The sequence below is a fragment of the Scleropages formosus genome, chromosome 12, assembly GCF_900964775.1.
Source record: "Scleropages formosus chromosome 12, fSclFor1.1, whole genome shotgun sequence".
NCBI classification, from domain to species: Eukaryota; Metazoa; Chordata; class Actinopteri; order Osteoglossiformes; family Osteoglossidae; genus Scleropages; species Scleropages formosus.
This window is the reverse complement of record NC_041817.1, coordinates 708,349-780,437: the sequence shown is the minus strand read 5'-3', so window position 1 is coordinate 780,437 and position 72,089 is coordinate 708,349. Positions and strand designations below refer to the sequence as shown.

General features: G+C 41.6%; 1 protein-coding gene across 1 annotated transcript; it reads right to left on the bottom strand.

Moving 5' to 3' along the window:
* Positions 1–20,489: 20,489 nt before the first annotated feature.
* fign (fidgetin) lies at positions 20,490–59,386 on the bottom strand. The gene is made up of 2 exons (XM_029256955.1): positions 59,222–59,386; positions 20,490–22,933 (listed from the first exon to the last, which is right to left on the bottom strand). The coding sequence occupies exon 2, from the start codon at positions 22,923–22,925 to the stop codon at positions 20,697–20,699; it is 2,229 nt and encodes a 742-aa protein (XP_029112788.1). The 5' UTR covers positions 22,926–22,933; positions 59,222–59,386; the 3' UTR covers positions 20,490–20,696.
* Positions 59,387–72,089: the final 12,703 nt, after the last annotated feature.

The following is a 72,089-nucleotide window of genomic DNA, read 5'->3' as shown; positions in this document are numbered from 1 at the left end:
ACATATAATTAAATTATAAGATAATCATTACGGAAAGAGTAAAGGTGGACGTGGAGGGCTATGCGGGTCCGAGGTGCGCCGAGAAGCCAACGTTGCACGCGGAGGCCGGAAGGGGAGAGAGGTGACGTGATGCGGTAACGCGAGCCAGCGGCAGACGGGCGGCTGGTCCGAGCTGCTCCTTTCTCCCAGACAGGCAGATGTCCGTTCGTTTTCTCGACGTGGGCGCCGGACTGTGCTGGCCAGGCAGGGCCGCGCAGGGGTGGGAGGGCTGGTGGAGGGCCGGAGAAGGGAGGGCAGAAATCGGAGAGTTCCTCTGGGGCTTCGTTGGCCATTTGATGTCCAGCGCAAGGGCACGATGTGATGCTGGATGAGCTGAGGGAGGCCGGCCGGGGCCCTGCAGTCTGTCGCGCAACAGGGCTGCCCGCTGGAAATCCGTGCGGAGCGGCGGCCCAGGCGGCCAGGGCTTGTTTTGACAGATGGAGACGGGTGCAGATGTACATACTGATCTGCCCTGGACATGCAAAATACAACTAAACAACAGCATATACACATAACACAGATGCAGACACATAGACTCTATGTTTATTCCAATAACGCTTACAGTTCTGCGTTGGGGGGGGACCACAGAAGATAAAGTGAATAAAATTTACCTCTGCGAATAATAATATGCTGCAACTTTGTAGTGCATGAACTGAATTACGATTTCACCCTGAGATGTTAGCAGAAACGGCAAACAGATTAATTGCAAGACATAAAAATTCCACCACGTTTTCTGGCAGTATCAGTGTAGCGCTGTGATGTTTGTGTCTTACGATGACAATACCTATCAATATATTGATGTTCGCACGAGGTCAGAGGCTGGGCTGGATGAGTGCAAGGCACGCAGTGCTCCACTCGCGTTCATTGAACTCGCCGAACCACCTTTTACAGTATCACATGACCATATTTCCCCCTGACTTATATATGTAAAATTATAGCGAGGAACACGAATACATGTCTTAGGCAACATCATGAAAAAAACCTGTAGCTTTCAGTGTAAAAAAACCACAGGAACTGTCTGCATACAAAACTTGTACAGATTTCAAAAGTCAACAATATGCACTTTCTACAGGCTCCTGCCTTTTCGTCTTTCACCATTAGTGATCAGCTTAGTTCTCCCTGTTTTTAGTGTGCTTATATATTGATTTCACATTTAAAGACATGTTTCTCCAAAGTGACATAGAACGTTTATGAATTACTATGTGACTGTTACCTTTGTCCAGTGTTTTAGAATGTTAGATACACTATGCTGACTCTACAGTCATTCATCTTTCTCTACACAGGAGCAATGTAAAGCGCGCACACACACACACACACACACACACACACACACACACACACAGAGTACAGGGAATCTCACCAATTCACTGTATACATTTGTTTTAATGCTAGGAAAAATATGTATTTCACCAACAGGTTCTGAAAAATGAAAGAACAGAAGGACAAGAAAAAAGTAATAAAATGACCTGCGAACCATTGCTGAAATCAGCGGCAGATACTAAATGTCACTGTATCGGGCGCCATCCTCCATCCTTGTCGCAGCTGTTGCCTTTTAAGGCAGCCAGAGACTCTTTGATTACTGCCTGAGTGGCAGAGATGAGAGGATGGCCTGCTTAGAGAAGGATCACTGGCGGATAGGTGCTACCGGCCCCGCACAGTAATTAATCGTTGACGAGGGAGCGGGGGGGGGGGGGGGGGGGAGTGGCGATAGGAGGCTGGGGGTGGGGGCAGGGGGAATTGTCTCCACCGGCCCGCGGAACTTTTTCCCACACGGCCCAACCTGCGGTCAGGAGACGTTAGGCCACATTAAGCCTGTGCATGTTTCTACAGGAGGGACTCCAGAGACGTGGAGCTTGGCCCAGGGGCACCGTCTCCAAGTGGTGTGGGACACCAGACGTCGCTGTGTACCTTTCATCTTAGTGCAGATTTGGAGAGGGTTCAGACTGCAGAGGCTGCTTAATTCTCACTAATTCATTTGTGTTCCAGATTCGCTTGGCTCAGGATGAACCTGGGAATGATAATGAACTTGCAAGGGGAGCGCCTGGTCCCTTGCCTTTGAATGTGCCCGGAATGGATTGAGGGCTTTTCTCTGAATCTTTCAAGAGGAGACGAATCTTATTAGCGCTGATTGCCAGTCATGAGGTGTCCTCTAACAAGGGTTCACACAGTTTAACTGTTGAATGCGCATTGACATCTCCAACACGTATACTCCCGCACAAATATATGCAGGCACAAGTTTGGGCCGGCAATCATCAAAATAGAAAAAAAAGCATATACATACATCAATACCAGAGCGTGGAAGCAACATCTTCCACATTTCGATTACAGTTTCCAAATCATATTCAGCGATGAATATTTATCAGCTGTGTGCTGCATGCATCTTCAATCAATAGATTCTACCCACTAGCTTAAAAAGTGTGAATTTCTCTCCTATTTTACTTTCGAGCCAGCCTACACCCTAACAATGCATTGTCTTCACAAATGGGAGCACCGGCATACGTTTACGGATTAAGGATTTATGGACATACTTATTTCTTCTAGACTTTTTCCCTTGCATATTTATACGATAACACGGAGCTGAGTTCGAAAGATCATCTTCGCTCCCAATAAGTATATGCTATAACTGGGGTAATAGGTGAAAGTCCTAGGCCCAGATATCGCCAATGGACATTTACAAAGACAGTAACAAAACTGCAACTTTTACACCCCCACACGGCGGCCTTCTCTCAAACACACTTAATCTGAAATTTCTCAGAATTTTATTTAAACGTGAAGAAGGTATTCTCTTTTGCACAAATCTATTTGTACGTGCACTGTTGTTTCATATTGAAATATGTCCATGTGGTGTGTGACATAAAAATATCTGTATGTGACAGTATTACAGTTGTGCTTGCAGTTCCCTTGCAGACTGACATTTGAAAAATACACACTTAACGTTCTGTATAAAAAACCTTTAAATTTTGGCTGAGAAAGTACCACCCTAGGAATGTCACTGAAATGTTTAATTTAAAAAAATAATCTCTAAACTGTGAAGCATGTGTTCAGATTCAAAGGCATTTTAAGGGTTTCACATGACTTTGTTGTCTTTTTCCCCAGAAAGACAGCCAACAAACAGAGAAATTCACAGATTTACAGAGCGATTCCTGGAAAGCTCATTGTATCAGATTGTCAACTCTGACAAAAAGCTGAGAGAAAAGCCTTCTCGGTCTAGGTCTGATTTTGGTGAAATAAACGTCAGGTTAACATCAGGTTTTGTGCAGAGAGGTTCAAAAGAAGAATGGTTTCTAGTGGCACTCGCTCAGGATTGTCTGAAATCTGCAGGATCAGGGAATCGTTGGTCTAATGCGATCACACCATTTCATCACCAAGACAAACAAGTGAACCTTGGTTGAATAAGAGTTCATTGCTCAGATTTACTCTAAAAATAGTTTGCTGTTGTGATATTCAGGGCATCGATTATTGAACTGATACATGACAGGAGGGCATTTATAAATATAGCATTTAAAAATGGCCTCCAGTAAATGATTGACCTGATTATTAAAGTGGAAAAAAGTCTTGCCAGTGGCATTCAACTAAGGCAAATGAATCCATTGAGCCTAATCACCCAAAGCCTTCCCCTGTGTTTTCTATATAAAAATATGGGACTGTGTCAAAGTACGTAGACTGGAAACAGGAAGACATACCTTTTGAGCAACTTCACAATGCTGCATGTGTACTACAGTGCTTGGATTGCTTTAAGCTGTGGAAAAATGAATTTTAAATTGACTGCTTATGTCTGGCTTCATGCATTAAGAAGGAGGAAAAAGGCATCACAAGCGAGGACAGCCGGCGTAGGCCCAATTGGAGACAGGCGCAGGGACATGGCACACTCCTGAGACCCGGCAAGGACGCCTGCTCCCGCTACCCAGCAGAATAACTCGGGCTGGTGTGAATCAGGCTCCTTTTGACAGAGCACTTTAATATTTTGACAGCACAAAATATAAAGCAGCGTTTCATTCCAGCGGAGAATCCTCTACCGGACGCAGGCACGGAAGTGGCCGTGATCAATAAGCACCGTAGCTCGGGGTGATTTATTTGCAGCGAGCGTGTTATGTAGAAAGAACGCTGAGCTATCGCCACAGACGGCCTGCATAATGGGCGCTCCTCAATCTTTCGCGGAAGGGTTAGATTGTCACTGTTTTTCCGCCGGTGTGCAGAAGCGATGTCCGATCGGCCTCCAAGACGTCCCAACTAGACAGACGATTAGTTACCGTAAACGGTCCTCATCACCGGGGGGGAATTGATGACTCAATGCAGCCGATGACAGACGATTCCATTTGTAGCAGATAAAGTGTCGGCTGCGCCGTATCAATCATAATAGAGTTATTATTGAGCATAAAGAAAAGCATGTTTAATATCATTAATGCCAGATATGCCTTCTCCCACATCTGGCATTCATCCGTATGGGGAGGGGAGGGGAGAAAGGGGAGGGAGAGAAAATGGGGGGAGGGAAAATTATTTCTGGGAGCGTGCCGGCAACTCCAGTGTTTTTGTAATTTCAAAATGTTTCTCAGCACCTCCAGCTAGGTGCAATAACAGTTTACAGATTGCTTATGTCATCACATTTTGACAAACTTCTCTATCTGATTTGACCTTCATCTTTAGCCATCTGCTCGGTTCTATTTCTTTTCTGTCTTGCACCCCCCCCAATCCCCTCAGCACCATCTCAGCTATCAAATTCTCTGAGCTACAGTGTTCTCCTTTGCTCATTTTAAACACTCTGCTCTCATCTTTCCCCCAAAGCTTCTGTGCTCCAGTGTGCCAGTGTTAGTGGAATTAAGATTTATACTGCTGTTTAATTACCTGGGCAGAAAAGTCCCTTTGCAAGGGAGCTTGCCACCTTGAAATCCGGAATATTCTATAGAATCCAATCAAACGCCATCTCGCTGCTAAGAACACTGGCACTGTAGACGCTACATGCCCGGCATTGATTACATTATATATGGGTTAGTTTAATTAGAGATTCTGCTGATTAGATATTGGTTGGATGGCTGAGTCTCCAGCAGCCAGAAGATTTAAGATCAAAGAAGACTTGTTCCAAGTTTTAAACTTTCTTTGTTGGTGCAAAATTGGAATATACACATTATTTAATAACGCAAGGGTTTATTAGTAATGAAGGAAAAAATATTTTGTTAATAATATAAAGCATGCAAGAATATTTACCAGAACAATTTAAACTTCTTAACAGATGTGAAACTACAGTATATCCATTGTATTTGTATCATTTTATTTGTCTGAGCTGAATAATGCTACTGAATAATTAGTTACCAATGACATAATGAGAACATACTGTGTTGTTGAGGGTTTTGATTTTTTTAAGCAACAACCAGTAGGGTATCTAGGGAATCTTATGTTTCCAAGCACTGTGCTTTAGTGTAAATCAGATTATACTGTAAAAAGGGTGGAAAGAAACCTGCAAAACGCAGCCTCTTTAATATCGGTGATTCACTGCTTATCTGACTTCAGATGTTGACCCTCAAGTGATCTGTTCTTTTAAAATGTCTGCAAGACAAATATCCCACAAATCACTTCATATGAGGAAGATGTATGATCCTCGGCAATGCATTTGTACTCATATAATTTACATCATTAGGAGTGACTCACATGAGACATAACAGGAAATTAGACAGTTAATGGTTACTCCTCCTTTGAACATTACTTCAGTGACGTACAGGTCACCTCCCCAAAGCTGTAGAACGGTGACATCAACGTAGGTCTTTGGTTTTCGAACAAATGGCCAGACAAGGGTGTGGCAGCGGAGGAGGGGTGGGTCATTTTTCAGAGACCTGTCTCATCATGAACCGGCCTGTCAACTGTTCCCTCTGAGAGACATTTCTTACCATAGTCTTTGCCATCATTGTAGTAGATGGCTGAAGACAGCACACTGCTCTCTGCTAACTTCTGTTTGGAAAAAAACATTCTGTATCATTCACACCATGTGTTCGCAAATGTTTTCCGCTATACGCCGACTGAGTACACCTGCTAAATATTGTTAATAGAATTTGTAGTGTTCAGGAAGCTGTGACTACTGCTTTTCTTTTTTGCAATTCAAATCAACTTGGAGGCGATTCTCTTAAGTTTCCAATTTCAAGTGTTTACTGAAAACTATATGAGGTAAAACATCGTCGGTTGTGGACGCAAAAAAATGGTTTCCAGAAAGCGTACCCAAACTTTTGACTGGCTGCTGTACCCCACATATTACTAAAGTCAAAGAAACAAAGAAAAAGTACAAGAATTTTCTTATCGTTCTCTTCTACTGAACACTTGGTGTTTCTAAATAAGATTTGCAAATCTTAGGCACTTCCAGCAACATAGGACTGTGTAAAACTGTTTAAATGATGATGTGGCGATGAAGAAGTAACAAACCCTAGCATTTAACATTTTTTTGGTCTTTTCCGTCATCAGGCAAATGAAGGCTGCCAGCGCGGGGAATTAACGGGGGCCGCCCCTTTACAGGCTCCCTCTCCCGCACAGCTCCTCCGTTCCTCAGAGGAGCCGTGTTTTCAGGCCGCTAATCCTGTCAACATCGACACATGCATGCATGACATCGTTCGCTGCGCCGCTCCCTGGCAGATAAAAGGAGCCAGGGCGAAGGCGCGATCCGCCGAGTTTAACTTCACCTGTCGCAAACCAGTTAGTTTCACCCGCCGATCGCCACAATAAACACAGACCCCCCGTGGAAATTGAGTCGGCCCACGGTCTGACATTTACTGGCGATTTTCATATCTCCGGCTGAAAGATAGAGGATGTTAACGTGTAATGCCCTTAGAAATGTCACTTTAGATACAAAATCAATTTGCATTTTCCTTGCGTCCGGATAACATGGCCCAGTCAGAAGACTCCCTAGATGGGTAGCCACAGATAATGCTGGCATGGAGGCAGCGCGGTGTAAATAAAGGAATGTGCCGAAAGAGTGACAGCGTATGTTTCCCTGAGTGCTGATCAAATGAGGCCCAGATTGCCTAGGTCAGGGGAGGAGCGGCATCTGCTTGTGTGTTCCTCTGTCTGCTCCCCATTAGTTCTGCATTAGTGCTGTGTCTTCTGTTGTGGGCTATGGCGAGCTCAAGGCATCCCAGTTAAGTGTGTCAGTCACAACATCTCTGACTGAAATAAATAATAATAATAAGGGGAAAGCAAGAGCAACAAAACTGTTTCGTTCCTCCGCTTCACTTGCAGTTGCTACATTGGAAATGACCTCCAATAAATAAGAGCTTTTAAGTATTACAGTCAATCAGGGATTCTGAATAGTAATTAAGATATTAATGAGAAATCAAACTGCCAGACTTTGTACCACACTGGTGTTATATCTTAATTTAGTACTGTAATTAAAATGCAACTTTGAAATTCTACATTTAAAATGGGTAATTGCTGCAAAATTAGAACATGCATACAATGTCATTATACGAATAAAGGGAAAAAAAAACTGATTAAAATTTAACTTTACAATAATGGATTTTAGACTTTCTTTTCTCGGAATTAATGAGAATATTTACTACGCTGGCAAGCAGCACAGGTATTGTTAATGATAGCCACATCATTAAATGTCTCCTCAAGACAACTGCACCATGGTGGAGGGTAACTAGGTGACAACGTGCAGTGTTAGCACCATGGATGGTGCTGGGGAAACCTGGAGCCAATCAATGAAGATGACCCAGAAAGTTCCATTCCTAGCGGGGAGGGGGTGGGTGGGTGGGTGTAAAAGGGCTCCTTTATTTAATCCCACAATTAGTTCAAATGTTGGGACCCAAGTGGTTGCAGACAGTTGCTGACCTCTGCAGATTACAGTTCATTTAGGAATCACTACATGCATATTATTACGAGCTGGCGCTGCGGTAGGTCTGCCTATTTCCGCGGCAGTGTCATGCGGCCCATCGCCATAGGACACGGGTGATGGGGAACCTTGCGCTGCGGATCCCAGGAGCCCTTGCGCCGTGAGTGGCGGAGGGAAAGTCGGAAGGATTGTAGGCTCTTGACTTCACGCGGCACAGCTGGCTGCTAATTGGAAGCGGGCACAGGCGAGCACTTTGGAGCTGGGTGCCGGCCTCCGACACGAACTCAGCCTAGCCCGGAGTCAAAACAGAGCTCAAGGAATTCTGGCTTCCCGAGATCACAGAAGAGCAAGGTCCAGCAGTAGCCACATTGTATTGATTGTTCTGGGGAGCATTTTAAATGCTGGCCGATATACCCACTGAAAGACAAAAATTATACGGAGAATATGTAGCATACGCAAAAAACAGATTGCTGCCCCCGCCGCCAACCCAGTCGCTCGGAATGCGGTCTTGCCTTTTCCGATTGTAAATTCACTTGAAACGTTGGTTGATTTTACAAGCAGAAATCGCCAGCATAGCATCGCTGTATGGAAAAACTATTATGGATTCAGGTGAAGGAGGTTTTTAAAATTCATGGTGGGTGTAAAGGAGGTTCTCACATATTCAGAACTGGGCTACAGTCAGTTCACCGCATGGCCACAGACTGTTTTGGGGACAAAAAAAAAAAAAAAAAAACACAGGCAAAATATTATATAAACATATTAAGTGAAATGAAACCTTCCTGTCGCTGATAATGAATGTCAGAGAGTTCTGAATCACACCGATGAATTGCAGCAACTAAACCAAAGTGTATCATAGGGTGCTAGAGCTTACTGTAATGGAAAAATTAAGAAGGTGAATCATTTAATTTGAATACTGATACAGTGCATTATCATGCAGAGATGAAGTGCAGTATGCCCACATCGCGGGGGTATGTGGAGATATGCTAGATCCACGCACCCGACTTGTCCCCTTTTAGTCTGGTAATGGTGGGGGCCCGTTGGTGGTGGGGGGGGCATGATGGCACTTACTCCTGCACCTTCTCTTGGAGGGGGTTCAAGTGTAACTGGACCAGGGCCACAGTGGAGAGGATCACCAGCACTAATTGGCCAATCTGGGCACTGGGTGAGGAGAGGGGGTATCGGTCTTACCCCAGCACAGCCCTCCTCTCTCGTGATACCTCTCTTGCTGCCATTGCAGATAATGAAGCAGTGATCACGGGAATTGTTACATGGACTGCTGCAAAAAATAAAATAATAAATGACCCCCATTTTCATTACTTTCGGTGCAGTTCTACTTTCTCTGAATTCAAATGTTTACTAGTAATATGCTACAAAGTAATAATCCAATTTATATGTTGGGTGTCTAGGACTAACCGTGGTTTTAAGAGCGAATAAAGAATGCTTTGTCTCTGTTTTGCATTAGTCTGCTGCCAATCAAAAGGTCCATCAAAACATTAAAATCTAAAGCCAAAAATTCTTTACATCCTGCCTTCTAAATAGGACGGTGGCAGTGGCAGCCATGGTGTTTTTCTGTCAAAATCGAGATTAATGTGACAACTTGTTTCTGTGTTTTTGGAGAATAATTCCACCCACAACATGATTTCAAACACAATGGCAAATTGACAATATAAAGCATTGAAAATGTAGGTATTAAAGCACTAAAACTTATCCCAAATGCTCTTCTCTCTTGGTCTAGGCAGCTTTTAAGTTGTTCAGAGGGGTTGGATTAAATACAAAAAAGGCTTTAACGTCACGTACGACTTGATATGAGTGGTTTTGAGGAGGAATGGATCAAACATGTCTGTATTCAACTCATTTTTATGGTAATAATACATGTCACTGAAGCCTGAGATGGAAGTGTATTTTGTGGGTGAAGAATACCATCTAACAAGTTTAAACAAAATATACTTTTCGTGACATTACAAAAGGAAAAGAAAATGAATGTGTGACTTAAAAAAAACACCTGACAAAGAAGCGCCAGTGTATTTTAACTAGTCTGGTCTGGAAAAAAAATCACTGATATAACCAGTATGGTGTCATCAAAAATTGTTTAAATGTGCTCCTGAAAATTAAATTTTCTGTCATTAAAAAAAAAAAAAAAAAAAAAAAAAAACAAACTGCGAGACTGAAGCCTTTGCCTTGTCTATTTATAATCTCTGTTTTGTGGTACACTACTTTAATGCCATGTTAACATCACACACTTGTATATGAAATGTTTTTGTTTGTATTATAAAGTGCATTCATGCTTCCGAATGACTTACTTATGACACTGGAGTCCACAAAAGCATTATCGTACTGACATATAACATTTTTAAAAATGCAAATATTGATAAACAGATGGTGGGGAACATTTAATCATATTTCTTTCAGCCTGATACCTTAGAAAGGCAACAAACAAACAGCATGTAAGTAAAGACAGAAAAGCATAAAACAAGAAAGAAAGGCAGTTTATTTCATTTTTGTCATTCAAGCTTTTTTACTGCAACTGATTGTGTACTAAAGTATCTTGTCACCTCTCCGTGCTTCTTTCAGAAAATGGATGTAAGCCAAGGGCATACATGTATTTCATAGAAATATCTTACACATCTCCAGAACCACCCGCAATTAAGAGCTATTTGTTATTGTAGTTACGCATAGTGATTAATACTTTTTTCTCCTTTACGTTGATCTCTAAATACTGGGGTCTATCTGCATGATAAACATTCCCAAGAAAAAAAATGCCATTTAATAGGTTATTAATATCACAATGTCATGCATTAAAGATGTCATCTACTTTGCATATATTATCATAATGTATTTCATCATTTGCATAGAAAGATATGTGTCCTAACAAACTAAAATTGCAACAAAAGCATCACTTTACATAATAAGGACCTTCAATGTACTATTTTGTTTTACTTAAAACCTCTCTGGGTATTTGGATAGGGTTAATATTTAAATAGTTGAAGGTTTTAAAGAAAGAAATGTTCTTTCAAGCAGGTACTTACCTTTACAGTACTTTTGTCATCTCAAGACCTTAAAAGCTGTGCAGGGCCTTGATATTCCTCAGTGTTATACTTGATGGCTGTCTGAAGGTGTCCAGCATTGAATTTATCCAAAGAAAACAGAGATTAAAAAACATATGGAAGTTCATTAAGAGTGTCAGATATGCATCTCATCTGTATTTGAAAATGTTATGTGACAAGGTCGTGAGTGAACTTAATATTTAAAACATAGTGAAGGCACCTCAAAGCAAGCTTGGTTAAGAAAAATATATATATGTATAATACTGTATATACATATAATATATATATATATATATATATATATATATATATATATATCCACTATAGTATTATGCATAAATATTATGCTTTTACCTTTAATTCAATCAATTTTTGACTATAATTTCCAGAAACAAATACTACTCACTTGACTACAATAAAATTTACAAAAACTTCACCATAAAAGCCAGAAAATACCCTAGTTACTTTCTGCTTAATGTGCTGTGTAAATAATGGAACTGGTAATTAACATAATTATAATTGGTCATATTACCCTGGACAGTGCCCAGTTTCCATTTCAGTAGCATATTAATTTTATTAATATTGCAGTTGCATTGCTGTATAAATATTTGGACTACTGTTTCATATATAGGGGGTGCGGTGGCGCAGTGGGTTGGACCGGATCCTGCTATGCTGTGGGTCTGGGGTTTCAGTCCCGCTTGGGGTGCCTTGCGACGGACTGGCATCCCGTCCTGGGTGTGTCCCCTCCCCCTCCGGCCTTACGCCCTGTGTTGCCGGGTAGGCTCCGGTTCCCCGCGACCCCGTATGGGATGAGCGGTTCTGAAAATGTGTGTGTGTTTCATATATCAAAGACGATAGCAATTGTCATTTACTGCAAAGCTGTCATATCATTATGTCAGATTTTATATGCATAAAAGTATCTGCTGCATCCTTCGTCTGACTTGAAATATGTACTTTTTTGAGTGAGTGCATAATATACAGTAATGGGAAGGGGTTAAATTAATTTCACATCCATTTCAAATTGTGAATTTGTGTTGTCTAACAGTGCTGTTATTAAGAGCGATATTTTTGTTTGGCGCAGAGTCAGTGAAAACATGCATGTAGATGTTCTGAAAATGGCTTTTAGAAGCCCTTTCAAGTAAAGATGTGCTTTAAGTGTCTGGAATAAAGAGTTATTAAATGACATCAATACATGTTTATCCCAATTATGTGTACAGCGGCAGGCAAAGACACATTAATAGGTGTATGAAATAAAAGAAAGCAACAAAAAAGTCTTTGTAGATATGAAAGCCTGTAAACTAGTGCTAAAAGGCAAGGGTTGTAAAGATGGTAAACCCCCAAACAGCTTTCCCTGGCAGTTTTCTCATCCTGCTTTTGCGCAGACACAGGTATAATCAAGGGTGTTATTTTAATATATGGTTGAGACCGACTGATAATGAGACTCCCTGGTTCTCATCAGCCTCATGGAGCTTTAAAATGGAACATTAATAAATGGGCCTGCTTGGACACACAGCAACCAGCCACACTTTTTCAATTAATGAAGATGTAATTTTGTCCCGGGTCCCCCAGGACATGGATTAAATATGACTAGAGGGCCCAATCACACACCGCACCACAGCGCGAGCTGCATTTCCCATTCCGGGCATGTCCGTTTCACCCACCCCCCCCAGCCCCCCGCCCACCACTCTGCCTGCCCGGCGCGCATTACCTATGCGGTGGTTTGTCAGCACAGAACATTATTAGCGCTCGAGAGATAAAACTTTAAGTGTTGCTCCCAATTAGCACAACGGTGACCATGTACTGTGTTCTCTGCCTAATGCCTGCTCCTGGAGAGGAGCTAGTTATGGAGGTCTGAGGGAGAGGAGAGGAGACAGAGAGAGCGAGAAAGGGAGGGAGAGAGCGGGAGAGAGCAAGCAGACAAAATGGCTTAAGCATTCATTTTGAGTAGAGAGACAGGTCCTATTAACATTTAACAGCATTTGTGCAACTTGGTGCGGAGGTTATGATGCAAATGAGGAAGAATTAAAAGTGGCCAGGGGTTTGTCATTGATGGATTGCAGTCTGGCAGTGCACACACTTCCCAGTGTCCATCAGAGGCGATTACTGTGTAATTAAACCTTATTTCTGGACTCTCCAGCGCATAATTACTTTGTGAATGTAACCATCATCTAAAAGCTACCAAAATGCTTTAGCATTTAGTCTAGCAGTCATTTCCCAGGCTTGTGTCAGATATAGCCATCAGACAGTGCAAAAGAACTGTCACTTTTAATAAGAGGAAAAAAAAATTAAATGAAACAGTATGCTTATTACAGAAAAATTACGCTTTCAAGTGGTGGAGTCCTTTCCGTTATTTGCATAATTTATTCTTTTTTTTTTTCTCTCACCGCAAGCTTTAGGCAATTTCCCTCACATTTAAATAGATCGCACATTTAAGGCTACTTAAGGAAAATTATCACTTTGCATATTTTAATTGTTGTGAAGAAAGCGAATCGGGAGAGGTCCACGGCTCATCCTCTCGAGTTGCGTGGATGTGGAGCCTTCGGATTCGGAGGCCCGGCACTGCAGAGCTGCAGATAACCCCCGAGTTCACACACATCCACTCCAATTTCATCAGAATGCAAATGGAGCTCAGAGCACTGGGACAAGTGGATCTTTGATATTTACAAAATAGCCACTAATAACTTGAATGTAATTTGTTTGACATAACTTTATGTTTCCCCCTTATCTGCATTATTTTTCTATCATTTATTTATTTATTAAAGTCGAACATTTTGCTGTGAAAAGTCAAAATAAAATAAAATGTTAAAAACAACAAAAAAAAAAAATACAAAGTGTGTGTTTCGGTAACACTGTAGGGACAAACATTTACTTTAGTCATGTATCAAACCTTTTTATTCTGGTTAAAGACTTCTAGGGAAAAAGATGCCCTCCAATAAACCATTTTTCTCAAAAATATTCTCTTTGACTTCTGCAATACTAATTCTCTTAATTATTTTAAGAAAAGCAAAGTTTATATCACTTTTCTCATCCATGAGGGGAAAAGATTCCCATACCTTCTCACGTCACAAAAATTGTATTTTCTATTGCAATAATACTTATGCTTCAGTATGCCAGCACTGAAACACATATCAAATGCCTGAGCCAGGTGGACATTTCCCAGAAAGTCAACTCGCTAATATATTAGTATGGATGAACTGTGGCCCAAGACATCAATTATGATGACAAGTAGCTACAAAACTAGTACTTCAATGCTAAACTGCTGTCATAAAATATTTTGGCCACTGTCCAACTTGAATGTACAGTGGTAAATGTACAAGCTCTGCATAACTGACATTTATGGATACATTTTGCAATGTACCACAAAAAATAATTACTGGAAATCACAATGCCAAAGCAAATAAGCCTTCGGTCGGCAAAAGCAGAAACCTGCACTCATTCTGAAAATCTGATGAAATGAATGATCACGTTACATCACTGTAGGGACCTTTTATTCCACAATTACACCACAGCAAGCCTTCTTCCTTCACTTGACTCAACTAGATACCAGCAGTATTTCTCTTTGGCAGTGAATATTGACTCATGATTTACCATACAAGCACAACAAAATGCATCATTGGATATATATATGAGAGAGATTTTAGTGCTTGATAATGCACCCTACATTTGGTAATGATCCGTGCCCATCATTAATTCAAATTTTTGTAATTATTGCAAAACTGACATAATGAAAGACAAGTTGAAAACTGAAAAAAGTGACAGAAACTCTTTGAAAGGCACAATGCTTGTTGTTATTGACAAAAGATGCTTGGTAAGACTTCAGTGATTTCAAAGACCTGCTCTATAGTTAACAGAGCTGTGAACACTTGGGCTCGCTAAGCAGTTTTTACAATGCATGAGCATAAGCAATACTACATGATTGCTTATTTTACAAATTTGACCAAAAGAGAAGCTGTAACTTATAAAGCAAAGTCAAAACCATCTTTAGTGTTATTGGCAGCTGTCATAAATGCACTATTTGCAGATCTGGCTGCAGATAAAAGTATACTGCATATTTTTTTAAAAGCAGACAAGGTTCCATAATTGCAACTGAGAAGCTGTCAATCTTTGTGGTTTAAAATTGTAAATCTGACAGTTCTTTTTAATCATTGACAGTTATCCACACACACACATATATATATATATATATATATATATATATATATATAGATATAGATCATTTGGCTTTCTGCAATCTCATTTTCATCTTGAGCTATGAAAAGGAAGTCATTCAGACCACATTAGTACAAAATCAGAAGGGCCATCCATGTAGCCAAGAGTCCAGAACACCTTTATGCTGTGAGTATTCATTCAGAATCACGATATACTATCCAAAAAGAAAAAACCAACAAACAGAACTCATTAGACCAGAACTTGTAGATAATGGATGGATTTAAAAAAAAAAAAAAAAAAAAAAACAATGGATACCTAATGAAATCAGAAAAATGGACAAAAACTTATCTTTGGCTTTTTGCCATTCATTATTGAACTACGTATTATATTACACATATACACTTTAAAGAAGGCATTCTTAGGCAGTTCACTAGATGAAGACAAAAATGACAATCCAATAAGTGTGTCTAATTCCAGTGATTACACATCAACAGATACAAATGGTCTCTTGGCCTATCGACTGTGAAGCATTTTGTGTTACGGTTAGAGCCCTGCATACTAGCGAGTTGTGCTTTAATTGAACTTTAAACCAAAAGCATCCAATGAAAAATCATTCATTACATATGTAGGTCTATTTTTTTTAACAATTCAAATTTAAAAAGGTTGTGCTTTCTATTTGATAGCTATATGTATACACAAACCTTTGGGTTCTGAACCTATATGAAAGCATTTAAAAACACCAATTAATTTTAGAAATATGTACATTTAGAGCAAAGGTCGAAGTTTAGTTTTCACAGAAACTTGCTTGCCACAATAACCTAAACAATAGATATTTATTTCACCGACAGTTGCCATAACATCTTTTTGTGTGCGTGTACTTACTTGAATAAGTTTGGTTCTGTAGTCGCAAGGCCAGTTGTTCCCGGGAACAATGCCAGGAAGTTCAGAGGGAAACATACTTTGGGACTCGTACTTTTTAATATTTGAAATTGTGCATTCAAGAGCATGAGACAAATTACTGCTGGAAAATGCATTAAGGACCAAACACACTGCAACTTTTTAAATACCTCAAAGTTAATTGAACACTCACTTCCTACGCATATACCATCAGCCATATAATGACAGCGTTAAACACAATCCAAAACAAAAATGTCTAATTTACATTAATAATGCCCACAAATCATATGAATTCACGATGCAGGTGATAATTTTGAGCTTTCATTATTGAATGTTTGCCTTTAGATATATAGTTTGCTACATTTTAATGAGTGCAGTAATAACGCATTTTCTTACGGCAAAAGCAGAATAAACGTACAAGAACAGCACATCCAAAGAAAAAAAATAAATAAAAGACCACGAATACACGTATGTTGTGGTCTATAAATATTTGGACTACAACGTTGTCTGAGCCTCAAAACTAGTCGTAGATTTTAGAGTTGTTTACTGAAATACTCACATATTATGACATAGAGAGTTCTAAATATAGTCTTCCGTGAGAACGCCGAGTTGGAGTCAGATCTGCGCTCTGAGGAAACGTGTTCCAGCACCTAGTTAACAATGTGTTTGAGAAGGTACAAAAGAGATGCACAGAGTGGAGTTTCAAGAAAACATCTTTAATGGATCTTTTGCTGTACTTTGTACCTCAGAATACATGAAAATACATTTAAGTTGACTGTAAGTATGGCAATATATACACACATATAAACATGTATGTGGTGCATCTGAACATGTATATATCAATAACAAATGTACACTAAGTATAAGTTTGTGCAAGTGTGTTTTATATATACCATTTATATATAAAATCCCACACATACACATTGAATTGTACATGTGCACACACATACACATTCACACGCGCACTACTACAATTCACAAAAGTTTAAAGCAACGCATTATTATAGTTTTTTTTTTTAATTGAATTTGCATTAATAAAGACCTTAGGAGAAGACCTATACAGTCCACAATTTTCTTGCAGAAATTTAGCGTCATGAGCATATTTAGATGTCAGTCAGTATCCAAAGTAAGTGTGCACCATCTTTACTACCACACCTGTTAGTGTGCATCTATCAGTTCTGTTGTTACTACTGTTCAGTGTACGGACAGTCTTTCTGAGGTAGACTGTTCAAGTTCAAGGACAAGTCTTTTTGTGTTTTTAATTTTTGTTTTTTTTTTTTTTTTTTTCCTTTTTTTTCCCATTTTTTACAAACTCATGACATTCAAAAAGACAAAATAAATACTACATGTACAATATGTAGTAATGAGGTAGAAATGGTTATAAGGAACAATGCTTGAATAGAAAATGGATAAGAGATAAAACACAAAACATCCTTTGCAGTTCTGTACAAAACTGAACAAAAAGAAAGACACAAACATTGGTTGGAAAATAAAATCTATATGATTTGGTTGTGTCAACAATAATGAGGAATAGATGTGCTCATAACCTTGGTGGACAACAGAGGGTTCCCCTTACCCCCCCACCCCAGTCTATGTTTAGTATGGTTATTCACCATAGAGTCTGCTGCATTGTCTCTCGCTGCAACAAAAGTTTGCTTTGTCTGTGATGTCTGTATCAAAAACTATCAAAGAGCAGTTCGAAATCTCACGACGGAATATCAGATCTTCAGCGACGCAGGAAAGAAGTGACAAAAGCGAAAATGTTTAACTCAATTTCGGTTACATCTCAAAAGCAATTACGTTCCGCCTTTTTTTTTGGGACCAAAGATAACAAGAAGCACATACCTCTCAGCCTCGTGGTTAATAGTGTAAACTCATGAAGTTAAAAGTAAGTTAAATGTGAACAACTTTTTCCGAAAACTGCTGTGACTTTCCGGTGAGGTCTTCACTCATTTGTTTTCCCCATTACAGCATACTGAGATAAAACTGGTAAACACGCATTTTACATTCACACACAGCATGAATGCCATAATACATTTAACTGAACAAAAATACCCTCAATCAATATATAATTAAGAAAAGCCATTTTAAGATTGCTATAGTTTCTTGATTGGTTGAACACAAATTCTAATCAGATTAATCAAATACAGTAGTTTAAAGTACATGCTGATTTAATACCCAATGTATTTTTCCAGCTGAACAATGAAGCCCGCATTCAGAAAGACAGAAAAACTTAAAAGTAATAGATGTCTGTTTATTTTCTGAAGTTGCATATTCACATGATTTTACTCATTCTTTGGTGTATTTATTATCCCTAACTATTAAGCAAACACAGATGAATGAAGAGTCATAGGATTTCACAGCAGTTTTAAAGGCAAATGGAATATCCTTATTTAGTGTCAGCATGTGCCAACCGTAACAAGATAAAATGTTCAACTTAAGGTAGCGGATGTCATAATATTTACCTGTGTGAACGCTAAAAATACATCAGAACAAGATCATTCTGCAGTTCAAGTGCTGTAAAAGGAGGGCTTTGTCAAAAAAGACTAATAGTACTAAGTGTTTATTAATGGGGAGACGAATAATAAATGCTATCAGTGCGGTGCAGCTCTCTTTGTAGGAGCGCGAATGACCTCGGACAAGAATCAAAGTAAGTTTAAATCGCACATGTGGGCCAAGGACTGAAGTCTTTTGCTCTGGGGTATTGTTGTGCCTCCTGCCATTTAGCCCCCCCCACAAACTCACCCCGTTTTGTCCCCTTCATACACCACTAAGATTAAATAAGAGACCCCACTTCATACCAATGATGAGTAGTAAACAACAAGAAGAGGTCCAAGTTCTGAAATAGTTTGGAAAGGAAAAAAAAAAAAAAAAACAAAACAAAAACACAACATCTCTCAGTGCACCCCTTACATACTACTCTTTAAAAAAAAAAAAAAAGAAAAGAAAGGAAAGGAAACTTACAGTGGTATTCAGTGGTACTACTCTTACCACTAGACTAGTGCTTAGCAACAGTTTTCCTACTGTCTCAAGAAATTAAAGTCAAAGTAAAATACGTATACATTCAAATAAAAGACTTCATTTTCACATGCAGTCAGGAGTCAGTGTCTTAGCCCGCCACACTCACGTAAGACGTGTTTACCAGATGATAACAGACTACCGCGAAGGAGCTGCACATAAAGCATAAAATAATTAAGAATAGGCTCACAGTCGAACAGAGTGCCAACAATTATGTTTCTAGGAGGGAAAGCCTCCTTGTTCCATGTGTTGAGGGAAATGCGCATGTAAACTATGACTATGAGTGAAGGATAAGGACTGCATGGTGCCCATGACTGACTTTTAAGAAAAAGGCAGCGTTTTGTTCTTTAAAATGGACCGAGGAGCCGTCCTCCCATGTTCTGCTTTCAGAGAGAAGTGTTAACAAACTGAGGTAGAAAACAGAAAGCAGGGCATACATAATCCTTAGGCATCGGCATACACATAACCAACGACAGCAGCAGAATGGAATCACATACCTTGAAACTGCAATTAAATTTGTTTTGGGAGAACACTTTGTCCTTCTTAACCCTCCGATGCTGATCTTGTACATGAGAACAGGCTAATTAATTCTTCATTTGTCACCTCAGTAAGAAGGGGACACAAACAGCTAGTGATAAGACTGAGCAGTATACAGTGTAGAATTTTCTGTGGATTGACTACCTCTGCTTCATGAGCTACACACTTCTCCTCAACATGTACAGCCTGTACGTACTGCGGTCAAAGGCAGTTATGATGTGTTTTAGTACTAAAAACATTACTTTTGAAAATTTGGGTCTTGGTTCTTTCTGTATTTCAGATAAAACTATACTCATAAAATCTCAACACGTAATACTTGTGAGAACTATTGACTTTGTCCCATCACTCCAGAATACATCTGGTACATTCATAGTCATTTGTCTTGCCAGTTTGTAACCTGTTGAGGTAAGCCCACATTTTTATAGATAACGAAGATCAGAAGCCTAACCTAATACTTTCAGCAGTACATACTGCGTTTGACACAATCTTTTGAGGTACTGTACAAATCACAATCACGTTCCTGAGTTTTTGCAGACAGAACATCAAAAGAATCCAGATGGATGAATTAGGGTCCAGATTACCATCACCCTACACATACAGATCTTCTCCTGTTCTCCTGTTCCCACATGACACAGTGGAACAGACAACTGAGGAACTACTGTTGCTCTTACAATGGCCAAAACAAAAAAAAAAAAAAAAAATCTGTCACCTACAACAGAGTATCTCTAGTTTTAGTCTCAGGTTTGGAGTTAAAGCTCTTTATATTAGCACATGCCACCAATGTAGATTGTGAGGCAAACAAACAATAATACCAAATCAAAAAGCACCACTTCAGGCACTTGATAGCAACTAAATCTCAAGAACAGCAGAATGATATATACACACTGGGTTTCCGTCCTCTTGAAGTCAACCCACTTGCACCTTTGAACGAGATGCCCGACCTCAGCAGTATCAAGCATCGAAATAAGATTTCGGTGTATGTACGTGCGTGCGTGCGTGCATGTGTGTGTGCGTGTCACTTGCAGACTGCCAGTTAAAGCACGGTTCTTTAATAAAGTCTATTCTGATGCCATTACGGCTAAGGTCACCGTTTTCTATACAACCCCACCCCCTTCAAGACAGAGAAACAAAAGGAGGACAGCAAGCTTTATTCCTCTTTAACGGCCTTGCTGGCCACTAGGCTCCTCTTCCTGCTGTTCCTCTCATTGACTGCAACCAAACATTTTGTTCCACTCAGTGTATGTGTCCAGTTCTTTTTGTGATATACTGGGCTGGATTTTGCAAAGAACATTTTCAAAGTCCTGGTAAGTGACAGGCCTCAGCTGGCTGGGCAGGATGGCTGAAAGGTCAGAACCCGGTGCGGCGTGGAGAGGTCCCACCACCGCCTCCTGGCACAGTCGTGCCATGTCAAGACCCGAGAAGCCCTCCGTTCGCTGGACGAGCAGTGCGACCTCTTTGTCATTGAGGCAGTAGTTGTGCTGGGAGAGCTGCTGACTGATTATCTGGTGCCTTGCTGTGCTGTCAGGTAATGGGATGAGGAGCCGCTTGGAGAAGTACCTCCGCAGAGGCTCGTCGATCTCCTCTGGCTTACTGGTGGAGCAAACGACCACCACGTGGTCCTCAGCCGACGTCAAGATGCTGTCCAGCTGCATGAGGAGCTCACTCTTGACTCTGCCTGCTGGGCTCTCCTCGGTGAGTTGGGCCGAGAGCAGAGTGTCCACCTCACTGATGAAAACCACCGCTGGCTGACGACACCGTGCAACCAGGAATGAGGCACGGACGATCTTCTCGCCCTCGCCCAGCCACTTGGTCACCAGTGCAGAGCTGCTGAGGTGAAGAAATACCGCTCCCAGCTGGCTGGCTATGCACCGGCCCAGCAACGTTCGGCCTGTTCCCTGAGGTCCAAATAAGAGGATGCTCCGAGGTAATGCGGTGAGTCCACTGAACACATCCGGCCTCAACATAGGCCACAAAACCTCCTCTTTTATTGTAGCTTTGGCCAGCTCCAGTCCAGCAATGTCGCTCCAATCCACAGGAGGCCCCTGCTGCACAACCTCCGTGGTGACCAGCTCCACAAGGTGCGGTTCGCTGCCCTTCAGCTGCTCCTCCGCAGGATGGGTGGATGAGGTAGCTGTGCCGACGCCCGACCCTGGCATCGGGTGGGAAAGATGCTGCCTGTGCTCGTCGTTGTGCTCACCGATAATGGGGGACGCAAATTTGCCGAACGACTCGCCAGATCGCGATCCTCCTATGGAGCTTTTTGCCGAAGCATAGGACGGAGGGGTTAGTGCCCTGCCGGACTGACTGCTAAATTTTCTTTGCTGATCTGAGGGCATCAGCTGCTTCGTAGGCTTAAATGCCAAAGACGATGCCTCAGCATTTCTGTCAAATCCATTCCCTCTGCTCGTGTTTGAAATGCTGTTGTCCGGCATTCTATACATGGGGCTCTGAGTGGAGCGCTGTTGGCTGTAGCTGAAATTTCCATAACTGGAGTCCATTTCTCCTTGCCCGGTCATATAGAAAGCTTTACGCTTCAGCGAATTGGCCGAACTGCTGTTCAGAGGTGTTGGTGCAATTGGCGCAAGGTTGTGGGACTGGTACGAGTAGCCAGGGAGTGTAGAGGGGGGCAAGGGTGTGGGAGCTGCTATACCCGACGGCAAGTAGGCTGAGGGAGGCGGGGCACCCCCCGGGCTGTACCCTGGGGCTACGGCAGTCTGTGGGGGATACCCTGCCGGAGGATAATTGTAGCTGGAGATGTTTGGGGAGCCAGTGTTGTAACCAGGCACAAGGGCTGGAGGAGGGGGTGGGGGCGGTGGCTGCAGGAGCCCGGCGCTGTGCAAAGGTGATGGGTGGGGTGACGGGAGAGCGGAGCCTGACTGCCCACCATAGCTCGAATGCAGGTAGGAGCCATTGTAGCCAGTGCCATATTCCTGAGAGGGGAGTCCCGAGTGCAGGCTGGCCACCGCATGACTGGAACAGCTGCTGTTGGAGTAGCTAGGTTCTGCCAGGCTACTGGCTGCACCCGGGGAGCTGCCGACGCTGGCGGAAACGTCCGCCGGGGGCAAGGCAGCCGGTACTCCAGCCTTGCTCACAGATATCACGTCCGGGACACAGTTCATCGAGTAGACTCCCTCCTGCCAGGTTTCGCCATCCGATTTCCGCCCGTTCAGAAGGCCTGGGGCGGCATCCGAGTAGGAGCTCAGCAGTGCTCTCTCACTCGGTCCCTCCAAAATCCCGGAGTACTTCTCGGCGTACTTCTTCAGGAGATTGGAGGCAGTCAGTGCGGAGATGTCGTCATTGGCCCAGGAATACTGGTATGTCCGCTGCAAGTGTCCCCTGTAGACCTCGGCCTTGTGCGCCGGAGAGCGGGTGGTGGAGGAGATGTCGAAGTGCTGCTCGGCCCACTGCGCATGCTCCGGGGTCCACTGCATCTTTAGACCTGCATTTCGACAACAACGAAGAGACAAAGTGATTTTTAACACAATGTACGTTTGTGACCTGTCAAATAGATGATCATCTCAGTGCAATCCAGAGCCAGAATAAAGTCATGGATCACAGTCTGAGCAGACGACACACCTGGAGGACTTACTCTTTTAACATGTCACCGGAACCCCAAAGACATGATCTTTTTACCTCTAAGCCAAGTTTTTCTGCAAACCTTCTCTCCACCACCCATATAATAAATATGGGAAACTGCTGACAGATCACATCGAAGGTACTGCACTGATTTGGGACCCAGCACCTAGTTAGCACAGTATAATGCACCCTGCACAGAACAATATGACACAGACATTGCAGGTCACTCTATAATCCAACTCTCATCTAAAGCGGTCTGAGACAGTTTCAAATCTGCTTGGCGGAGTGCAGCAAACCAATCTCCCAGGCAGCGCTCTGCTGCTTTCATCACACAAAGCCCACAGCTCGGTATGAATTACAACGGCCCTCTCACTGCCTCCCGGCCCGCAGTGTACACACTCAGGGAAAAACAAGTCTCACTCGTCTTTGTCTTTCCCCGGCCTCCTTTTGTTGCCTCCAGGGCTCAAAAGGCACTATCCGTTTAATCCCAGACTCCATCTGCAAATGCCAGCAGTTACATGCGCTGTCATCCCAGACCCAGTGTGCAATGATCAGAGATGCATTCTGCACAATAACAGGTTGGGAAGTAATGACTGTCACTTCTTTTCTTTTTTATGGTTTGCTTTCTTTAAGCCTTTAACTGATGTAGAAGGTCTCCGTGGGGTGGGAACAGAGAGGGAGAGTGCTTCAAGCCCACATCTTGATGACTCCTTCCCCAGAGGGCTACACAGCTGGATCAACATCAGCAGGCCCACTTCTGAACGTGACTGTCCCACGACCTATGAGAAGAGACAGTGACGGCAGCGGACGAGGCTGGGTGATCACTTTGTTACCAGCCGTCCGGCCCATTCCTCCCCTCGCCGCCCGAATACAGTCTCCTATTTAAAAGAGCCCACTGAAGTCATGTGGGTGGTGAGAGGTGGATCCATCAGACCTGTGTTTGTCGAGCAGACGCACGCACGCACGCACGCATGCACGCACGCGCGCGCACACACACACACACACACACACACATCTCTCCTTAAAGCACCCAGCATAGTCCTGGTAGGGGGACTGCAGAGAGGTGTTTATTTGGAAACAAGAACGATGTGCAGATTCCCACATGACTTCCTCCCAGCCGCTTGCTGAGCCGCTGTGCCAGACACAGAGAGCTAATTAGCAGGATGATGCTGCGCTAATTGTGTTAATTTACAAGGTTTTAGTCAAAGAGAATCGTGCCGGGGCTGGCACGGCTGTCAGGCTTCCAAGCTAATGATTAAGAAATGCCAAAGACAAAGAGCACAGCTATAAACACAGTCAGGCTTACATAGGGGTCCATCACTCCATGATAAATAAAAATGAACTTTAGATACAGCAGAAAATATCAGAACTTGCTTAATGCCTTGAAAAAATAGATCAAAATCTTTTAAAAACCAGGAAAATTTGTTCAATTTCCACACATAACACATGCTTCAGATTTCATTTTGAAAGGTATTCTTTTATTTATAATTTGTTTATAACAAAATGACATTTATAAAATGTATTAACATGATGGAAATCTTAACGCTACTGCTACAACAAAAGTTTGAAATATTATAGTTGATGTCTGATAAATCTACATGCTTGAACAAACCTGCTGAACTCAGCACACAGGAAGTTAATACAATTTTGTATAAGCTTGCTAATACATGGTAGTGTGATACTCTGAATTTATTTGTCTTCTCCAGTTTTGTACTTATATTTTTAATCCCTGCACCTGTTAAAGATTTTCAGCTTGATTCATAAACATACTGCACCTCATCATGACTTACCCTGAACCACATGAAATAAGGAGTGTGGGAGGAACCTTGGCAATACGACAGAAGTGTGAAGCATTTTAAGAGTGACAAAACTAAGGTAATAACAGTACACTCAAAAGAGCTTCCAGCAAAGTTACGGTCTATCACATTAATGGATGTAATGAGACATCTGACACCTTCAGATGAAAGATATTTGGTTAAAACCATTCCACAACTTAATTCAAAAATCGCTTGGTGACAGGCACGAGACTTTTCACATTCAGCCCAAGTACAATAGCTTCCCTACAGCTCAGTGTGGGTTTTAGAGAAAGGGGGCTTTGAGTCACACAGTTTAAACTCGGCATAATTATAAGTCTTTACAAATTTAATATCTGAAAATTAAAAATACCTTTCTGCCCCTGGTTTTTAAAACCCTTTTTCGATGGCATCACATCTGCATAAAGCATGACTTTGAACGATCGCAGACGAAGCTTCTACCTAGACACTTTAACAGGTACGTTCAGCATAAGCATCAATGCTTAATTTAACAGATTGTGACCAAGATGGGGATAAATGAATGAATGGAAAAATAAAGAAAGGAGATGTGTTCCAAAGATAGACAACAGCCAGTGGACCTTATTAGGACATAGTCGCGCTACTGATGGTCATACACCCACTGCCTTACTGAGGCTGAGGGACGCAAGTGTATCAGGTGTGCAAATATGTACTGTTAATCAATTCTTTAATTATTAAATAAATGCATACATAGAACAATAACTAAGACAAAATGCTACAGAAATAATGGCTCAATTTGTACCTGGCTTTTAGTTTTACCACATGAGGGTACTGTACTATGGTTGGCAAGCCCTAGATTTAAATTCTCCCCCTGAAACGTGATTACAGACATATTGGACACAATTAACAAGGATCATGGCTAGTGCTGGAAATTTTTAAAAAAAAAAAAAATGCATTTTTTTCTCTGCTCATAGGCTGGCGCAGTCTATCATCTGTTTATAATGCTCGGCTGCCCGTGTAAAAGAATCCACAAACTAACTCCTCGTGTTGTGTGCTGGACTCGCTCAGGGGAGCAAGGTTCAGCTTTCAGCAGCAGGAGGAGGAGGGGAGAGGGGAAAAAAGGCAGAAAGCTCTGCACGTCGGCAAAGAGAGAGAGAGACATGGGGTGGGGGGTGGGAGTGTGTGCGAGAGAGAGCGAGAGAGAGAGAAAGAGAGAGCGAGAGAGAGAGAGAGCCAGCTGAAAAGTGGGGGTTGGGGAAGGAAGTAGAGGGAAAAAGAAACACATTCAGAGAAGCGGTCACCTCCATCTGCACCAGCTGGTCAGTCCAGTCTTAAAACGTGCACGCGCACACACACACGCACACACACACACACACAGCATAACCCTAAGGGAAGCAGGCTCACATCGTGTCCAGGAGAAGGTCATAATCCAAACACCCCCATGTTTTTTTCTGTATATCCATAAAGCAAAAAAGACCAACAAATGCTCAACAGTTGGGTATAAATTATTCTAATGTTTTCAATTTGACAAACGTCTGCTCATTTGCACATGCATGTACAATTGTACCTGTGTATTCATGTGGACACAGTGTATATAAATGCCCTTCCTCTATGTTTCAAGTGCCATAATTAGTGGATGTTCCATTAGTGGAATAGTTTCTCATTGGCTCCAGGGCGTGAGCTCAAATTCCACTGATTAGCAACTCTCAGGGCCCTGAAAAGGCCTTTGTATAATTCAGCAGAGTCTGCTGGTCAACATTTCAGGCCAGCAGCTCCCCAACCGACAGTGATGTATCAACTACTCGCATTCATGCGAACTTTAAGGCAAACCTTGCTGATCAGCGTAGATTACATTTTATTTTCAAAATGTATGCTCCCTGACAAAAAAAGGACATGGCAGCCTATGACCAGTGCTTCATGAGAAAAGCACACTGTTTTATAAAAAAGGAATTAAAAACGAATACATTATGCATTTATGATTACTAATGTTATTTAAATGAATGCATGCCCATTGACCTCTGTGATCTGCACCTAGAACAACACACTAAGATTTGGGAATGTAATATGGCAGCTCCCCAAAGCAATGCCGTTAAAAGTTTTATTTTTTCATCCCTCATCAGTCATGAAGTGGTTGTATACATTTTTTTTCCTGTCAAATGACAGTGGACTTCTACTCATTATAAATACACTTTGTCATATCTTTCATGCACTAGGTACTGTTTAAAAAGCAGGCTGTATATTAGGTAAAGTTGCATTACATTGATAAGGGCACATTTTTTCCCCAAAAATTTTTACAATGTCAATAAATAAATATTAAATTCAACATGTTCCACTCACTTTACTTGAAAAACAATGGAATGGGAAAAAAAATGTACTCACCAATTAATAACAAAATTAAATTAAGCAAATTAGAAAACTCTGATTTCTAATGTGTTAAACAGATAACAATATAGACAGAGATTAATACATATACTTTGAATTCTTAGCATTGCATTAGCTAAAAATATTCCAGTATGTCAAAAAATAAGTGAATAAAAGTTCTAGATGCAATGCAACACAAATGGTGACACCAAACCACAAATAAAACTCACAGCAAATCAGTATATTAACAGCACCATTAAGGAAGAAGAAGAAGAAAAAAAAAAATCTATGCAGAATTTAATTTTTACTGCATTTAATTTCTGTCAGTGCAGTCATCACCAAAGCAGGAAGAGAAACAGAGAGGCTGACCTTTTTGGGAACTATTAATCTTGGTAGCCTTTGCTGTTTTTAAGCAAACACGACTGTGCCTCCGCTCTGTCCATCCAATTTCCCAGTGCGTAAATTGGACCGCCGCGCGCACAATTCTCTATTCATTACAGCGCTGCTGAAAGGAAGCACAGAGGTGGCCGCCGCGTTTTCTGTGTGCAATGCCTTCTAGCAGGATTCCCAAGCATCAAGGCACAGAAATTTCTCCTTTTTTTTTTTTTTCCTGGGGGGTGTTGGAGGGGAGTAAATGGAGGGGGGTGAGGGGAGCGGGGGGGGTAGAACTGTCGTAATTGAAACGTGGCCTAATCAGACTCATTACTGTTTTCAGCAATTTGCACCACCAAAGATGCTTATTAGGTAACTGTGTTTAATAAACCGCTCTTTAGAAAAATAACTGTAATGAGCTCTTTAAAGTCAGTCTTCAGCGCGATTATGCGCTGGAAGTGTTTGCCGGGCAGGAGCAGACTGCGACGTTTCCTAATGTCATAATTAAGCGGCGCGCGCGCGCGGAGCCGGCTCCTCCGGAGCGTGCGAGACGGCGGCAGGCGCCCGAGCAGCAAAAACACTCTAGAATGAGCTGAAAAATATTTATAATTACTGATCATTACTGCGCTGGGATTTTCATCAGCACATGTAAACAATATTATGAGGGCTTTCCATTTTACATTGTGTGCACGCGCTGCCGTGACACTTCTTCTGTTGGCTGCGGCGCTGCCGTCTAAACCAAGCGCAACGCGGCACAAGTGGAATAACAATATATAGTTGTTGTATTTATAAATTAAAGCCTAAAGTGTGTTTAAACAAGATCGCAATTAGCACACATTTCTGCCAGAGTTTTACTCTAAAATTCAATGTGAGCTGGGAAGTGAATCCAATTCATCTCGCGTATCAAGATGAGGCCGTTTAAATTCGATTTGGAAAGCGACGCACCAGTCAGTGAAATGAATCTTAAAGACCGGGCGGCACCACTTAACCCCTAATTTAGTGGAACGTGCGCGCGAGGGGTCAGCGCTGTTGCGCGCGCGCCGCTGTGCAGGGCTCACGCCGCGCCGTTCGCGGTGGCTGCGCGCTCCGGCGCCACGCGACAGGTGACGGTCGGCCGAACTGTCACATCACACGGCAGAACAAAAGCCTCGCACAACAGCACAGCCACAGGCGAGAGTAGCGGCACCCTACCTGGAGTGTAAAATCATTTAATTATACACTCTAAATACAATTAATTAACTAATTAGCCTTTAACGAGTGTCACGGACTGCAATCTACATTATTTCAGGTTTTTGGCTAATTGACTCAACTGCAGCGCCATCAAATATTTGTGGTGTGGAGGAAAATCAAAACGCTGCAAAGCAGCACCAGAAGGTGTGGAATAAGGCGGCAAATAGCACTTCGGCGAGCGATTTAGCGTGGAAGTGAACATGGGTGGCAAAGGCGGAGTGTTCAGTGCGGCGGCGGCGGCAGCGGCGGATCGAGTGGGACGGGAGGCGTTTGTTCACGTCGGCCCGCCTGGAAAATGACGCCCGTGCTGCACCTCCAGCGCTACACGCTGTAAGCGCTCGCGCAACTGCCAGTCACAGCGTTCGAGTGTCCGCGCGCCCTGGAAGGTCGCCTTCGCTCCCCCCAACCCCCTTAGAACCATTAGCTGTCACCTGTCTGACATTTTCGAATAGACCCTCAAAAAATTAGGAAGGTCTTGGAACACAAAATCCTCACAAATTCATGTTTGGGTGCATTTCTTTGCAAGTCAACTGATTCTATTCTCTACTAGCGCGCGCGTGCGCGCGCGCGCACAGACGGAGCACTCACTTTGAAGTGAGCAATTTAAATGGGCCCGAAGTCGGCAGCCGCACCAGGAGGAGAGACTAGAGAGACACGTGTTTGGAGAAGGAACCAAGTGTGGGCAGAGGCACTAATGGCATCCGAAGTAATCTTCACAAGAAATGCAACAAAACGTGCGCAACAGTGGGCACTACCCAGAGTTCTCCTTCACTCGGTCAAGAATAAGTGCTAACGACACGGGGGAATCTCTGCTGGAAAATCACACAGCAACAACACGGGCAAATAAGCAGCTTTAGTTTAAATCGGGGGGGTGCAGCAGTGAAATGCATTCCATCCAACGATAGAAAGCAGCTCTAACAATGAAATCGGATAAATTCCGTAAATATGTAACGATATATTTTCTAAACTATGAGAAATATATGTACATATAGAATGTAACGTGTGTACGAAATGCTATTACACGTAGCCGCATTAACAAGAGATTGAGCGGTAAATGTTCTATGTAATTTATCTGGTCTCTAAAGGTTACTTATTGCGGCAGAACGGACCTATTTCGTGTTCTGCCCGGCGCAGGTAAGCTCTGATTTGCGTGGTCCAGTGGAGAGAATAAGAGGCCTAAATGGGCCTGCAGTGTTATTTCCCACAGAAATGAAACGTGTTCTGCTGCTTCTCACCTACTGCCTCCCTCCACTGCTGAGGCTCACCAGTTCAGTCACTATGGCAATGCAGCAGCATCAGCAGTAGCAGCAGCAGCAGCAGCAGCAGCAGGACAAGCAGCCGCAAACCCATCGGACACATAAAGACATCATATAAAGAGACAAATTATATTTTTTGCAGGAAACCTGACAATCAGCTGAACATTACACCCGTGCTCTCTGTTCCAACTCAAGTGCAAAGGAATGGATGTAGCAGGACATAAAGCATTTGTTCATATCAACGTGTCTTGAAAATGATACCTTTGCTGCAGTAATGCCATATATTTTAAGCACTTGTTTAACTGTCAGAGTGTTGAAGTGTTTGCGTGCACCTCAAGTTCTCCTTCAGTTTTTTTCCCCCTGCATCACAAGCACTGGCTGTCTCTTATCTGATAAATTCTAAAATATGGCGTAATGAAATTACAGTCCAAGAAGAAGGAGAAAAGTTCTCTGCTGAAAATAGTTTAACTGGATTCTTTTTGCACCTAATTATAAAATACACCCAAGTAGACTGTGGAAAAAAAAGCCAAACGGAAAAGATATTGCCATTAAATCCTAGCATGTAAACCCGACAGGAACGTGTAAAAGTATGCTCCGTGGTTATCTTTGAGGCAGGAAGCCCATCACTAAGGCAGTCAGTTTCCTGTGACAAGATCAGCCTTTGTAATCACAGTAATATTCATGATGCTATTCTCAGAGAAAGGCACTGTACACGCGTGGCCTACTGTGACAGAACTATAATCATCTCAATCTTGTAAACACCTATTATGTGTTTCAAGGCTCCCGCATTCTTAACTGATCCAATGTTCCTCTTTCCTTTTCCCTGAAAGCTCACCACTTCCCGCAGAATCCCCTGGAGGGAACGAGAGCAAAACACACAAGCGTATCGGCGTACCGTTTCCCACATTCGCTCGTGTCTACTACTGTAAATAAAAAGGAACAAACAAATTCCTGTGTCTGTGATTCCACCACCCCCTTCCTCGCCGCCTCCCTCCCCCTCTCCCTAACAATGAGTCATTTACACAATATTCATTTTGAAAAGGGAGCCCTATTGTGATGCGTAGATTAAACCGCTCACTTCTTCCGAAAGAGCCGTTTCCACACGAGTGCTCCCGTGAGCGAGCGCAGAGGAGACCCGGCGGAAACCGGAACCCTGGGTTAGGTGTTATTGATACGTCGCAGGCATTCAAATCCATATCAGACAGGCCGCCGACACTTTGTTTACTCGTTTGTTCCATAATTAAAATAGATTTCATTGTTGAGCCATGATCCTCCTGGAATCTCATTAAATCCTATAGATTCTCGAAATCAGCACAAAACTGTCAACGCGTCCGGCAGGTTCCCCCTCTCGCTCAAAAGACGTTACCGTCAAGCAAACGATCACGAGACCATATTTTCATTACCCTTTCAAAATATAAACACGTAATTTCGGAGAAATTCAGATCAAATTAAATTAAAATTTAAGGTCTCCTCAGCACTGTAAAGCACCCAACTAATCTACATCTTTCCACCTGTATAAATAAAATGAGATAATTATCGAGTGAACATCCACGACATTATGTCTACAATGCACATTTTACTGCGGTAATTATAAATCACCGCAAACATGCTTCTTTCTGATATTAAGTGCAGGCCAAGTACAGTAGAGGCATCATATTTCAAGAGTAGACAATATACATGAACACAGACAGCAGGAAGAGTAATGACCATCCATTATCTTATATTGCTTGCAATAATAATTTTCAAGTGTGTCATTTCACGAAGTATCGTCTATTAGATGCCTGGAACAAAGACGTTCATATATAATCCGAAATTACTATTTAAAGGTCATTACCACATCTGAGGGCACAAAGAGACGGGCTGTCTGTGACCCGCCTTTTCACTCTTTTTCAAACTCTCCAACTTGAAGTTGTTCGGCTTTGAAACATATAATGTAGAAAACCTGCCACGTCGTCCGCGTGAGAACGCAAAACGTGCACATGCATAAAATGCGCGCTTCTCATTTCTCTGCATTAAGCATAAAGAGGTAGAATTAAAAAGTACGAATCAAAGTGTGCACATTTGCCCTCATTTTCGGTGTCTGTTTTGTGACGTGTTTTAAAAGTAGTTCTCCGCACGGCTGCCTTCGCTCCAGAGAGACCCCGCTGCAACAGCTGCGTACAGGGAATATCCCTGGGCTTCTGAATAGTGATAAATGCAAGCAGATGTCAATGAGCCGTTGCCTGTCTGTCACAAGGCCTGATCGCCATTCATTGCTCACTGTGGCGGAAAAGCCCGGGCCGGCAGTGCCGCGAGCCCGCCCTGGCAGATTAGTCTGACATCACCTTCTCTGAATATAAGAGATGGTTAAACTCCAGGTGACACAGTGAATGGCGTTCCTCGTTCAGGAGCCGCCGGGAGAAGTTCACGTGTTAAGAGTTGGCGTCAGCGCTAATGATTGCCACCGAGCGTGGCTGGCGCACGCGCGCGCGCACACACACAAAAAAAAGCCACAATCCTCCAAAAATTAAAAAGGCAGGGCAGGTCAGCACAAGGGTCAACAAGGTACCCCTCCAGCAGAAGTTGCCAGAGATGTGTTTAATATCCCCCACCAGCCAGGGCCAATTGAAACACTCCAGATAAATGCATTGCATCACATGACTTCTTGTTTTGTTTACAAAACATTATAAAGTTGTATACCCTCCAGACTGAATTTCATTTCATTTCCAAAAGCTCTATTAAGAAGTGGATGCATTTTATTACTATTATTTTTCATCACATTCAGGGCTACAGTTATAACAGCACAACTATATTTTTTGATACAAGCGCTTTCACTTGGCGTTCAGTGCAAGTCAAAGCCGATCCTATTGTGGAAATCTGTTCATTAATTACTGTGCAGGTTAAGTTTATTCTGTGCACCCTTTAGTCTGCTTAATCAGCCACTGATTTACACACCACAGCTTAACAAAAAGAAAGCAACAGCGACAACATGTGATGTCAAACACACTGATGTCCTGTGGAGATTACGTCAGGAGATATTCACCTGGACAAAGAGTACTTTTAACACCTTAGCACGTTAGACATGTTTACTACTGCTAGCACAAGGAAGCAATAAATCTTCAGCCAAAAAAAAAAAAATCAAACATCTTTATTCCTATTATTAATGCCAGTGGAACTGGGAGACCGGGAGAAAGTATTCTTTTAAAGTTTAACATGTTTGATTTAAAACAATTTTATTGCGGTCCTTTCACACATTTCATTTCGTCTTACTAAGAATGCAAGAACACTCATGCATCAAGTCAATACTGTTCCCAATATACAGCAAAAAAAAAAAAAAGACTGAATTAATAGGCAATGGATATACTACAGAGTCCCAAAAAATACACGTGTGGCCAGAGACAGAAAGGGCGTTTAGCGAACCTGGATCAGTAAATACTCCTCTGCTGTTTGAACACGAACGCCGCCAAAAACTCCATTTATGACTGATGTATTAGAACCTTCACTGCCTTTACTCTGACGGCAGTCTGAAGTTTGTCTTTACATGAGAACATTGATCTGGGCTCTTTCACTGAATATCAAACATGCTGGCACTGGCTCGCAAATTCACTGTACAGTCAATGTTTTTGAATTATTCATTTGGAGATGCCACGAGATGGCCTCTCCTGCATCTGCTGAGAGGTAGATTTAAATGATCGCACTCAATTGAAACCTGTTATAAATACAGCACATTACTGTCCTTCTTCTGCAATACACCAAATTGCTGCCTAGCAAGAGCACACATATTATATCATTCAGCAATCCTGCTCTATATTAGCCTTGTTACGTGGTCATTCAAATATTTGTTTCATGAAAGATGTCAAAAACATCCGGCAGTCATTTTAGCTACCAATTTAAGGAGTCAAACCAGCAATGTTATGGAAAGCCTTTTTGGGAGAAGGTATGAAAGTTGTTCTGTTACCACCACTGATTTTAAATAGCTTTTTGTATGATAAGAGATATATTAATATAAGCTATTAGTCACTTTTCAAGAGAGCTGCCTTGGAGTGGTTATGAGGAGGACATACCTTTCAACAACGGTATGCGTGCAAGTGGAAAACTAGAGCAAAGAATTTTAAAAAAGTGACAACAGAATGAAAAACGGTAAAAAAAAAGGACATTTGTATGAGTAAATATAATATACTAAAATTCTGTGAAAGCTCTTAGATTTTCCTCTCTACAAAGCAACATAATATATTATTTAAAAAAAAAAAAAAAAAAAATCAGCTTAACCATATGCAGCTATCTGAAACCTGATTGGGAAGGGGGAGCAGACAACATCTGCGAATAAAAACTGAAAAAGTGTGTAATAAAATCACAATGTAACATAATATTTCAGCTGACAAGAATAATGAACAATCAATAAACTCCCTAAATGCGTTAGAAAACGTGCAGAACAGCAGGTGCCCACTGTTAACTAGGCGGCAGCTCCTCTCTGGTTACCGGACCGAATTCTCTTGGTGGCCACTTTTTAACGGCCATCTGAACTGCGCGGACGGGAACACCTCATCGATCCCACTTTTTAACGGATTTATTTGCAGAGCTCTGCTCTAAATGCCATACTGTACTGCTTAACTTCGTTAGGATAAAACGATTAGCGAGTTCACTAAAATAATCAGGAACAACGCTTCTCTGCTTACTGGGGTGTTCTGAGAATTATATATAAATATATATAAAAAAAGAATATTGAAGTAGGCCTTCAGAGCGAATCATTAATTTTAACACCGAGCAAAATCAATACTCATTACTGAGTTTAAAGCTGTCTTTGGGCAGGTGCTCTGCAACTGTGCCAAACACTACTGAGATGGCAGATTTACTGATAACCTCATAATTGATAGGTGTAAAGGACTGTTGACGAATTTTCTGCTTGGTCATTTGAGGTGACCGTGAAAGGGCTGCTTCCGAACGCGTGCGTTGGTACGATTTGCTCCCGGGTACGAGACAGCTCAGGAGAGCCCAGTCGTGTGCGCGGCCCTTTTCGCACCTGATGCAGTTAATCCTGGGGGGGGGTGCTGGGAACCTTTGCAAGGCATCGCTGCACTGCCCAAAGGCGGATCATTAAAGCGTGCCTCCGGAGGGCAGGAAAGGCATGAGCCAATCTTGTCCCTAAATGTGGTTAAAGTCCAGTTCCACATCACCTTGTCAGAGAGTGGAATTGAGCAGGGAAACAGGGCTGCTGGCAGCCATGGATGACCCTCTCTCTCTCTCTTTCTCACACTCACACACACATACACACTCCAGAAGGCTCTCAAGTTAACCTAGGCAAATTGCAATGTGTCTATAAGAGTTCTGAAAAAGATGCTACAATTATTGCATGCGTCGAAATACACCAACACCGCTGCATGAAGGTGTCTGGAAAGAAATATAAAGCTGCTCAAACGATGGGGGCTTCACAGTTTCATTTTTCTCCAACAGAATTGTAATTTCCAGCGTATAGAGCACAGCGGAGAACTTAGCGTAAAATATATTTTGATAGCGTATGCATTTCGCGTGGTGTAGCCTAACGCCCAGGACTACTGCTGTAGTGCAGCTGCCACCAGTATCAGGGTTTGGAGAAACTTTTCTGTGTACAAGGTGTCAATGTCACGCGCTGTCACTCGGCATTTTGCATCGCGGCCTTGCCATCGGCCACCATTGGAATTCAGGCAGAGTGACTGTGCAGGGTTCAGTAGGCTCTGCGCGCGGCTGGATATTCCCACCTCTCTGGGGATCGCTTACTCACTTCAAGGGAGCAGAGCGGGATGAGGCGACCCTGCGGAACGCCGGCTCATTGACCAAAATCTACTCCTCCACAAACATGCACGCTCCCGGTGTCGTCTCCCTATAAGGACGTCTCCGCTGAGACTGACCGGGCACGGCACGCGCTTCACAGGGGGCCCGGGGTGAGCTGGGCTACGGAGAGATTGCGGAAGATGACCGCACTTAGCTGCTTTGCTGCTTCCGAGCGATTTGCCCACGCGAGCGAGCGGTTGTTTGATTTCCTCAAGGAAAGACCGTGGCATTCACAAACACAGATTAATGTTTGTGACCCCGTGTGCATCGGGTTAGTTTATCGCAAATCGTTGCCACGCGGTTCACAGAAGTGAAAACGAAAACCATGCAACGAAATAGCCGTGTTTCACCGCCATCGGTGGTAACGCACCGAAGTTGGGGTAAGTCAAACGCGCAACGTAAGCATGCGGACCGTGACGTACAACAGAGGGCGAGTCCCACAGTGAAGCATTGTGGAGTTGGTGGGTACCACTGCTCAGTACCCTGGTGCCCATGGGGCCATCAGGTGTTAAGCGGGAGGACTATAAGGGTCTTGTCTGAAGAGGCCTACTCCACTGAATGCCAGTACTCAAAATTCAAGCATCTTCAAATAAACACCCGGCTCCTAAGGAAATGTATGAAAAAAATGTGCCCGAAAGAAATCATTCAAAATACCGTCACACGATTAAGAAGCACCAAAATACGGCCCGTAAGGCAATTCTTTTGTTTACCGCGTAAACACCTTCTTGCCAGGTAGTGAACCCACACCGTTCTCATTGTCCAGAGGAAACCATTTTATTGTGGACATTTTATTTTTCCGGACTGTTCTCGGCAGAGGTGTCAGGCTAGGTGCGCGGCTGATGCGTCATTAGCCGTGCTCCTCCAGCAGGGGTGTATTTAAGACCATCTCTCCGTGGCTGAATTACACTCACGCCGTTAAAGAGAAAGTGTCTTAAAACCTCGATACTGGTGGCAACCGTGCCTGGCAAGGGAAAAGACCATGGCAAAAATATATATGTAAAATACATAAAACATGATTTGGAAAATGTTTCCTAGTACATTCCATTCCTTAGCCTACAATAATAAAGAAGCTCAGTTAAAACCACCCATTAAAGGGCAATATTTTACAAAACACCGGGCATTTCTCTACACCGTTCTGAAAGGAGCTGCGGGCCACTTGAAGAGAACGGATGTCTCCCTCGTTTGCCGTACGATCTCTACCGGAGTAATAAAATTTCCTCAATGACACTTTGCCTAGGAAGGGCAACTCTCACCAGAATTCAGTCCTGCAATGGCTTAGCGAAGGAGAGTGATGCTCAACTCATTTTTCTGTTTAGAAACCAGCGCGAGTGCTGTTCCGCGTTCATGCTCGGCCTGTTAAATCCGCAGCGGCAGAAGTCGGTGCTTCAGTGCCAGCAAAGCAGCTTGAATTCTTTAAATCATACATAGAGCACATTCAAAGTCACCTCTTTCAGAAAAAAGTAATATGGAGACAGTTTTTAACTGTCCAGACGTACTGCTTTTGATCAAAGCAAGCAGCATTGTGCACCCTGCTTTTCCATTTTACATTTTCAAATGTTTATCTGAAAATCTTAATTCTGCAAAAATTCAGATTTTTTTTGTTGTATTTTCAGAGCCTTTTAATTGCCCATTGTTTATAAAGTTCAGAGGCTCATAGAAGCCTTGTGACATCCATCAACAAAAAATAATAAATCACTGTTAGTTTTGTGACTGAAAGTCACAAGCAATCAAATTAAATAAATGTGCGTGAGATTTTAATTGATTTAACACAATTAAAAGCATTTTATAATGCACTGAAAAGACAAATGGCACATATTATTTCAGTCCAATTGTTACAGAGAATTGCAGCTAAAACACACTTTGTACAACCATTAAGCTCGTGACCCATCCCCCCCAACCTTGCTGCAAGCTTTTGTGGTCAACTCTGCACAGCCAGGCTATCAATCAAAAGCCAAATACAAATTGATGCCTTTTATACAAAAGTAGCCCAAACCATTGTTTTTAATTACCTATATTAAATAGTAATTAAGAGTCTTTGCTTAGAAGACTAATTAAAAAACTAAGTGGATGAAATGGTCATTAGACAAAGGAGCTTTATTTGTCCACGGCTTCGAATAACACTGTCTGTCGGAGACCAGCTGAAGCGCCGGCTCACTATTGACTAGCGTTCAGGAGTAAGGTCGCTTCTCAGGCGTCGGCTGGACAAAGGTGAAGCTAGGCAACCGAGGCAATCTTTGGTCCAATAAGATGCCGGGATCGCTGTGGCCGTACTGTAATAAAGTTGCTGAGGAGAGGTGGCAAAACTATAAAGGGGAACTTTTCACGAGGAGAAAGCCCGGGAAATTGGTTCGCCCACCGGCCGGCTTTCCCCCGAAGCTCCCAATTGAAGAGCACGGCGTGACGAATCTTCAGCAGGTTAACTTCAATTATTAATCGTCCACAGTTTTTTTTTTTTTTTTTCTCTCCCCGATTCCATTTGCCGTCGTTCCATGCCAATGGCAGCTTTTCTCCAGCAACGTGTGATCTGTGAAGACTTTCTAAAAGCTGACAAAGAAGATGTCCATTGAACGTAGCTATGTTCTAAGAATGGACTGAAGTGCGGTATGAATTGGCTAGCTTAGTTTTTATTCATTTCAATCGACACTAGTAAAAGAAATACGTTCAAATATACAGTTTATACAAATTTATTTGAATTAATCATTTGAAACTAATAATCTAGTGAGAACCTCGTGAAAGGACGGACAATGAGACAGCTACTTGGTCACCTGCTCTTGCTTGTCTATACTCCATTACAACCTTACATACATCTTTGTGTTGTCAGCTGGAAAACAGACCTAGATAACTGCTCTAAAAGACATTTTTATAGAAAAATACTTTAAAAAAAAAATGTGGAGGATAAATAAGAACCTGTGAAGTTGGACAGGATTCAGTGTGAAAGACACTCCTAAGCACTACAGTAGGCCCCTGACACAGACGGATCTGTTTTCAAAGCTAAAGATTTTTCATTGCCTGGGTTTAGCTGTCATTCCAGTATTGATCCACCGAAAGACAAAAGATATAACTCAGCATTAATGCCATTGAGAAGTCAAATGCACAGCTGAGTGAGGGAAGGAGCTGAAAACAAAGGGGCTGCGAGGCTGACAAATGTGTAGAAATAATGTACGTCTCGTCTCTCATCTATAACACGAGGTATAGGAATTCACATGCTCCCTCCTTGAAGAAGATCAGGAGGGAGGAGAAAAAAAAAAAGGCACAATGATTTTTTTTTTTTTTTTTTTTTTTTGCAGATTGAGGACAAGCACTTCAAGGCTGTTCACCTCCAACAGCTTGTCAGTGTTAATAGCACTGAGGCAGCAGGACAGCCAATCAGCAGCAGATGTTCATCGAGTGGTCGCACAAAACATATAAAAAGAATGCTTTAAACCCCCCCGCATCAAACAATCAGAGTTAATAAATATTAATAGCTTCTATTTGAACTTCACTTTTACACTTATGTAAGTACTGTGGTGGCAGCGTCGGCAATTATTCATAGGGAGGCAGAATCACAGCTTATTGGTGTGAAAGTAAGTTGGCAGGCCAAGGGAAGATCTAAGAAGCTGGATATTAAATCGAGATTATATTCCTCTCTGATCTGCCAGAGTATTGAAGTTTCTCTTTTCATATACCTATAGGGTGAGCGCAGCCGAGCCGCTCCCGTTTTTGCGTATTGAAGCTGTCTTCGGTATTGTTTTGCGCCCAGCTTCAGCGGACTATTATAAAAGTGCGCAGGACACATCTGCCTGCCTTTCACATGTTACGAAGCACAGGCGGATGTGTACTGCACACTTTTACAATAGTCCATCGAGGCCCAGTGGCCACAGCCCGGCCTAATGAGCAGAGAGGGGAACTATCTGTAGTGAAGCGCTCATTGGTGGAAGCGTCAACGGCAGCGTTGTCGACGGGTGCGACGCATCAGTGCGCGATGTGTCCAGGCGAGGGGTGGAGCCGGTGTGGAAGGTGGCGGCCAGTTGCGTGGCCCCCGAGACGCGAAGGAAACGAGGCAGGAAGGTCAATGGACCAAAGCTGCTCCAGAGGATAAACAACTGGACAGCACCTTCACTACAGCATGGGTTTCAACTGTACCAGCAGCTGACTGCTTTATATTCCAGGGGCGGAATGAGCATGCGAGGTGTACGGAACACTATGCAGGCGGATCTGGGAACTATGTGGACCAACTGTCTACAGTCAGAATTTGAGAAACATACTGCTCATTATTCGCCCATTTGCCAATGCAATAGAACATTGCTGTATCCATCTGGGTCTATGTGTTATCAGTACCCATAAATAAATTTGACCAGCAAAGCGCTTTCCATTAACACACGAGGAAAATCCACTGTGATTATAAATGTAAACGAAAAAACAGCACATTTAAAAGATGAACATATTTCATTAGGCAGACACGCGTACACAATTATACATGCAGCTGAAAAACGGCTGAATGTCAGTGTGCTGCATTTGCATGTTCTGTGTTCGCCCAATTAAAAGCTAATTAATTAGATACAATTCTATTAGGAAACAAATCCCATTCATCAATATACACAACCCAAGGTCATCCCTTGCTCAAGTGTAAATTGACTTTTAGCATCTCACATACATAAAAACACAATAGAACCATTGCAGATTTAAAAATAAATCTCTGTACCAGGATCTTATTAGATGATTCAATAATTGGACAATCAGCATTAACAATGGACAAGCAGAAGAGAAAATGACCTACAGTATTCATTTCTAAGAAATACAGAGCATGTTGGAGGGAGAGAGAGAGGGAAAAAAAAAAAACTTTCATATTTGTCAACACCAAATATGGTGTGAGCCTGGTAAACATATTACTGTATCTTCTGTTGAAATGACAGATTGAATACAGATTTCATGCTGCCACTAGAAGTGAATTCAAACATTTAAAAATGTCTGGACAATAAAAACATAAGACAGACATGTTTAAGTCTGTCCCCAAACTGTACTGTGAAGGAGGCAGGCAGCTCCCCATTTCCCAGTTAAAATTTAATTGTGTTTAATTATCATTTAATCATTCCATTCACAGGAAGGTGCCTTGAATAAATCTTTGCTCAACGAAATCAATACGGTTCACTGTGGTTCATTACTTTTCTTAAAATTATTGGGATTATCAATTGAATTTGATCAATGGGAGCCCTGATCAAATTCATGACCTGCGCCATCTCTTCAGGTGAACATCCCCTTGCATGGATGTCTGAGTAAGTAATTTCAGCTAGGTTTCAAAGAAACAGCAAAAGTGAGATCCTTTTCCCAATGCGCTGACAGTAACTTGGCGTGGCAACGAGTTAAGACATTTTTATTGTTACCAGCAAGTGTGGATTGCCACTGGACTTCCTTCAACTGTAAAGTACCGCTTCCCATATTGTGCCATGATCATTTCAAGACCTGTTAAGTCTTCCACCTACCTCCCAACACACAGATGCAGTTCAACTTTCACTGCAAAGTGGAAAACACTTCTCTATTAGTTTCTTGTGGTGCTGGAAGGGAAGAATCTCCCACTGAAAGGGGCTTTCCATCTAAAGATGAAAAATTGCCCAAGCCTGTTTGCAGCACACGTGTCGTATGCAGCGCTGTCTTAGAGGAAGCGACGGAACCAGTGTAACGAAGCGAACAAAAGTATGAATGCATTAGTCACTCCATGGCATCTATAGGTGGAAGACCTTTTTTCATAGCAGATCAGAAATGTAATTAAGGCAGCGCCTTTCACCTCACAGCAGCTTTCATCCCAAATGATTCCACTAGATGTTCCACTACAACATAAATATAGCACGCTGAAACATGAGCGACTGCACAGTGTATGTTAATCCTGCCCCCCAGTCAGTTCTTTGAGCAAAATATGCTTGTCCAACAATGGCTACCGAGATATAATGATTAAGTTGACGACAGCAAATCAAGAAAACCTACATAACTTTACTGAACTTCCAATTCATGAGAATGAAAGCAAAGTTATCGCAATGACGCTCATGGAAACGTTAACATAAATTTCAAACCAAGACAATCACAATACTGGTAAGGCTGTGAGAAATGACTCTGGGATGAAACAAAACATTATCATAAACATAACGCCTGTACAATAAGTTAGTTACACTATTTGATCTATATTTGTCAGCTTTGAGGTAGAGAATAGGTGCTGAGTGCAACACTGATGGCAAATAAACACTAGATTGCCTATTAACATATGTCTGTGAATGGGAGTCTTTTTTTTTCTTTTTTTTTTTCCTTCGTTTCTGCCCGAGCACAAAGGAAAGAGACATAACTGCAGCATTTTTATTTAACAGTTTCCAATGTTATGCAGGTGTCCAGTCATCTGTCACCGGTTGGTGTACAGAGGAGGACACCCCCCTCTTAGTGGCATCCCGCTGTCAGTGGGTGGGCAGCAGCTGATGCCCACTGGGTGCGGGGCGGGTCTGCCCCCCATCCCCCCAGGTAGCCCCCGGGAGGCCCACATGGGCCGGCAGTGACAGGCTGACAGCCGCGAAACAGCCTGCCGTGGGCCCCGCGTCTCGTCTCCTGCACGCCTCCCACTCGGGCTCCTCCTCCCATGGCGGCGGGCCTGCCTGATACAGCAGTGACCGCTGCTACGCACAGCACTACACAAAGCGCTCGGCCCCCTCGTCACGTACAAAATCATATTCAACCAAGCTCCTTATACACACATATTTTGTGACCATACCATATCCCTGGAAGGGTAAACTTGCAGTAAGCGGACCACAAGAATTTACATTTTCGAACAAGCATACTGCTTTGAGTCATCATGACAAGCAGGTCTCACTATATTATATATTTTCATTATTAATAAAGCTCTCCTTTCTACTAATTACAAGGTCTTTTGAGCACTTCAGGGCCAAAAAAAAAAAAGGTCTTTACTACAAATATGCATTGTCAAAAGTTTCACGCATTATTCCCTAGCACATATATACCTGCACACACACACCACGCACATATACACACAAAGCCACTTAAACACAAAAGTATAATATTTTGAGATAGACTTAAAAATATTCACATAATTTATTGTTAATAAATAAGAAACCTCCTTAAAACGACTTTGGCTGACACAGAATTGTAATTCTGCTTTGCTGGGTCTCATGTTGCACTAGAGAACAAGATCAATACCATTTGTCTAACACACGGGAGAAATGGAATCTGTACGCTGCTTTTATTGAGTAATTAAACACCCATTACTGTCTCAGGCAGCAAAACAATAAATTTGATAAGTTGTTCAGAGGGAAATACTGCAGCAGTCATTATTCCCAGGATGCATTAAATAAAACTCCTCTGTGACATTATGCAAAGCAAAATGTAATATAAGGAGATGTCATCAAAGGTTTTAATGGTCCTTAGCTTGCCTGGACTTGATATTTTTTGGATGGCTACTTCAGTCTCATTGTTTGCGTTCTCCATAGATGAGAATTATGTTGCCAGTCAAATACTATTACTTTTCTTTGTTTGCCTTACCTGCAGTCATTATATAAAAGACATATAAAGTGTATGCCAAGTAATGTAACCTAATTTGGTGATAAGTCTCTGCATTTTACATATTTTTGTAGCAAGCCATTACATACAAAACCTTAGGGAAATACAAAACTTAACAGCTTCAATATAGATCAGACTGTATCTCAAGATGTACCTTTGAACCAATTAATGAAATAAAAAAATCATACTTTCATCTGGCCTATTTCTACCTACACAGAAGTGAATTGTCAATTTAGGTCTAGGCCTATATGGATTACCTATATAAATGTAATATTCAAAATTCAATTTATTAAGTTCCAATATCACTGCCAATAAAATGTGCAAATGAGTACAAGCACAGATCTGACCCACTAGGCTAGAGTGTTGTCATTCTCTGAAGGTCACTATGTGCGCTTTTCGAGAACCTCACAAGATGCTCCAGACCTCTCATTACAGGGGAAAAAGATAATGGAAAAAAAAAGAACAAACTAAATAGAGATGCACGCATGAGATGGTGTAATTTTAATACGTTGGGTGGGGGGAGTTGAAAATATTTTGACATTAGAAATATTGCAGCTGCTTGTTCAACCTGCCAACAGGGCAAACAAGATGCTGAAATGACTGGGAAATTAGGATGAGTAAATAAAATGCTTATAATGATGTAAGAGAGGCTTTCTAATGCTTGCTTTATCCTTTTTGTGTCATATTTTAAACACTGAAGGACACACACACACACACGCACACACACACACCTACAGGAAGATGGCCTTTATTCAACACCTGGAATAAAACAAAATCAGGAAGGACACACTGCCTCTACGCTTAAACACATTTTGCTGTCGGTAAACACTCAGGCAAAGGAATTCATCCGTAAATGTGGAATGTACAAGGCAAACGGTGAACTTAAAGGAGCCTCCCCTCCGTCACAGCTTCATCAGTACAGATCATTTAAGTGTTTCAGATTAATTTTCTAGTTTGATAACATGAAACATCTCATTTACAATTTTTTATACAGTCTAAACATAAAGCGTCCACTAAACAGTGATGCATTTACTACATAGACCGTAGTACTAAACTCACAATTGGAATTGTTTGTATACCTTTACTGTATGGAGTTAAATTAAAAACATTTCATACTACCACGACACAATTAAAGCTGGGATATAATGGGAAGCAATCAAAACCTCATACAACATTACATATATTTTGATTGGTGCTACCTGTAAAGTTCATGAAAGTCACTGCTGTTACAGCTGCTCATCCATAGCCAATTAAGAAACGATTCCAGAGAAGCAAAATGTATTATGCATACAAATATTGCATCACTATGTAAATGTTTGGGACATACTGTTATGTACATTTTGTCTGAATCCATTCCCATCTTAAATGCACTTGTAGTAATATATAATACCAATATTAATCTCCCTAATACTACTAGCTGTACCGATACTAATAACACATAATACTAATTGCAGCTAGCTATAGCACCTTTTACTGTATTATACTGGAACATCTAGACGTTTTTCCAACCTTCATGTGCCTTCATCTACACTGGATCTTCAGTTTACAAACAAGTGGGGCCGGAAGTTCGTTCGTAACTCAGTTTGTCTAGAATTGAGCAAAGTAGTTAGTGGTTAGCACAACTGCCTTTGGACCCAAAGGTTGCAGGTTTGAATCCCACGTCCAGGTGTAGTACCTTTGAGCAAGGTACTTACCCAAAATTGCGCCAGTAAAAAAAAATTACGCAGTTCTATAAATGGGTCAATAATTGGAAGTAACTTAACAGTGTAAGTTGAGAAAAACATGAGCTAAATGAATAAATGTATAGGCAATTTAAATCTCAAGTCCCAGTTGATAAAAAGCTCAGTAACAAATAGTTAAAAACACCAGACAGAAATTGTAAACACTGTGGAAGCAGGCTGAACTACAGCTCACTCTCTTCCAACCTGCAATAAACAAATTTTTAGAAATGACTGAGGGGGGGAGGGAAGAAAAAAAAAAAAAAAAAAAAAAAATCAGTTAAATTGTGAAACAATCTGGAAGATGGTCATATGTTCAAAACTAACTCAAATCGTTCAGAACTCAAGTGTACAGCGCACTTGACAGCTGAATAGCAGTTGTTCGGAAGAAACAAAACTAAGTAAGAATGTATGATTTAACACAGTGGCTATCAAGAAGTGTTCTCAGTCAGTGTCTGCTCACTCTTATTGAAATGTTTATTATAGCATCAGTTATTATATCTATTGATTTTTGCCTTCCACTTGGCTCAACTCAGAACATAAATGACCATTTGTCAGACTTGAGTTCTAAAATGTTTTCAGCCACACAGCAGAAGCTCCACTGCATTATTACTATGGTTACATACAGGTATACAGGTACCTGGGGCAGCAGGTAGTGCAGTGGTTAGCACTAATGCCTTTGGATGTGAAGGTTGCAAGTTTGAATCCCATCTCCTGCTGTAGTACTCTTGAGAAAGGTACTTACCCTAAACTGCTTCAGTAAAAATTACCCAGCTGTATAAATGGGTAAACCATTCTACGCATCCTAACACTGTCAGCTGATTCAGAGAAAAGCATCAACTAAATGGATGCATGTAATGAAAACGTTTGGTGTCATCAGCCTAAAAGTGTAAAGTGCCTGTAGAAAGTGAGCTGTCGAGTGAGACTGGAGCAACAGAGTCTCTGCTCTGCACACTTTGTCTGACCAGCATGCACATGCTCAGGTGAGGAGGAGATTAACTGGGACAGGAACACAGCTAAAACAAATGAGACACAGCCAGTCTGCCATTTGAGTCACCTTTTCTTTCGATGAAGAAAAGAGAAAACTATAAGAAGGCCAAAAGAAATGACAGCAAAGGAAAAAGATGAACTCCTGGGTCAGTTTACCTAAATTATGTTGGACTATTTTATGCCTGACCATTTAGGCTAGTAAAGGACATGGGTGTTAATTCTTAACCATGGCTTCCCAAACCAAGGCTCCGGTTCTTTTCAACGTTCCGTATCGGCTTTTGCCGTTCCGGTAACAATGTGGGTTTTCAGGAGTATACACCTGACAATAAGAAAAGCACTGCTGTACCAACAGTGTATACCGGCGATTAAATGTGTTCTTTTTGGCAGACTGCTCTCCTCTTTGGTTTGTAAGCAGGTTTCTTGGGCCAATGATATTTCTATTATTGCAGTATCAATAGAGTTATTTGTTGCCTTCAGTACTTGGGACGTGCTGAAGGAGGCTTGCAATCAAAAGATGTAATCTAGTGCGCTATTTCTCGGGATGTTCAAATATGATGAATATGAGACTCCTTTTTTTTCCTGCCCACCACTTATGAATCCCTTCCATCAAGAATGAAAAATACACCATGTTCATAAAGCAGTGTGTCACAAAGCTAATCCTTCAACACTGATACAATACAATAGTTAGAGATGTTTGGGTTCCACAAAGGAAGTTAATCAATTTAAAAATTGAATTACCACAGCATTAATAAGGGCAGAACACTTATAACAGGAAGAATGGCAAACTATAATTACTGGTTGCTGTAAAAAAACTGCTAATAACATGAATACAACAAATAAAAGTAAATACTACCATGCTTATGATCATATTTCATTTGTGAGATATTGGCGTAATGGGGGGAAAATGAAATAAGGGATAGGGGATTGCCTACAATTCACTTGGAGATAGTGTAGAATAATAATTGACATTATTAATTTATGACTGGCATACTGTATTTCTATGTTCCCGACAGCAAAAAGAATTGTAAGTGAATAAATTTTCTTGTTAAATAGAAGAGATTTTTAAAACTTGAACTTTGAATCTTAACCATCCATCACAATTTCCAAGTACAGGAGGGTTTTGCAAAACAGAACTCCTCAAAACGCTTTGTTTGAGTAGAAGAAAAAGGATGAATGAGCTCGAGGAGACGGCGAGTAGCTCCACACCACCTACTTCGGAACGTGCAGCACAACGTTGAGCAGAAACATCCCCGAAGTGACTCGATGATAATGAACACAAAAGTGTGAGTGTCTGCCCTCATGAAGCCTTGAAAGTATCAAGACAATGGTGAACTCTACATAATGATAATCCCTCTCTCTTTTAAATTCATCCAATTCCACGCGGACACCTGGCTGCGCCATCAAACAGGCCGCACGCAAAACAGGCATATGTGAGGAGATCCTTTTTCCAGTCCCGTGCAGGGAGTGTTCAAAAACAGCCATTTGGCCTGTTCACACTTCACTTTAAAGCGCACATCTTACTAATCTAATAATAAATCGAAACCTTGTATGATGATGATTATGTGTCATGTATGTCTATTATGTATAGAAAACTGCCAACAGTTGGAGTGTTTGTTACACCTTGAGTTCTGAGTTCTTACGGGGTGGGCAAAAAAAAAAAAAAAAAAAAAAGCATGGCTCTGAAATTACCACCTAAAACAAGTAGGGTCACATTTCAGAGCAAACTGAGAAATCAAAGGTCCTTCACTCAAAACAAACACTGCACATGGGTACAAAACCGGTCCCAGCATTTCTAATATCTATTTCTAAAAGAGAACTCTCGCGAAGCAGCTCCTTCAGGCCCATCTTAACTCCATTTGGTTCTACTTTTTTTGCATATAAAATAAGGTCAGTTTTAACAGTTTTTTTCAAAGACTACAACAGAAATTTACTGGAAGACCCCAAAAATTAAAACCTATTCTAAGACCCCCAGGGGAATGGTAAATACAGCTCTGTTGCTCAAGAAAAAAGTTTTGCCTATAATGTATCATTATTAATAAATTACACTCAAGTTCTTTCACAAACAGGGACTGACTTGGCATTTTTTTGTTACGATCCTTTCACTTGCTCATGACTACTGCACTTGAGGAGAAAAATAATATCTCACTCTGTACGTACTTTTGCCTTCCAAGAACTTTGGAGAAATTCCGAATATGCGCATATGCCAGCACAATAAAAATGTACTTGTTACTGAATTTAAGATCCTGGCCGTACTCTTAAAACGCAAAACAGTCACATTTGCCCAACTCTCAGAATGCGGCTATTCACAATCACCTCTTTGTTTGAGAGTATTTATCATTGTTGAGACAACAGTATGCCATCTCGCTAATTCTTCTTTAACGTGAATGGACCATTCAGCTGTTTCAATGAGCTCTATTGCCCACTCTCTTTTTATCATATTAACAACAATTTTCAGCATGACTTTCTAGGCAGTTTCCCCAAAAGTGACAAAGGAGGGTGAATAGGGGAAAAAAAAAGCTTTTGTCACTGTCATTGATGGCTTTTCCTGAAGCTCTCTCTCTCTCTGAGACAGACACACACACACACACACACAGTCAAGTTTCTCAAGCTCACGTACATTCCGAAAAAGCTTCTTGTTGCATCTGCTCAGAAAGCAATCGTGTATATCATCTTTCCAAAGAGAGCAGGTACTACTGGGTCCGTTACAATGCCGATACCAAGCATATGGCTGTACCCAACTGTTAAGTAAAGGAGAGTACAGTACATTTCAATAAGCAAGTAAGTAATCCATCCACGTTTACCTGTAATCAGCTACAAAGAGGCCTAAAAAATAAAATGGCATGGGAACAAGTGGAAAAACATTTTGCGTGTGCGTTCCAGTTCCATTCTGTCAGTTGGTTCCCTAGCGTCACTCAACACCCTCTAGATTCAATTGTCACTCTACTATCTTTGTCACATAACGACTCCACACCTGGGACGAGGACGTTTCCTAATCACACAGGCCGTCATCTGCATTACAAACACACTCGGACTCGCAATGTATTTTGCTAACTCAAGCATCACTCGCAAAGAAGCGCAACGATGCCTTCATTTAAAACGCCATTTTCTCCGAACACTCAGTAAGTCTTGCCACTTTTCTTTTTTTGCAGTTTGCATTAATAATTTATTATTGTTGTCTTGGACAGGGCACAGCAGATGGGTCAGTGATAATAAGCCTCGCCAAATTTGCTTTTAAGTAATTTATGTTGCATTTCACACTAGAATTAACTCGGAAGACAACAAAAGTGATCAGAATTCTTCACGAGCTTACCCATTTAGCTTTCTAAGGCAGAAGGAAACAAAGAAACATTTGACACACTGGAAAAGATGCTTATATACTTCATTGTATTGCCCAAGTTACCCAAAACTGAAAGCATAAATACAATAACTACTGAAGATCGAGCAGTACTATGTCAGAGAAGAATCGTCAAACACAAATGCCTCCAAGACTCCAGGCAATACTGCCTAAAAGAGGATTTAAAGGGCAGCTGACTCGGATACCAGAAGTCCTTTTACAACTGGGCACAAGTCAATAAGACTGAGAAGCTCTTGCTCTAACTGTAATTAAAACCGGAATAAAAGACACCGGTCCTTTGTGGACCTCAGCACAGGCATATCTCTGTAAACAGTCCTCCTCCTATCTCTAATCACACAGTTTTATTCATGCTAATACACTAAAAACTTTACATTATAGGATTTTAAAGACATAATCTGGGAGGATGTGATCATTTCACCTGCATCACAGCATAAGAGAGGCCAAAAACACAACGTGACGTCCTTCAAAAGGCAGGACACAATTATGGCGTTGCGTTACGTACCGTCATTAGGTGCGACTGCAAAACCTCCGCTGGCACAAGGCCGGTTGCTGACGCCACCACAGGCACCGTGCGCGTCTCCCGGGGTCCTCTTCCGGGCCCGAACGGGGCCTCCGGCACCTTCACCCCCCCAGGCAGATTACACAGCCGCTTATTCCTGACGCCTTACACCTCCTCGGCGGTTTACCAGCGTTCCCTCCTCACTTTCTCTTTTTCCCCGGCCCTCTCACCCCCCATCCACCACCAGCAGACAGACCCTAGACTAATGTTCTCCCAGGTACCCAAGGTTCTTTATGTCGATCTCTGGCAAAGCGCCAGGCTGCCAGACACGCAGCCCGACTTGGAGGATGAATGAAAACGCGGGGAATCTATCAAGGAACACCAACGCCGTGAATCTTATATGATTGTCCCCCTAATTAAGATCCAACTCCTTTTATGTGATCTTTAGTAGTACATCAAAATAATATCAATTTGAGTCAATTAGCCACTGAACGCGATGACTCAATTCATTGTTCCAGAAGGATTTCCAAGGGAGAAAAAGCAGCCAAAAGGTTTCACAGCTTTCATATTCAAGCAAATGAAAGCAAGCTGTCTTGCATATCAATGTACAATTTTACTCAGACACTAATTTCAATATTTTAATTAGAACTGTAAGGTCTCATTTGCCAATAAAATATACCAGTTAAGTAGTATTCACATTTATAGTGATCTTAAGAAGCAAGAATATTTTTCCAGTGCAAGTATGATTTAGTAGGTCTTCTGTGCATTTAACCTCTTCCATCTCATCATCTGCAGAAATCTCTTAATAGCTGGGGGAAAAAAAAAATAACTGGAGATCATTTTTAAAAAGGCCACCAAAAAAGAGCATGTGCACGCCGCGCTTGCCGCTTTAAAATTCCGAATTTACTGTGAGCAAAGTGGAAAAAAAAGGAAATTAGGGATCTGATTTGATTAAAATGACTGAAGCCGCATTTAAAATATGTACTTAGAACAGTATCTGACAAACACCTCTTACAAAAGAATATTTTTCATTACAACACTTTATTACAATTTGAGACAAAGGGTAAAAGTTAAAACAGGTCTCAAAAGTAAGACGTGCTACCAGAAGCGGCTGCGTTACATTACGGGAAACCTTCTTCTTCTTCTGGCTGTATCGCATGTGGTCAGTAACACGCGTGCAGCAGGCAAGAACCCTGGGCCACTGATGACATCACACAGCCAGCCGGAGCAGAAATACACATACAATTTCAATTACAGTCCACAGTTTACAGCATCTCTTATCTGCTTCCAAGAGGTTAGAGAATCCTAAGAGGAGTATTATTATGACACATTACAGCGCATCAAGAAAAAAGAAAATAATCTATTGTTGTTTGAAGCTTGCAATGCAAACATTAGATAGTTACATTAAGAGCAATAATTCACACTGCTGCAGAAAAGAAACCTGTGCACGCTTTCGACGGACGCTTCATCGGCAGTCGAAGTAAATCGTTCGTCCTTGCTAGCACAAATATAAAGGAAAATTTTAATCACTTGACTTACCACCCTGATACTACAAGTTTTTTTTTTTAAATTATTATTATTATTATTATTATTATTATTATGGCCTCCAAGAGCGTTTACATTATGCTCAATGCAACTTTACTCTCAACTGCCTTGGGAGGGGTTCGGGGGGAATCACAATAAATTGTGCATTCTAAGAGGTCATCCGAAAGTGTGCGAGAAACAGGTAGGCCGAGCAACACGGGAAAAGTGACTCGCCGAGTTAGGCAGAGCCCCTTTAAAGATCTAAAATTACGCAAATCAAACGACACCTTTTTCAATGTGAAATGGAGCTGTCGGAAATATGAAGCTTTCCGGCACACTGACACGCTGTACTGTTTACGCGTAATGTGCAACACCAGTCCCGCAAGAACCAAAGCAGAATAAACCTCCTATCACAATAGCCATTAGGAATCAAAAGTTAGAGTGTCTAATTAAAATGTAAACAGTGTAATGAAGACATCTGTGTTTCAGGCAAACGCCTCTTTCCTTGCCACTTGGGGTATGCTAATTACTGAAGCAAATCTATGAACGCACGAGAATCCCATACAAGTCCAGATTAAAAGCATTACTGCTAAACCTAGCGCCGTACACCAGGGGATTGCCTCCTCTCACCAATTCCCAACAGGCACCACGCTGCCTCAACCCGTTAATAGTATAGATACAGTCAAAGAGAAGGGGTCCACGGAACAAACCGGCAGTTCACGTTTAACGCTACAGCAACAGTCAACTGGTTTTGAAACAGTCCCACGCCACACGGGTTCAGATCACCAGCTAACAGTATTGGTCGCATGACACCCCAAAACACGCAGATTATACGACAGTCGTATACCAGATCTATCTGGTACACACATTTACCAATCAAACATTTAGCACTGAATTTTGCACCGCTAAATTAAATTACATGTCAACATGCGCATTGCCTAGCAAACAGTGCACCTACAGGACATGACCATATAAAAGATTTCAGTGCTACATTGTATGGAGCCATGGTCACTGAAGGATCAGTAAGCCCCAAGTTAGTGTTATATTTTTTGTTGCAAGCATGCATCTTGCAGTAATTGGTGGGGGGACCAGAAGTCGTACTCGCTCGCAAAATCAGCGCCGCTAAACAGATGTACAGCCTTTCAATCGTCAATTTATTCTGCCTTCTTAATTTGACAGTTATAAAAACAAACAATTAAGTACTTGTTAATACTGTATAATAAACAAAAAAGAATCAATGAATCATAATGAAAGAGCCACGTATACTTATTTTCTAAAGCGAATCTCTTTTTTTTTATTCTATTTGAGATTTCACAGACACAAAGACACACTGTATTCCCACATACTTCTGCTAAGGTGCATTAACGTGACATTCATAACGGTTATGTGTCGCGAACCCACACAACACCTATTAAGTTTATCAAAATCAAAGCTTAACACTGGCCCCATTTCCCGGGCAGCATCCATACATTAGGAAAGGACAGTGGGCAAAGTGACACCGAAGGGTATGCAGGATCCCTGTGCAAGAAAAGCATAATGGACATATATGCATTTTAAAATTCTCTATGCCATATGCTGTCAGTCAAGGGAGGGAGGGGAAAAAAAAAAAACGTCTAAGCAGACAGTCTCTGCGTCTAAATGAGATGGTGTGTTGGGGGGGAGCTGGGGGTGGGGGGAGAGATGTCAAGGATTCACGGTCCTTCATCTTTGCAGCAGAGCAAACACGTCTCTCAGTATAGCAACAGACAGCTGCTTCCACTTTCTAATACGCCCCAACTTAGATCACTGAAAGAATTGTCAGTGCGCAGAGAAACACACAAAGATAACACAGCCAGCTGCCACGAGGGAAGGGAGAAAGACTAAAGAGAGAGAGAATGAGAGAGCGAGAAGAGAGAGGGAGAGCATGAGAGAGGGGGTAAAAAAACAAAAAAAAAAAAAAAGGGAAAAAAAAGAAACGGTGCTCAGAAGAAATGGGATTTGTTCTATTTCCATGAGTCTTCATCCCCTGGGGTCTCCCCAGGACTTTCAAGCGGAAACCACAAAAGACAACACTTAACATATTTGCTTAAAGATGACAACCTCACGTTGATTTCATTTGAGCTGGGCTTTGTCAGGACGGCAGATATGAGAATGAATAATATTTATTACAGGGACTGACAAACGCATCCATCTGTACGCCTGAACGCTTCATCTATTTAAACAGCTCCACTGATCTCCCACGAGTGTAGTAAGTAACTCTGGTTAGTCCAAGGATTTTTTTTTTAATGCTCAACATTACAGTGTGATAAATATTGTCAGTCTAATTTATTCATATAATCCCTGTGGGAATCACATTCCTCTTCTCCCTACTCCCAGCACCGACACAGGGAAAAAAAAAAAAAAGTATTTTTAAGTGCCCCTGAGTCACTGTACAAATAAATAACTGTGCGCATGGAGAAAAAGATCACAGATCATCACTCATGTAATTCACATCATCATATGTAATTTTTCTGTTCATTATTCCTTTGTCAGGGGCTATTAACACACGGAGCAGGACAAATAGCACATTATGTACATAACGGATAACATCACATATGACTGTCAGCGACGCAGAGAGTTTTGTCCCAAGGTGGCACACAACAAAGGCGGCGATACAATCTTAATGTATAATTATAGTTCCAATCAGACCGGGAGTCGCCGAAGCTCCGCGCCTCACCCCCGGACGTCGCAGGGGGAGATTCGCCGTGTCAACACGCTGCCCGAGTCACCGACTTGCCCAGCGACCACGGCATCTCTCAGCTACCCATTTGCCAAATGAGACATCAAAATATTGAGACCTTGTATCCTGACAACCCTGCGTTAACATATTACACACCGCTGACACGGCCTATTAAACTTGCAGCCGAACATTTCGGATTCTTCACGTCTCGATTTTTGCCTGCACACAACGAATTCTGATGCAAACAGATGTTAAAAACATATGGGTTTTTTCTCCTCTAACACGTGCAAATCAGCAAAACAACCCAATCAACTACCTGGTTCCTCTGAAAGCACATTTATATGAAGTATTTCAGTTTTGCTCGAGCGAAAAAGAGCAGAAGTGAATATTCAATATTAAAAGAGACTGTAAAATTTACTTTAGGAATCAAAAATGAAACAATATAACTATATTACTCTCTCTCTGAGTAAAGCTGTATAACAGCCTAGGCAACTTTTCAACTTATAAAGGAGAGCTCTGAATCATCTACACTAACCTGTTGAGGTTTTACAATGGAACTCTGGATTCATACACCATTTATCACGAGGACACGTATGTACAGCTATTTAAAGATTTTACCAGAAATCAGAAACCTCAAAAATTAATGTTTGCACAGCTGAGTAAGGTATCTCGCCAGCAATTATTTTCCATTTTCATCTGAAATGAATGAGATGATCTACATCTACATGGGTTTCAAAACTGCTTACTGACAATTTAAACATAGGGAAAATCTTTGGGTAAAGCAAACGTCTGCAGTCCTTCGCAAGTGTAGTTACAAAAATCAAAAATCATTTAGCTTTACAAGATTTTTTAAAACGCATTCCATCCCTATCAGACAAAATGTTAACTTGCAAATGTGATTTCTCAAGAACTCTATTCTGAATGCAGTACACTGAATAACTTCTGCGATCTTCTGGTACATAGAATTGTGACTTCAAAATACTATTCCTGCCGCAACAGATTTACACCCCAGGTACAGGAAGAAAACCCACCTGGACGTAAAGCACAAGACACACAAAAAAAAAAAAAAACTAATCTGCGCTTTGAAACTCTTCATCAGTGGATCTGACTAAATGGGAGCCCCTCTCGAATGAGCGTGCGAAGGGCGCAGAGCGAGGCTGCTGAAAAGGGGTGGGGTCATCTGCCAACAGGCGTGCCACATATCTCAACCGTGCGGCTCCCTGTCGTCCCGCCACCTCCGACCGTGCCGATCAGCGTCACGCAATCAGGAATAAACACATCTGTCACGTTACTCAACATTCTTACTGCAATGCTGTGAAACAGAATCAAGACTAAGAGTTCAGCCACTGTTGCAAGGGGCCCTACCTCCGACACCTCCTCATTACGCAGTAAAATCGCAGCTTCTTTCTGCGGTTCTAAAACAAAACTTTCAGAGAGCTCGGAAGCTTCAACACCAACACCTCAACTGACACCTATCCACTGGTGCTCTGAAAGAAAAATTGACAAAAAAAAAAAAGGAAAACAGGAAGTTATTTTACAAAATTTCTATGAAAAACCTCTTGTACAAGCACTTTTTCAGGGTATGTCTGGCTCCACACTTCTAATGAACCTGCAAGCGTTAAGCAGTTAATTTTTATTCCGTCTACATAAATTAGTGTAATATTTGCTGCATTTAAAATAAACCGAGCCAAATATAAACCTACATTTCAATGTTAGGGCAGCAGTGTCCAAGCCAGTACCACATATTTACAGAAGCAAGGAGTTCAATATTGTTTTTTTCTAGACACTGACTTTCTAGAAAATAAATTTTACAGAGAAGCTTCAAATGCACCCTATTAATATTAGAAAGAAATGATATGAACAGAAAACGAATTTCCTCTGTATATACAGTATATATATATATATTATTCTCTTTCTCTCACTCACATACAGACACAGCAAATCTCAACAAAATTAAAGTACCAGACACAAACAACTTTGGCTCTATTCTGCATAGTCACATTATTCTGGAGAGCTGTCTTTACTCTGGTAGAAAACACACAAGCTTGCTGTTCTTAACTTTAGTGCTAAATATACATACCTATGTGACGTGCAAAAAAACTAGGCAATTCACTTTTGTTACAAGTGAATAAGAAGAGAATTTCACACGGATAAAACACATGTGACTTATACATTTTAACAGAGCGATGGCACGCTGAACTGCTGACACGAAGCAGAGTCGCTCACATTTACTCACAATTCATGAGTCACTCATTCAAACTAATAAGAAACTGTTCTTGCAGTGGCATGTGCCCGCAGTTACACGATTCAGAAGAATTATATCATGGTGGAAAAGGTCCGCCGATAGCTCCTGTGTGTTGTGCTGCAAGACTGAATGTTAAAGCACTGCAGTGGCAGCTTACAGTTATTGGTGTTAGTGTGTGGGATTCCAGCTTACCTACTATGTGCGCATTTCACTGATGGCCAGGTGACCCTGAGGTGTGTGTGCAGCGAAGATCCGCATGCAAACGCAGGGCAATCTCCTTAACCGAACACTTGGAAGAAACATGGGAGGAAAATAAAATTTAAATGGCATGCAAAACTTGCAACTGGCTCTGTAATTTCCGCAGTGTTTTATAAAACCGTTCCCAGGACTGACAGGACACAGGTGTTCATTGACGACACACTGACTTCCATAGACAAACTGAGGGTTACAGCAGGTTCAGTTACTGAAGATGCAATAATTCAGCTAATAATAATAATAATAATAACAACAACAACAATACCACCACGGGGGGGCTCAACTTTTTTCCCCACGCTTTCAGACACGAGTGATGCGCCCTTTGAGGTGCAGCTCACCTGCACATTTACACAGAAAGTCACTGCAATTGAATGGCAGCGAAGTCCGAGCACGTGGACGTGGCGCGTCCATCATCGGCGTCCACAGCAGCAGCGGCGGCAGCGGCGGCGGCGGCGACGGCCACGGGCCTAACAGGAGGCCGAGTCGGGCAGGAGGACAAGCCTCTCCGTGACACGTGCAGCGCGCGGACGTGGGTCCCGGGCCCGACTGTCACTGTGGACGCGCGAGTGTGTCTACGTAGCCTAGGGATGTATAAATGAGGAGGGCGCGCGCGCGCACGCTCGCGGTCCGGTCCGCCCGGCTGTGCATATACACAGTACAGCGATTTCACATGATCGTGTGCACGGAGTGTGGAGAAATGTGCCATCTAGCAAACACACCCCCCCTTATGATCCCCACAACATATCCACATCTAAAAACAAAAACCCACGCGAAAAAAAAGGCCCTTTCCATTCGAACGGAGCCCGACACCAGAATCCCATCATATGAGAAATGTTATCATTATTACAGTATGGCATGCTTCTCAAAAAGAGGAAAAACGGTTCTGTTCTGCAGAAAATGCGCTAGGATCTGCTTAACCTACCAGATATTTTTAATTAAAGCAGAAATAATTTTTAAAAAAAAACCACCACAACAAAAATAACCAACAGCATCGAATCACGCAATGTTGATATAACTAAAAAAAAAGGATATAAAAGTGCAACATAATACAGTCTCTTTCGAGTATTCTTCATATAGTTAACATTCGCGCAACATGTCACATCATTGAATTATTACATATGACTCCGCATGCATGCGATCCAAAAGTGACATCTGAACTAAACACAAACAGGGTTACAGTCCCAAGTCCCAAACACACATCAAATAAGAGAAATGCGTGGTGTTTAAAAAAATACACACACACACACACACACACACACACACACGGAGGAACAGGAGCAACCAGTACCCACATGCAAGTGTCTTAACAATGAACCCTTTAGATACGAACCAGAAACACGAAACACAGCAAAGTGACACACGAGTCCGACAGCATTCCACACTGCGTGTGTTCCTAGTGCTCTCGACCCCCCCCCCAAATTAAAAATAAATACACAAACATACATATGATATATAAATTGACATACCATATACAGGGGTGCTACCGAGCATTTCTTGCTGCAATAACAGAAAAAGGAAGAGAAGAAGAAGAAAGAAGGGAGAAGAAGAAGGAAAAAAAAAAAAAAAAAGAGCTGAATCGGAATTTTCACAAGACGGAATTCCAAAGGTTGCTTTTCATTAGAGCCACTTTTTCGCTGCGGCCGATCGGGTTTCAGCGGCTCCCGGCGCGGGCCCTCGTCGCCAGGTATTCATTTAACCTACATGCATATCATTACGGCAAAGCAACACCGACACCGCAAAAAACCTCTCCTGGATAACAAGTGAAGGAGGGATGGAGGGGGGAAAACACACACACACACACACACACACACACACACACGCGCACGCACGCACACACACACACACACGCGCGCGCGCGCGCGCACACACAGAGGCGCGCGCGCGCGCGCACAGACACGAGCACCAATGCAAACCCATGTCAATTTTACTGCCTCCCTGTGAAGCTCCGGAAATCGGATACAGGGGCTATTAAACGGGATCCCAGTGCTGTCGATGCCATTAAAATACATATTTAATCCACGTCTGTCTCACCGCCGTGCTGCCCCCGCCACCCCCCACTGAGAACAGTGTCATTCATTGTGTTTATTATTTACCAGCACCACCTCGGCAGTCTGCGCATTCAACTTTTCTCTTCCCCCCCCCTTGCTTTACACAAATTAACTTCTTCTGGCTGAAAAGTTACTTTCAAAGAATCGCAACACCACCCCGGCGCACTCTCACTTTGTGGTGATGGAGCGAACACACGCATCCTGACGGAAATGCGCATGAGGGGGGCTTTTCTGGATCGCGTCCGAGTCCCAATGCTCACAATAGTTCTCGGAACGCTGCGCGGAGACGGAGTGCGTGCACAAAATGCGCGTTCGCGGGCGGACCCGTGTGTGACGGGGAATGGGCGGTTTGCCGACATGAATGATGTGCGGAGCTCCGAACGGCTGCGTTACAGGAGATTAAGCGGTCCCCGTTCCCTGCAAAACAGCCTCGGCATTTTTTTTTTTTTTTAATTTATTTTTTTTTATTTTGTAACTGCACTCATCTCGGTGTGTTCATGCAAAGACTTACCTGTGTGTGCGACAGGGCAGCCTCACAGGTTAAGGTAACATCGATCCCGCTGTGTTGTATTTTTTTTTTCTGATGAACGGCCGCTCGGGTTAAACGAGGATGCTTGCCATTTGAAACCATTCCAAGTTAGTGAAGGGAAGACTGACCACAGCCTCTGCCATGTTGGAATTTCAAACCCAAAACAGCTGCTCCGGAGAAGCCAACATGCCCCGGAGTGCGCATGCGCCGTGGCGGAGAGAGCGAAATTCGAACGAGCCCCCAGTTCTCACGTTCGTATGACCGCGCAGCGCTGTTCGTATAACGGGTCCCTTCTCTATTTCAGTGTGAGCGAGTCCGCTGCTTTGGTGTAAACCTCCTGCTGCGTTAACCAGAGAAAGTTTAGCAGAAAATTAAAGCTTTAATAATATCGAATTTAATAGTATCGATCGCTTGATCCTAGTTTAATTGGGGGCTGGTCCACTTCGGTTCCTTTCCCGCGGTGACATAATGAGCAAATTATTCCAGATTACACCCGATTTATGAGGCTCAACCACGACGTGAAGTGTTTTTGTTCATTTAGCTGCTGCTGACATGATAGAGTCTGAATGCTTGAAAATATGAATGGAAATCGGCTGTCCTCCGATCATTAAGTTTTAACACTTTTATCAAGTTTACAAGGACAGTTTAAAATTTACCCTAAATCAATTGTCAATTGTGTCTGCATGCTGAATTTTTGAATTTTCAAATGAAAAATGACAAAATCTGGGGAATGTTAGAATGCGGTGATTAATTGGTAGTTCTGACTATACATAAAATATAAAAAATAATATATTTAATGGAAAATATTAAATGTGGAGTTCATGAATATATTGCAGCCACGTTTTAACAATGAATGTAACAATTGCAGAAATTGTTATCATGCAATACAGTACACCTTCAGATTTATTTATAATTCACTCTTGGAATGTTTTTTCCATTCTATAAATTTGTGTACCTATATGCAGTCATAAATAAATCCATACATACATACATACATACATACATATGAGATGGTTATACAGTATGCATGACTGCCACACTTACCCACATCCTGCAGAGTGATCAAGCAGTGTATTTCCCAATGACAATTATAGAACAAAAGCAGAATTAGTAATTTCAGCCCTAATTAGTGTGTAAATGTCCTGTCCCAGATACCTCGTAATTAGAAGATCAGTGGGGAGACATGATTTGAAAAAGACATCAAAGAAAGCAGAACTGTCATGTGAAGTTCATTGTTTTAAATATTAGTCTGACTTTGAGCGCTCAATCTGCTCTGCTGTCATTTATATCACATAATTAAAGTGCTTAAATGAATGCTGTGGTAATCATTTAATTTTGAGACAGGGCAGCATTTTACATGTTCACAAAAAAAGAATTATGAGGAGAAAAAATGATTTAAGAAAACGATCATATTGTAGAAGTAAAATGTTTCTTGTCCATCTTGTTTTTCTCAAGGTGTAATGTCAACCCCTTGCCCCTCCCCCTTGTCCACGGGGACGGCCTGACGGAACCCCACTTTGACATGTAATCTTGAAGTTGGCACCCATATTCTCAAAATGCCTCCCCAACACCATGTGCAAGGGCCTTGGTATGATGCATTGATGGAGCCCAGAGCACTCCCCACAGACCCAAAGCACTGGTTCCAGCAGAACCGCAGCTCTGGGGAGAATTCCTACCCAAAGGCAGTGCTCAGCCACTCGACCGGTATAACAAATGATGGCTCACACACTCCAAGGTAATAATTACTGAGCCGATTCAGCCTCACACAGCTGATACCAACAGCAGCTGGAGGGGAGGGAAAAAAAAAAAAGCACCTCTTGTCTCTGTTAGTGTTTGCTTCATCTTAAAAGGGAAATGGGGAGGTAAATAAATCAATAAAGAAACTAGAAATAGCCCTCCCTTGTTTTAGATCTGTGGCACAATGGCTAGTGGGAGACCAGACAACGAGCAGAGAAGCAGAGACAGAGCTGTGGATGTGAGGTAATCGGGGAGCTATTAGCCTACTGATGTTCATGTAGCCCAGGACAGGAAACAAGCAAAGAGCCTCATTGCTGGAACGGCTCTGCCAATAAGCGTCCTGGCCGTGCTGGCAGACAGCATGGCGTCTTTGGGCTTTGCGGAGTCCACAACTTCAGCTCCTTTCTGTCCTCCTCCTCCTCCAGACTGGAGGTCATTTAGAAAACTTCCAATGTGCATTTCCAGGTGCAGCCGTGTCCATCGTCTCACAGCTCAGATGAAAGGGCTCTCGCGTCGTGCTTTTTGTCCTTGTGTCAGCAGGCAGGACATCCTGAATTATTTTGCTCAGCTGCTACCCTGCACTCTTGTTACAGAATGTCAACATCGTCCAGAAACACATGCCACTCAGATTTGTATTCTCTCCTTTCCACTGACCTTTACAAAACCTTCGGTCATTTGTGAATGCTAATAAAAAGTGGATGAGAATCTGAAATTAACATTTGCAGGTAGCTGTAATTTGCAATATCAATTTTGTTGACTAATTTATTGATACTATAATTTCATTAAAGTGAATTAAAATAAGAGATGAAATTCCCGTGTACAACATTGTCCCAATTCTGCATGCATGTGGGAATCAGAGTGTGAGGTGGGATCTGAAATTTGAAAGATCCACTATGAATGCAGCATCCTTCCACAGACTGAATTCCCAACAGCAAGTGCATGCTTTGCAGGCCCATGATGCATCTAGAACCGTTTTATTGCAGCTGTTTAATTTTGCAACATAAATATTTGATGAAATGCTTTGATTAAGTGGGGCACAAAACTCACATGTACTGTACATTGAAGTTATAGCCTCAGGGTAATTGTTCTCTCTCTGCTTGAGTGGTTTACATACATATTTTGTTTTTAAAAACGGTAAATACGGAAAATGCATATAAACCTCACGCGCAAACATCCTCGTAACAGACTGGGCTGAACATGTTTGATGTATTAGTGAAATAAATTGTATTCCACGTGGTAATTAACCGTTGAATTCATTTCTTGGTGGGGGGTCAGATGTTCTCTTAAATCTTCTGAAGGATACGCTGCGATAGTATGTGAAAGTACATCATGCAAAGTGCGTAATTTTCCATGGTGTTTAAGTACAGTATTCGTCAGGATGTAGCATGAACCAAAACAAGAGATTATAAATGATGATATTCAACACGAAATGGTCTGGCTCCAGATGTAAGAAGCTTCATCTCATCACTGAATAACAACGTGCTGCAAGGCTGTTTGTGGCAGAGACTTACCCCCACAGTGAAATTGTTTATCTCCTCGGGCCTGAGGTTAGGGTTTACTGAGTCACGTGACAGGCTGTATTTTAACCTTCTGCCTGCAGACTCTGATGTCACCTCTGATCACTTCAACAGAGGGGTACTTGGATTTCCTTCTTCGCTGCAAAACATTGCTTCAGAGGATGCGAGTCAGTGCCTGTTTACAATGCCCGATTTTCTGTGTTGCTTGGTGTGTGCTGTCAAATGAATTAGTAAAGAAGCATTGCTGTCTGAAGCAATACATTCGTTGAATAACAGTTCCGTGTTGATTTATTTTTTCCTTTTTCCTAAATTGTTTACTTTCATTTTTTAATATTCTGCACATGTTGTATCATACACCACTGTATCCCTGATCAAACAGTTACATTTAGCAGCTATAATGCTTGTGCATATTTAATCACGCTATATTTTTCAGATTAAATATTAAACTATTTTGTCTTATAAGAGACAGCACGGACAAATCAAATATTTAAAGTAGAAAAACATATTCCTTTTCTAAAATGTCTTTACAAACATCTGAACATCTGATGCATGCATATAAATAAAGCGTGGCCAAAGTGTTTGGGTGTATGAACCGAAATGATTCTACCATTCAAAAGGGGAAATTCCAGAGTAGGAGAATTACATGATTTTAGGCGAAAATAATAGCGATTCACAAACACATCTCAATAGCTGCTAAAGACAATGCAAAAAAGAGGGAGGGAAATGACTGAAAAATGAGAGGTTTGGGTTTTCTTACGCTGCGGGTGCGCAGCCAACTCCCTTTATGGACTGAGCCTAACATTCTAATGGGGACAAGCTTGAAGTGAATAGAGCCCACAGAGGATAAGCTACAAAATCTCGCAATAAAAGCAATGTGATTTACAGTAAATTCCACAGGGCTGACAGCGCCAGAGCTGAGGGCATAAACACTCCTTTCAATGCAAGGCCTTCGCTCAGCTCTATCTGCTGTGAACTACATTCGCGTGGTGAGCCATGGTGCTTACCAGCAGTGACTTTGATAAATAACCAGGAAGTCCCACTGTTGGCTCAAAACTAGAAGTTGTTCAGTTGCAATTCTGCATTTGTCCTGCTTTAATGGGTATGGAAGTGGCTTTAGCAGTAATCTGTCAGTGATTGATTAGGCCCTCACCAAATCCCCACTCAGCTTGCTGTTCCAGGCTGCGCGCCGTGGTAGTGGCCACAACTCCACCTCCGCACGCTTCTATCAGGAGTTGTGCTGTATTTACCTGAAAGCACAAACACGGTTAATTCCACTCCGGTGCGTGCTTGCTGGAGTGGACACAAGTCTGTCCTGAAATTGGAACTGACACGTATTTCTGGGTCTTGAGAACTTAAATGATGTAGAGGTGGGGGAACAGAACTGTATATTCATCTCCAACTTATTTGGGTAAGAACCCCCACTCTTTCAGCTCTGCCTTCTGGCTTTTTTCCCAATTAGCCATATCATTTTGCAGGTTTGCACTATTTTATAGTGCAACTGCAGGTATTAAATATCATTAGTCCCATTCAGTAATGTATTATCTACTGATACCTGACTGTGCTGGCATCATGGGTTTTCCCAGATCTGTCAATGAACACGCTGCCCGTACACGACAGTGGCATCTGCACTGGTTCCCCTCCAGTTTGCTCACCAGGATCACATTGGAGTGGATGATGATGTGGAATTTGCTGACTGGAGCTGATGATCTACCCGTTAAACAGAGCCTACTCCCACTTGGACAAAGCACAAAACACTGTGAGAAACATATTTTTGGAATTCTCCAGTGTGCTCTACACCACAGAGCTTCAACTGTTGGATGAGAAGCTTTGGTCAGTGCAGGTGAACACATCCATTGTGTCCTGGATTCTGGACTACCTGAATTGTAGACCACGGTTTATATGACTGTAGGGATACTTGTTAGACATATTCCTACAGCCACATAAACTGCGGTCTGTCATTTGGTTCATTTAGTGTAAAGACACTAACTACACTTAAGAATCACACGTCTGCATCTAAGTCTCTCTTCCGGCTAATGTACTGCACACATTGTATTTTCTATGAGTTGTACGTTGCTTTGGAGAAAAGCATCTGCTAAATGAATAAATGTGATGTAAATGTAGACATGGCTGTGATCAGCAAGGGGGCCCTCGGGGACAGTCTTGGCTCCCTTCCTGTCCACCCTGTACATGTCACAGTTAAGACACAACACCAAGCTGTGTAATCTGCAGAAGTTCTCAGATGATACTGCAATAGTTGTGTGTTTCAGGGACTGGCAGGAAGATGAGTACAGAGGCTTAGTGAAGGATTTTGTTGAGTGGAGCAACAGAACAAACTGCAGTACCATATTGGACAACTAAAGAGATGGTGGTGAAATTCAAGAAGTCCAAGGGTTCATAGTTTTCAGTAACCATTAATGGAGAACAAATGAAGGTAGTAGGGATGTATAACTATCTGGGGGTGCACCACAACAAGAGGCTCGAATGATCCAGCAGCACTGAGGCCCTGCCAAGTAGGGCCAGAGTTGCTTTTACGTTATGACGAGGTTCAGGTACATTGAAACGTACAAATAATCATTTCTTGTACTGGTCTGTGGTAGCAAGTGTAGTCTTCTTTCCAGCTGTATGCCTGGACAATGGCATTTCTATAGATGCTGCCAACAGAATGAAGTAGCGGATCAGGAAGGCTGGCTCTGTGTTTGGAGTTAGGGTGGACTCTCTGGATGAAATGGTACAGAGAAGGACACCAAACAAACTCCAAGCCATCATGGACAATGACTCTCACCACCCTGTAGGCCATCCTGACTAAAGAGAGGAGCATCCTGAGCAACCTAGTGGCCCAGCTGTCCTGCTACATAGAGTGCTCCTGGAGGCCATTTCCATCAGCACCCATTGGGCTCTAGAATGAATCTTCTCCAGCTGTCCAGGTGGAACTGACGTCCTACTATATGAGTGGTGCTGAGCTGTCTGTACTACTTGTTTCATGTATTTGCACATCTTTTTCAATCTTATATATGCCTACATGTGATATTTATGCATTAAAATGTTATTCCATTGTCTTCTCTCACTGCTTCGTTATGTATGCATAACTGCTTTAGTATTAGTATTAGCACACATTAATTACTACGCAACCTTACTAATACGTAAGGTTAAAACATTTTTTTCACCAGTATCTATATACTGTATATAATATGAAAAACCTTCATAATGTTTGATTGTGCTAGTGCAAAGCCATTTATTGTAACATATTAATCACACACTGACTACCCAAGAAGACAATAGAATAATGTTTTCCAAAAATTAGCAACCATTTATTATTTTAAATGTGACAAAAGTGAGGGTGAAATTAAATCGAGACAGGGAGTAAAATGATGATTAGCTTTTATCAGTGAATGAATTTTAATTAAACAAAATAAAAAATTCTATGAACGTTGTTGTACGTGTTTTTGTGTATATTCTAGTGGAAATCCAGAAAATGGGAAAAAATCAGGCACACCCAGATTCCTCATGGGCAGACACATTCTAAATCTGGTGTTTAAAACAAAGCATTCTAATAATGCAATTCATTTTACATTCAAAGAACATTTTAGTTATTTTTAAAGCAAGAGGTCTAGGCATAAAAATTTGTGTATGAATTTTAATGGAGACACTTAAATGGTAATTATTCCACTCAGCTCAAATGCAGGTAACAAATGGAATTCAATCAGTGTTCATGCATAATGACCGTCATTAGGAGAAAAATAATAATGACATCCTATCTGCATTAAACCTGCAGACACTTTACACAATGATCTCAGGCCCATTATTGATCTCCATGGAGATAAGCAATTGTCACTTTTTCAGCATTGTACGTGAATGTTAAATACATCACATTTGTTTGCGGCAAACTATTTCAGCAAATGCTGGGATCCACATAATTAACTACTTGAAATGTGCATACTTGTTCTCTATAATTGAAAATGGGTGCCTGGGAACATCACTGACCACTACAATGTGCCTTTCACATTTATAATTTCATTTCATATATGTGCAAACTGACTGGCCATTCTTTGAAAAAAAAGATCATACTTTCACGAAATTCCCATGTTTGAAAATTTAAGTACTACAAGATTATAGCAGAGTTGTTTTAACTGACAACACAGCCCACATGTTACCAGTATCTCAGTTTTCATCTTTAAAGGAAATATAATATAACCAGATAACAAGGGATATGAAATTTAACACAATTAAAGCACAATCACAATAAGAAAATACATTTAATATTACAATTTATAAAGGATGTTTGAAGCTTATTTCACCCACAGTAAGAACAGATAAGATTATATGCCCTAATTTATAGTTAAATCCAATCCATAAATAATCCAAAGATATTCTAAAATCTGTTGAAACTGGACTGTTATTACCAGAGAATGTCAGTGATGTAATTATTGCCAATGGACACCCATAATTTTAGTGGATGATTCGGACAGAAAAAGAGGTTTTTTTTGTCACTCTTTATCAAAATTACAGAGAAAAAGTTTTCTCATCAGATATTCCCCATAAGTATGTGTTACATCCTGATATTACTTTACCCCGTTGGCTGTAGATTGCTGGTTTGAATCTATTCCCACATCTGTTTGCATATGTTCTCCGCATGATAGTGTGGGTTTCCTCCAGGTTTCCTCTCACATTCTAAAAACAGTCACTTCATTGGTGTCTCTAAATTGCCCCAACTGTGTATCTGCATGAGTGAATGAATGTGTGTAGCCATAGACAGACTGGGATCTTTGCTTCTCCAAACTATCTCTGGATCATTAGGACCCTATGTTGGTTTGTAAAACTAAATGAATAAACATTTGTTCGCAGTGTCAGTGAAGTAGGTTTTTGGTGATTGGATTAAATGTCAGTAACTGATCAATTAAGTGAAAAGGAAGTACAGTAAACCCATTAAGCACAAACAAAGAACTGAATGCAACCCTTTGTTCCCTTACCTTTGAGAAATTGAATTTTGTTTTGTGAAACTATCAAACATTTTCATTTGTATCCAGCTACTATGTACTAATCAAATTATATCAAAATATGGCGTTAAGCCCAATTTTTTTCTAGTAAAACGATTACTTAAAATTCACCAACTAGCTAAATAGCTGATTATATAACAATCTCATATTTTTATTTTTGTGACAACACACTTTACTTCATGAAAAAACTAGGGTAAGGACATATGAACAATCACAGTGCCAAGGGAAAAAATTCTGAAATGGTACTAACTTACAGCCATGAAATCAACACTAAATATTTGGTACCCTAGTACTCTGCTATTAAAACAGCCTGAAACCATTGCATTGTAAGAAAACACCTTGTCTCCCCCATTTATCAGCAGATACCATGTTTCCCTATTATCAGGTCTCATAGGGTGCTAGTACTTGTCCGATTTAATGTGAGTGTAGTCGATATGTTGTGGAACTTTCACCTGTTGAGTGCAAGTGACATGAAATTTTTCTTTTTAATTTTTTTTTAGCAGCAACACTGGGTCACAGTGATATACTAAGCTTCAGGACAATTTTTACAGTTACAAGGAATCATCAGGACAAGTGTCAGCAACACCTTAAGTTTTATTTCTCGAGTGTTTAAAGTCTATATCCCATAAAGCGTACTATGATGTATATTGAATGTCAAAGTGGATGCGCAACAGAGAGAACCATGGGAATACTTTATTAATGACTATGGTTGAGATTGACTCCAATGTAATATTAAAAATAGGTTCAACAGCATTTTATATGATATATTAGTTATCTTTACTACTTTGCACCTCTCACTGCTGCGGAATGCTTGAGGACTTCTAAATTTACTCAGATTATTATTCTTTATTTAGCCAATGCCTTTGTCCAAGGCCACTTACAATGTTAATTTTGTACAGTAAATGACAGGCAATTTTTTTAAAAAATCCATGTTATACAGTATGATATTTTTACTGAAGCAATTCAGATCCAAGTACTTAACCAAGGGTATTGCAAATAGTACACAAACATTGACGGAAACCGCTTATCCCGAGTGGGGTTGCAGTGAACTGGAGCCTAAGCCGGCAACACAGGGCGCAAGGCCGGACAGGGAGGGGACACACCCAGGATTCCTTTGCAAGACATCCCAAGCAGAACTCGAACCCCAGACCCACCAGAAAGCAGACATAGGCCAAACCCGCTGCACCGTTGCACCACTGCACCCCCCATACTTGCAAATAGTAGTGGGTTTCAAATCAGGAATCTTTCAAACCACTGTGCTTTTTTATGAGCAGTTCTCTTTTTTGGATTTTTAATTTTTTGCAGATACTTTCATTAGCTTCTTCTACATCCTTGATACCATAATGAAACAGACATGAACACAAAAACAGCACCATAAATCAGTGAAAGTAAGGGTGTGCTCAGGAGAACACAGCGCAATGTTTCATATGTATGCACACAAATTGAGATGGCTTTCATTCCCAGCATCATCAGGTCCCAAACACAGCTGTCTCTGTATTCATCTGCTGGGACCCGTTACTGATCTCAGCAGTGGGCTGATTCAGTCTGCATAAGGTTCGTTACCCATATCCTCAACCTGTACACACAGCTGTTTGTGTGTTCATTGGCTGGGTCTAATGGTCTATCTAACTTACAGACTTAGAAGTCCAGATAACCAGAGTCCTTACACTGGAATGAGGGCTATTTTTTAAGTCCAGAGAAGAACATCTGCATAAACCGAGTGTCTGTACAATTGTGAATGAGTGTATGGATTTGTTAACAGAAAAAACAGAGGCTGAATATCAGATCAAGAAATATCTGGAGCCTAAATCTGCAGCATGGGACAACAGATATGAACATTTACTTGAAACCTGAAGTCTGTAAGTTAAAAACCCACGTCTTGCTATTGTGTTTGTATTATTATTATTATTATTATTATTATTATTATTATTATTATTATTATTATTATTTTTATTTTTTATAGAGCGCTCTTCTCACACAGTGACACAGAATGCTTTAACACAAGGATACAGCAAGAAAAATTGATACAAACAAAGAAGACATTGTATTGTTGAGCAAGGTACTTACTAGGAACTGTTTCAATAAAAATACTGAGGCTTTTATATGGTTGTGTCAAAAAATGAAAGCTTTGCATTAAAGTAGCAGCTAATCAGCAAATAAATAATACTAAGAGTGCTTGGGACATATTTGGTTGTATGAATGACCTGATGTGACGCAGCAATGAGTAAACTTAAAGGGTTTAATTCTGTTGTTTGCTGTTAAACAAAGCAATAACAAATACAACAATAAACTATAAAGAAAACACTATTTTGACAGCTGGCAAAGAAAAATTTGGAAAATTTCAATCAGGAACAAAATCAGAAATGAACGTTCACACACTGCAGGAAAACTTAATTGTTAAATTGATCCATGCTAAAACTAACACCAAAAAACTCAAACACAGGTCAAACTCTGCAAAATACCTCCATCACTCTGTCTCCAAAGCCCAGGTTTTATCCTTAATAAGCCTTGGATCAGGTGCAGCCATCAGTTTTGGAGATGGCAGAAAGAAGGCTACATCCCAAGGTCCGCAGTACTAGAACAGCTGCATCACAAGGTCCCGTCTCTAGGATGGGTGCATCCCAAGGTCCCAACACTGGTACTGTTGCATTCAGAGGTCCAAACACATGCAGTGCCGACCCCTAAGCCAAACACACTGGACACACCAGGGAATTTAACATTACTGGCTCACATGTGGTATATGGTTGCTAGTCCCTCTCCCACAGCATTTTTCATTTGCGCTACTTGATAGCTTTGGATAAAAAGACAAATCATGTCATGTTTGAAATGCTGTTAGTAGCATTATGAAAATTTTGTACAAATAGTTTTTGCTTAACCATCAAATATCTGCCACTTTGTGTTTTAATTACTTACATATTCAGTTAAGCTGAATATAAGATGACACATAATGGCAAAGATATACTATATACAGTATTGGTGCCTGTTTAACGTAAGAAAAGATAACACATGAAACTGCCAAAAATTAAGAACTACCCCTTCTCAGCTATAGCTTCATGTCAGTAAATTCCCCAAAAGAAATTGATTCACCGTATGCTATTAATAAGAATGTAATTCTTGACTAAATGGAAAATGATATATTGATATATTTTCTGTGGCAGGTTTCAGTTACACTCAATATATATAGATGTGGAAGGAACTAAAATTGCAGACATTCTAATAAGATAATCAGTTTACCAGACCTCCCCTGAAATAAAACCCTTCTGAATGGCGTAAAAGACCAGTTTATAATGTACTGTCCTGTTATTTATAGTCTTCAATTAAAAATGAATTGATTCTGTGGTCCTTTGTTACTCACTGGATGTAAATACATATTCATTACTTACAGTAACTGGTGTAAGTATAAGATCATGGAAATGTGGTTTCTATCTGATTTGCCAGATAGTTATCAAGTTAAAGTAAACATAAGGCTGCAGGTTTCAGTTTGCACCAGGTGCAGCATCTGGTGAATAAATGATTGTGTTTGTACTGCGCTGTCTTGCTGAAATCCATGCCTTCATTATATTTTGTTCAACCCGTTCAGTCAGAAAAGCACAAGCAAACATCTTGCACCTGGAGCTTATGTGCAGCCTGTCTCAAATTCATGCAGAAAACTTGTATACACTAAAGACCACAAGGCAAACAAGGCAGTGATGGAAAGATGTTTTGGAAGGGGCTGAAGTCTTCGTGGACTAGGATAGCTCAGGTACTTTCAGTGCAGGTGGTCTCTTTTTGACTCACCTTCTGGACGCCCGGGTCCTTTCGGTACGCACGGACCGTGCTGGGGTTTACACGTGGTGTGCAGGTGTTGCGTTTTGCATTTCTAACGATGATGACTTCCTCACAGTGACTCTTGTGCAGTGGAGAAATGGAGTCCTTAACACAGTCTTTCTGAGTGAGAAATTTTGGCTGCTTAAAAACTAGAACGGAAGCTTGCAGCCTAAAAAGGAAACCTGCTGCACATTCTGCTTCACACTGAAAGACCACATTGTGTTCTTCAGACTAACAATCTTGTGCAGGGCCTACTTAAAGCACTCCATATTTTTTGCAACCCCTGAGGAATGACTGCACAATTGCATTTGGGATGAGTAAGCCATGGTAGTCCAGATGAACTTAATTCATACAGCCACAGGCTTCTAAAGTGGACACAAGCTTGTGTGCTCAATGGGCATAATGTGGTGTGGAAAATAAGCTCAAGTAAGGAGAAGTGGACTTATTTTTCCACACCCTGTTGTAGAAAACCTCTCCACTATTCAGCCAATGCTCAGCGGTGAAAGCCCCTTGCTGAGACAACTTAAACGTGTGCTAGCATACTGTGCAAGGCCATAACCTTTTGTCAAACGGTCTATAACATCAGGTCCTCAGCTGCTACATCCAGGTTCAGCTGGCGAGTTGCAAGTACAGGAGCAGGAAAGAACAGTTATCCACTCCAATTGGTCACGCAGCATGCTGTCAGTCTTTGGTGGACAGTCTTTGTGATGAGGAAACCATCTTGCCTGTTCTCAGCTCATAGGACTGCTTGGATGATCAAAGTGGAGAATCTCAACTGTGAAATTAACAGGGCAG

What these genes read in the sequence shown, in the direction of transcription:
- fign (XM_029256955.1), bottom strand. Translation starts at nt 22,925, where the DNA reads ATGCAGTGGACCCCGGAGCATGCGCAGTGGGCCGAGCAGCACTTCGAC.